Genomic DNA, 72,089 nt, shown 5'->3' with positions numbered 1-72,089 from the left:
TGCAGTAGAGTAGAGTGCTAGGAAACAGGTTGGTTCTTCAGAAAGAAGGATAGCTTTGAGGTTGCAAAGAAATAGTTGTACAGTTGGAGTACTATGCAGAGGGAGAGGATGAGCTTCCAAAGTAGGGGAGCGAGTAGGGATAGAGTGGAAATGAGAGGGAGCACAGGAGGCTAAACTGGTGACAAGGAGGTGAGCTGAGTATGATCTTAACAAGCAAGCAGGGAGTAGGGAGTGAGATGAGCAGATAGGTAGGGTGGGGCCAGTCCATGGATAGTTTTGAAGATGATGAGAATAGGTACTTAACGATTTGTTTCATAGATAGCCAGGCAATCTGGCGACGGGCAGAAGAGGCAGAGGTAAAGCGAGAATGGTTGAAAAGTGTGCAAACTACGAAGTTGAGGACTTTGTACAGACATGACAAATCATAGTTGGGAAGGCCATAGATGAGACTAGCACAGTAGTCAGATCTCAAAAGGACGAAGGAGGAGACTAGATGTTTAGTAATATTGAAAGGAAGAAGATGTCAGATTTTCTCATATTGAGATGGGTGAGTCTGACTGCAGTGGCAGATTTGGAGAGGAGGAGAGAGAAGTTGTGTGATTGGTCAATGATGACAATGTTGGCAATGCGTTGATAGGAGAAACCGATTGTCAGAAGCTAGACAGAACAGGGTCCCATAAGTGTGAGTATAAAGTAAGTCAGTGAGTCAATTGAATACTACTCGATGTAGGATTTTGGAATAGTGTGGTAGAAGAGAGACAGGATGAACATTGCCAGCACAGTTGTGATCTAACCCAGATTTCGTAAGGTGAGGGATGACAGTAGCTGTCTTTTAGGATGAGGAAAAAGTGTCATTGTCAAGAGAGGCATTGAAGAGAGAAGTAAGAAGTTCAGCAACACTGGGAGCTCTCTGCTTCACAATGTGTGGTGACAGTAGGACAGTGGGGGCACATAGGGAGGGTTAGCCTTGAGTAGTAGGGCAATAATCTCATCAGAGTTGGTGAGACAAAGGGAGACATAGTTGCAGAAGAGGGGGGTAGAAGTGTTAGAAAAAAGTGAGCAGACGGAGATGATAGAAGGTAATCAGCGAGTGTACTGTTAATGGAACACAAAGTAGAGAGAACAATCATTTGCAGAAATAGTATAGGAGATTGAGGTGGGCATAGGAGATGAGAGAATTGAGTTGAGAGATTTTTGGGGTTGCCAAGTTTGGGGGGATTGAAATGAAATTAGAGGGAGATATAGGTAATGTTTGGCAGAGTCAAGAGTAGAGGAATAGTTTTGAAGAGCGGTGAGATAGAGTTAGAGATCACAGGAGTGTTTTGACTTTTGCCAAGAGTGAAGTTTTTTCCACGTTCTTGTTTTCAGTGTGCAAATGATATGTGTAATCCAGGGTCATGGAGGGGATGAATTAGGAGTGGTTGTACTAACCGGGTAGTTAGAGGAAAAGGGAGCATACAGATCAGTGTTAATGATAGTGGCTAATGATAGTGAAGGCTTCTTCAATGGATGGTAAGGTGAGTTCAGCAGAGGAGAGAGAGTTGTGAAGGTCAGAGAGGTAGTCAGGGAGTTTGGAGGAGGGGAACCTGCCCTTAGTAATTGTTGTAATAGATGGGAAGAGAGGGAAATAAGCAGGAGTGGAGATTGAGGCAAAGACAATAGAGTGATCAGAGGGAGAGAGCGCAGTAAACGTATCAGAGGCAGAGATTTGAGCAGAGATGAGAATAAGGTCAAGGGAGTTTCCATTTCAATTGGTGGGGAAGAGTAGGTAGAAGAGAGTGAGTGGTTAAGTAGAAAAGAGCTAAAGTCAGTGGATAGAGCAGCAGATAAAGAGAGGAGGTGGAAATCACCAATTACAATGAGGTGGTGATGGGAGGGAAAGAGTCAATTAGTTGGGAGATGTGGTTGAAGAATTGACCTATTGGCCAGTAAAGAGAGATACTATGTATGCCATAAGGGGCAGTGATTGTGGAGTTTGTGTATTCAAATGAGGGAGAATGAGCAGGAGATGGGGGAGTAGGAGAGATAGGAAGTTTGGAGTGTGAAAACAGTACTACACCACCACCACCAGTGGGACAGGGAGAGTAAGTGAAGATGTAGACAGGGTAATGAAGTGTTGCAGGGTCAGAGGGACAGATCCAGGTTTCAGTAAAGGTAATGAGGTCAAGGGAAGGAGAATGGGAAAAGAAGGAATCAGAGGTAAACGAGTTTTTATTGCAGACTGACTGTGCCTTCCAAAGAGCAATAGAAAGACAGTGAGATATAGAAGCATAGCGACATTGAGTCTGAGAAATAGGTAGCAGCTGGGGGTAGAGGATGTGTAATGGAAATTATGGTTGGAGTTGGTTTTGTGAATTGAAAGAATAGTGGCGCGAGAAGAAAGGTGACGTTGATGCAGAAATTCATCCCTCTGAAGTTGATTAAATGAATATGATTTAGTTGGGTAGCATTGCAGTGTTGCAATATTTGCACTGGGGAAAACATACCACATTTTTGGAAATCATAGTGATTCTCAAAATGATTGTCCAATATCACTAGTAGACATTGGTGCTAACATTTATGGCACAATACTTGTGAAGGTAATTGAAGACTGAATTTCAGACAACAGTTCTCTTTTTGATGTAGAAACTGGCTTGAGTACAGGTATTAGCCCTTTAGACCAGGGATTTAGCCATAACCTTCTTTTTGGTATAAATATAGTAAACTTGGAAACCAAACTCTTTTCCTGGTCTTTGTAGTCTTGCCTACAGCGTTTGATTTGATGCTCTCACAACATCTGGAGATTCTAAGAACCTGTGCCAATTCATCTGCACTTTATGGAGTAGAGTTTTGGGATCACACAAATGGTATCTGACTGGAGAACAAAGAACTATGTATTATGAAAAACATGCTTACACTACCATCAAGCTCCCCAACGTTATCCCTACGATTAGAAAGGGGGATAAACAGTGTAATATTCAAAGCTGCTCTTAAACCATTAATCTATTGATATAGGATCATGACCTCAAATCATTTACCATCATATAGATTAGCCATAGAAGAAGTTTCTTTTTACAAAATGGTGTCCATAATCTACCCTGGGTATGCTACATTTGGGATTTAGGTACAAAAGTAAACCTAAATGTTGTTGATTTGACTGAAAATTTTCCAACGTAGTACTTGAACCCTAAATCGCCCAGAGAGAGATCAACTGCAATATCAGGGATAAATACCACAGGATTGATTGCAAGATATCTACACTTTAAAACACACCATGGTTTTGAGAGATAAATTAAACATAGGTAATTCAGACAAGTGCAAAAGATGCCAAACCATGAGAGAAGATTTACTACATTTATAATATGTTGTACGTTACACATAACGTTCAGGAGAAAATGGCTATTTCTGATCTACAGAAATGTATAAATTACTACTACTCATCAGGCTGTTCACTGTCTTATGGTTACCCAAAATGACTCAACATTATGGGCAGAGGAATAAAACTTAAAAATGAGCCTAGTGGATAAGAACTAATTTACTATGGTTTTAGTTTCACATAACAGTATTTTTGTTTATGTATTATATTTTCATGTATTTTATTTATAAAACACAACACGCAAACAACCCAGAGGCATTGAGGCACTGTTACAATCCAGTTACTTACAATAGAAGAGGTGACCCAGAGGCATTGAGGGATTGTTACAGAGAAGTTACTTACAGTACATATTACCAGATGCAGTACGTAGGGAATCAGGTATAGGTGTGTGGCTCTATGTAAACAACCAGGTTTTGAGGGCTCTTCGGAATGCCCAGAATGAGGGTTCAGCTCTGAGGGTAGGAGGAAAAAAGTTCCACTATTTGGCTGCGATGTATGGAAATCTTGCACCTCTGGCTTTAGAGAGTCTGACTTTTAGTTGGAGGAGGCGGTGATTGTATGGGTCCTGGTTGGCCTAGATGAGTAGGATCTAGAGATTTATGTGAGAGGTAGAGGGCAGTTTTGGAGAGACACGTGTGGTTTATGGGCATGGTTTAGAAGGTGATACGTTCACGTATGGGAAGCCAGTGGTTCCTCTCCTGGCTGCAGTGATGTGGTCCCTATTGGGGATGTTCAGGGCTTGTCGGAGAGCATTATTTTGTATGGCTTGTAGCTTCTGGAGGTTTCTGGTAGAGCTACCAGTGAATAGGATGTTGCAAAAGTCAAGCCTCACGACGATGACTGCTCGTGTGATGGTTGGGTGACTATCTGTTGATAGAAAGGGTATGGATGCATTTAACATTTGGTGGCATAGGCTACCAAGGAGGTGATTGAACTTACTTGGCGGTATAGTGATAGAGTGCCATCCAGGTTGAACTCTAGTGTCTTCACTGAAGGAGAGACACGGACCAGACTGATGTCGATGTAGAATGCTGAGTATTGGTGGTTGCGGTTTTAAGAAGCACAGCCGACCCTACAAGCAGAAACTCTGTCTTATCCCCATTAAGGCAAAGGCAGTTTGCCACCATCAAAGCCTTGATGATGGAGTATGTGGAATTGAGGGTGTTGGAGTCTTCCGTATAGTTGCCAGTGAGTGGGAGGAGAATCTGAGTGTCATCAGTATAGTTGCATTAGGCTATGCTGATGGAGTCCAAGATGTCAAAAAGTGGTCTGGTGAATATGTTATAGAGGGTCAGAGATATACACAACCCTTGAGGTACCCCACAAAGGATAGGGTTGGCAGAGCAGTGGAGTTCTGCGCAAACACTATCATGACTAATCCCTCTTGGAAGGAGGCAATCCATTTTGAGCCTTCAGGGGAGAAGTTGGTCAAAGCATTAAGGTGGTGACAGAGGATTTTATGATCTACTAAGTCAAACGCCGCCAACAGATGCAGGAGGAGCAGGAGGTCAGGCTTACACCTGTCCCTGATCTCGTCCATCTGATTTTTTTCAATCGAGCAATGCTGTTTCTGTCCCATGGCCGGGGTGGAAATCAGACTCGCGCATTCTGAGGATGTGGTTAGCTTCTAGAAAGTGCTGCACTAGTAGGTAGGCTGTCATATTTAGACTTTTCAGTTGGAATGAGTCAGTAGTGATAGGCCTGTAATTATTGGGGGCTGTAGGGTCTAGAGTGTGTTTTTATTTTTTAGTAATAGGCTTCCTTGACACTAGCGGGCATTATTTTTGCAGAGAAGGAGGCATTTATGAAGGTGGTGATGAATGGTGCTAGGACTGCTGAGCAGTCCGTGATGATATTGGTGGGAGAGAAATCTCCCTTACACCTGGAGGGTTTAGGCTCTTGAGGATGGCTAGGTCTTCTGATTCTGTGACATCTTTGAAGCAGATGTGCGGGGTCACGGGGCTCGTGTGAGAGGGGGTAGTAATGGCATCTGTGGTTCATTGTGGTGGGTGCCGGCTGACTCGATTGTTAGTGATTATTTTATTGAGCATGCCAATTTTATGGATCATTGCTGATTGAACATTTGTGTGCCAAGCTTCGTCTTTGATCAAAGAGTAAGGGGGTTTAGCAGGGGTTTTGAGTTCCCTGAAGATGCTGAATATGTCTCTGGTGTCGGACTTGGCATTGGTGATTGTAGAATTGAAGGTGGAGTATTTTGCAGCAATGATCACTTGCTTCTATAGCGTTGATACCCTAGTGTGCTCTGCTCTCAGGGTGTCTGAAAAGTGTTTTTGACCATCACTTGTATTGTGCTAATGTGCTAATGTTTACTTTTTTCGATTGTATGTATTAACATGTGTTCATTGTATTAGATTTTGATTGTACCTATGTTGTTATTATGGATTTCACCCCAAAAAAATCAATTACGGACTGATCGACATAACATTTTTCTACAGTCTGTGTTTTTTTTATAAGATTTCGTTTTTTGCTAGCTTAAAACAGAGTTGATTTTGGTTTCTATATTATATATAATAGAAAGCGCCAGAGGCAAGAAAGTAGGCAACAAGACATTTAATTTTATTTGGGCATTTCTCACAGTTAATGTACTGTCCACTGTCATTAAGACCGTGTTTTGTTTACTATGAACATTTGCTGGTAGGAAAGGGTCTGACAACTTCAGCCCACAGTTTACAGAAACATTAATCAGCATGAAAGTGTCCCAAACTTAATCCAAATCTGCCACCTGAACCTCATGTACATTTGCAGAATTGCACAGACAGTGAAACTGTTTGATGACTCAGTTTTGTCAAATGTTTTAGCTCAGGATTATTAGAGTCTGGTTGTATTGCAGGAAATGGCTTTTTGGTTCTTTCCTTCTAGCATCTCTTTGTTTGTAGCATAGTGATATGTGTAGTTTCTTGTGATCCATTGCTCTGTAGAGACTGCAGAATTCTTCCAAAGGTAAAGTGTCAAGGGTTCTAATACATGATAGGGGAGGGGCGCAAGGTGGGTGTGGGGATTAAAGGCGTTTACTGACATAACAATACACCAGTAAAATGTGATGAAAGGTTCTACATGGTAGGGTTTCATAAAACTGTTTTTCTATGCATCTTGTGTGATGAAGAGCATTTGGAGCATGATGTGGTCTTGGTGTGTGGGGTCTAAGGGTGCAGGAAAACCATGTAGCTCTGTGGGTTAGTATTTCATCAATGTTTTTTTTTTGCTAGACAAATAGTATCTGACCAGGTAGGAGGGTGGGACACCAGCAAGAATATCATTTCCTCAATCCAAGTGGCAAAGGACGAAATCATGAATGAAAGCTTTGAGGTCTATGGTGGACATAATGGATGAAGGGCTTGATGTTGCAAGTGAGGTACAGTTGATACCATGCGTTCTGTTTTTTGCACCCTTAGTCCTAAAGGAAGGTTCAATGCTGATTTTGAAACCTATAGACTTAGAGCTGGATGTGAGCGAAACAGATAAGCCAGTGAATATAATTTCCAATAGCAGGCCTGGAACTGAACATTCTTAGTAAACCCCTCATGGAGAATGAATGCTGTCTCTGGAGGGTTGAATTGCGGGTAGATAATATTCACCAATGCTTGAATGAGTGAAAGGGGGCCTTTTTGGGGATGGGTGCCGTTGGGGAAACTGACCTTTCCATGGAGATGGGTGTCATGGGCATGTACACAGAAACAAGTTTTACAGAAGAACTTGAGAACCCAAAAGAGAAAAGGGTTCAGATTTCTGCTATCGGTGTCTTTCCCTCTGACGAGTCTATCACACCATCCACACTCCCCTCCTATTGATTATGTCATACGTGTGCCCTTTAGATGTGCTGTTTTTCATGCTTTTTCATTTGTTCAAAATATATTTTCCCTTGATAATTAGTTTCTGTTATAGTAAGTCATTTTTTTCCAAGCAAATCTATACAGGAAAAGGAATGAATTCTGTCGTTTATTATTTATTTTTTTGGTAATTATTTTTTATCCAGGCAAGTTACTGTTCCTAAAACTGAATTGTGCTCTATTGTATCTATGTTATATTATTGTACTTTGGTGCGACTGCGTTTATAAAGGCATGTTGTCTCAATGCACACGATCCCAAGCTCCAAAGTAATCGTAGAGCAAAGGTATTTTAATACACATTGAAATTGTGAACTTTAAACCAAACCGTTTTGAATGCCGAAATATAGCTTGTTCTTCCATGTTTTAAATGTGTTCTTTATGTACATTTCCATTCATTTGCTATTCATCTATGTTACTGATTTTGTTACAGATAAAGTGCTATGCAAAATGCAACTGTCCAAGTGAACCCCAAGATCTGCATGATTTGCTAGTAACCCTGAAATCCACAGCAGGCAAGAGGCACTCATGGGGCCTTGAACTCAAACTCCGCCCCATTGTTTTACCATTTCTGTTTCACTTTCAATAGGATATCGAAATTCATGGAATGGTATACTCCATTATTGTAAATTAAGTCGCCATATTTAAAATTTTCCAGAAAAGCAAATTTGTTTGCAGCCGTTTTTTACTGCTAAAGTCTGGATTTTCAAGCAGGTAACTTTTGTAAAGGAAACACTCCTAAGGTTTGTTGATATCCCTACAATCATTTCAACAAAAACTGCGGTGCCCCAACAAACAATGTTGTATACCGCTCTGCATAGGAACAGTATCCTGCATAACCGCAAAATGTGCAATCTAAATATCAGGCATTGCATTGACAGCTGATTAAGCTGATTAGCAATACAGCCATCCTTTATTGCTGATCGCTGCACTAATTGCATCATGAAATCTGGGGCATTTTGTTTCAGTCATATACGTACACAGAGATCCATACCCTATTTAATTCCTCCGCGTTAAATACTAGACTTCAATTACTGTTGTTTTGATTTTAAAGATGCGCATCCTGCCAAGTGTGCACTTCCCGGGAAAGTGCATGCATCACTGTCAGGTCCCTGGGAGCCCCGAGAGACAGGCCATTATCATGCTCCAGATCCTGCTGCCTTTATATAAGTTGGTCTGATCTCCAAACATAAGAAGAATGTAGACTTGCATCTTATCATGCATAGCTATTTTTACCCACTGGATTGGTAAAGTCCATCCACTCGCCACTAACATTAAACCTACTGCATGCATGGGAAGCTCATGTGCTGGCGAGCTATAAACCCCGTCATTCAGAGTAGCAACATGTTCGAAAAAAGGTGTGAGTGCATCAAGTCTTGTAGGTAAATGTGGCCATGTTCTAAAAGAAATGCTAATCACACGTAGGGGACCACCATCGTGTACACTTACATGATGCAGGTCCCCTGCAGGCAATCTTAAATTGTATTTTGGACACTCCCAAAGTGGAGTGTAACAGTAAAGAGTGCATGTATTCTTGTTGTTCTTGTTGTTCATGGCCTGTAAGAATGTTTTTGTATTTTTCCTTGTTCCCTTCCTTGTCGTGAAGCGCTTTGAAACACATAGTGTATAGGCACTATATAAATAAATTATCATATCATATCAAACACCTTTACTCTTAACTTTTACTCTCCGCTTTGGGAGAAATAAAACACTGCCTGCAAATATGCTTTACTGGAAGTGTTTAATAATCTATTACAAAGGTATACGTCTAGTCTTTAGCAGGTGCTGATGTGATGCACATTCTAGTGGAATCCATTCATTTTACGCTTGCGTGAACATCTCTTGTGGCATAAAATCAAATGCTCTTCCTAGAGGAGGGAGCTATGCAAAGCGGAGATGCACACTCTGCTTTAATGTCCACCTACTCCTTGGAATGGCAGCATAATGTACTGTAGCTTAAATGTTAAGCACACAATTATTGGATGCTTTATCATGTGATCAGTGGTTCAGATTTATTGAAAACCTTTTACCCATCACTTTTTTGGTTCTGGTTTGTCTCCCTTTTTGAGAGAGGGTATGTCCAGATGTGGGTCCCTTGCTCGCTGCACCATAGGAGAACCAAGCCGAACCAACAAGGCCGAAACATTTCTGGGGTTGCTTACGTTTCTGTACAGAAAGGACCTGACCTAGCAGTTCGGGCTTGCGCTGCTCCCGTTGGTGGCAATAACTGACTAACTTGCATATAGCTGGACCCCTTTTGCAAGGGCACAGATGAGCTGAAAAACATTGGTGTGGAAGGTTGCCCAGAGCAACGCCAGTGGTTCAGATGTATTCAAAACCTTCAACCCATTTTGGTTCTACATTTACACTATGAAACATTGACAAAAAACCCACAAAATGTATTGCGCGGTGTACTCTTGGATATAGCTCATTAAGTAAAGGACCACAGGCCTATCGGGAGATGAATGGCTATGCAAGAAGAGAATCCAAAGATGTTGTAGGGGTCCAAATGCCTACAGGGATTATATATGGACATACATCATTCACCTGGTTCCTAACAATGCAGATAGCCTCAGTAGATACTTTCACCTTGACAATGAACCAGACCCTTAGAAGGATTGTGCTTGGAGCATGTGACAGAACACTGTGTTGTTTTGGGCAATGCTGCACATTTTGATGTTTCTTATTGGAAAATGATGCTGATTTTCTCTGCCAGAAAGTATGCTGCGATAAACAGGCCCCAATATTCAATGTCCACATTGGTACTCTAGTGCACATGTATACACTTTGCAGGAAGATGCCTTCTGAGATCCCTGTTACTGACATATGGTTTGGCAACATTACAGTGAAACACTAACATGTACATTTTGCATCAGCCTTTGGGAATCCAAACTAATTCAACAGTCATGGGATACCCTTAATATTAGTCACCCAGGATTCAAATAAGATATACCTTTGGGACCTGGTGTCAATTAAGGCCACACTGCCTACATTTATAGAAGGCTGTTCAAAGGATATACAACTAAAATGTAATATTAACTGCCTGAATACCAGTGTTTTCATAGTGAGAGTGCCCCTTTCCACCAAGAGTCTGCATATTCTGTGAATTTGATTACAGGGTTGGGTATTTAGTGTTGTTAATATGCCTGTCCTCTAAGTTTGATGTAAGTCTTTTATTTATAAATAACATTTATTTAATTCTGGACCAACAGTAATATTGTTTTGGGTGTTTCCTTGCTTGCTCACACCCATCTTTCAGAGTAAAGCCTGATCTTGACCCATACAACCTCAAAGAGGTGAAGGAGGAGTACAATTCATGTTTTGCCGGTTTCACCTTTATGACTGAGATCACTGCTGGTTTTGTAGTAGTATGGCAATACTCATCCCTGTACTCCTTCAGAGCTAAAGTCAATTCATCACACCAATAGCCGTGCAGTCCTCACCAAAAGACATCATTCACACAGACAAATCTTTCTCTCAACATGGTGAAGGCAAGCTTCTAAACGCTCACACCAGAGGGAAAAAAAAAATAAAACGCTAGGGTAAAAAGGCCCAAGTCGATCATGTAAGGATAACAAACTTTAATCTCACACACAGATGAGAGCAACAGCAAAGAACTCGGCTGCTATGAACCTTCTGCCGTAAAAGGGTACAAGCAGAGGCTTAAAAGGACACACATCATTATTGTGATGTAAACATATACAGTGAAAACCTGCGCGGCTGGTTGGTGTGCGCCTATACAGGATTCGCCTGCCCCATAAGGAATGCCAGGTCATTGGTTCCAGCCCAGTCCATCCGTATTGCATCACCTCGGTGCTGCAGAGATCATCTTCTCACTGACGAAGCTGAAAGAACAAATTAACTACACTCCTAACACAATGCTACTTCATCATTATACTGTGCACTTGGCAGGCTTTAAGTCTGGGATAAAGGAGGTTTTGGTGCACTCTGACCTCCACACACACATTTCATTCACTCTCGTCTACGCCATCCGGCTCCAAGGTCTCCACCCTCGTTTTGAACTATAAGTTATCCCTCCCAGCACCTTGCAATACAAATCATATGATTGTAGCTGAAAGACGTGCAAAGTCCATCCTCCTTCAACATTTCAGGACTTGTTACTTTGGGGTTGGTGTTCAAAGGGCACCTGATGCCATGGAATTCAGGGATCTTGAGGTTTAGTCAGTTATATGGGCTATAACTCGTGGTTGCTAGGGGGGGGGACAAGTCATGCTCTGGCCAGTGTGAGATAACATGCCTACCAGGCACTGGTCTATGATCATGGCCTTGTAGGGCACATTCCTTGTAGATAGACACACATCTTTGTAACACTATTAGAACAATGAATGAGCTTTATAGTGGTTGTGGGTGTGGGTTGTCGTCATGGGAGCTTGGGCCTGGCTCGAGATTTCCCTTGTCTCGCAATTAGGGTAAGGTGCATGAAATGTCACAGTCGCCATGCAGGCCGTGTCTCCAAACTATTGTTACTAACTTCTACACAGAACACACATTACAGCTTCCATTCACAATGTTTTTTTCCCACACCACTCATTTCAGTATACCAAGAGCACTAAATTCGAGATGGGGTATATCCTCAATCACATCCAAAGTCCTTGATGTCTATCATACTTTTTTCATACTTCCATTTTAATTATTCTATGCACGCTCTTAGGGGTGTCAGAATCAACAGTGCTTTTCAAAAATATCACAATACTGTTTCGAATTATTGAACAATCCTTGACTTGCTGGAACTGACTCTTTACTATCACCCTCATTGCCAATTGTGCACACAGTCTTGCTGTAGTGTTGTTCCTGCTATAATAATCACTAATATTCGTATGAACTCTGCTGTTACTCCTATATATATTTCCATTATTATTGTATGTAAATCCACTAATATTATTAACATTTATATGTACTATCCTGTTTAAATAAACAGTCCAATTCCCCCCTTATAGGACCTCCCCCTATAACATACCCTCCCAAATAAAGCCCCAACAGTGCCATCAATTTCATACATAGACCCGCAATAATGGTCATTCCACATAGTAGGCATAGGCCCATATATTGTCAATTGTGCATCTACACTTTGGATCCCTACTTAACAAACAATTATTTACATTTGTGAGATTCATCATCTTCTTTCCTGAATTGGAAGCAAAAGTCACAAAACAAAGAAAAGGAGAGTGTACAAGACATACCTTTACAGAGAGAGAGAGAGAGAGAGAGAGAGAGAGAGAGACAGAAAGAGAAAAAGAGAGGGAGAGAGAGAGAGACAGAGAGAGAAAAAGAGTTCCTGAAAAAAGAAGAAATGGAGCTAGCAGCTGATCTTCGGCCTGTCAACGGAGTGCGACACCGCACATGTATCATGCCTGGACAGGTAGGTGAGGTAAATAGGGTGCAGGTACTACTATGCTTCCTTTTAAGATAACCAAAGTGCTGACATGCTGTCTGGAGGTGCCCTGTGGACCTCAGAGAGGTGGACGCAATATTGCAAGCCCTTTACCTTCACAGCGAGGGGAGTACAAAACACCACCTAGTAGGGCCCAAGGAACCAAGGATAGTACCACCTACGCATGAAATTGCGAATGTACACAAAGTCACCAGGCAGCAGCTGTTGTGTGGTCATGCACTCAGGATCTCTCGCCATCGGGGTTGCTACATCCAGTGGGTCTGTTGTCTCAATTCTGTGAGGTGCAATCTGTTGAGAGACACATTTAATCGCACGTGTTAGTGTGGTCAAATAATAATTGAACTGTTCACCTAACACCACAACTGGTGATGACCTTGTGATTGTCTACGTACTGAATATTAATGCTGGGCACCTGTATGGTCCCTAAATTAGTGTGCAGTATTCTGTCGAAGATGCTCGGGCTCTCACAGTACCCTTGAGGTAACCTAGTATGTTTGAAATGCATCTTGCCCTGTGCGAATGCTGCGAGGTACCTCGACTCATGATGGTGTGGAATCGAGAAGAATGCATTCTTCAAGTACACCACAGTAAAGTATGTGGCTTCTTTGGGGATAATGCATACAATTGTTGCAGTGTTTGGAACAACTGAAAATTCTTTCTGTACCACATCATTTAGAGGGTGCAAGTCCTGAATCATTCTCCATTTGCACCCTGTTGATTTTTTGACATGGCATATTGCTGTGTTAAGTGGAGACGTTGATGGCACAATGATCCCCTGGTCCAGTAGTGCCTGTATTGTCTTTCTAATACCCTCCTCTGCCTCCCTTGATAATGGATAGTTTTACCCTGGGTAGCGCGGCACCTGGCTTCAGTGTTATACGCATAGTTGTTACGTCTTTCAGTAATCCCACATCATGTAGTCCACAACTGTATAGGCATGTGTTTTTAGTCTTTGTCAAGAAATAGAGGTGGAATTAGTACTGCCATTGTGGGGCACTGCACCCTTTGGTACTGTAACATTTTGTCACAGGGGATACAAATCTCTAATATTATCTCCCCATTTTTGTCATGGTTCTCAAACAGCTCGTCATCTGTCACTTCCTTTATTTGTACTGATGGATCTATACAGAGCACTGTGCACCACTCACACCAGTCCCTGTCAATTCCTGGCAGGACAACCCTCTTGTCAGAAATTAACCATCATTGTAAATCCAACAAAAATATTGTTCCCACCACCACATCAGGTGAAACAACAGGATGAAAGATGAAATCTGTGGGCACTCACCAACACTTTTTAGCAATCTGAGGCAATGCCTCCATGAGCACAGTAATATCATAATTGAACATGTTTTGAGTCCCGTGAACTACCACCTTGCTTGTCATTGTGTGTATTATCAACATTGCCCTGATTGCGCACATCCCAGGTTTGGAGAAAACCATACCGCGATCTGTAAATGATATTGGGCCTCCTTACAACTGTGCCGGCCGGTAACAACGGTGCAGGTAAGCCTACTGGCACCGTTCTTACCGGACCCGCACAGTACGACTCTGTAGGGGAGTGCCATCCAACCCACCAGGGTCAGACCTGGCAGGAGGAATGGCACCTGCCCGCCAAATTTCAAAATGGGAATGGGGAGCACAGTGCTTCAGTGATCCCCACTCCCATTGAGTCCAATGGGATTCAATGGGAATGGGGAATTACAATTTACTGGCGCATGACTTCCCAGAATGATGGGGTTGTAACTCCCCTTTGTTACCGACAAGCCAGGCGCCAGTAAATGTTGCAAGTCTCGTGGAAAACCCCCAGGAGCACTGCAGGGTTACCGCTGGAGTTTTAATGAGGCCCATTGTCATGTTTAATTTGCTGAGCAGGTCCCTGTCCATCAAATTGATTAGGGAACTTTCAGATTATAGTAGGGGAGCCTGCACTACTTTCCCTCCCACCTTTACATCCAGCTCCTCAGTGTACGGAACCATGGAAATAGCCCCAGAGATTTCCTGCATTTCAAGATATTTACCTGAAAACGGGAAATTCCCTTCCATGATGTAGGATTTCGTTGCACCTGAGTCCTCCGTAAATAAGAACTATTTGTCTCCTATCTCCTCCCCCACCAAGGGTTCCTCTTCAGGGTGGATGCCCGTTGACAAGACCGGACATGCACAGGCTTTCTGTGGGCTGTCCTAATCAGGATAGTTGTTTCTTCCGGGGAACGAGAAGGGGTTATCCCCATCACTGTTGCTCCTCCAAAGTACCCTATTGACTGGGGCCACACAACCCTGCTGTTGCTGCGGCGGGTGTCACACTTGTGTGTCCAATGGTTGGGGCTTCTAGTTATAGGTTTGGTGTTGCCCCTGTATATACCCTTGATTTTGATACCCTTGACCCTGTTGCTGATACCCTGGCCCTTGAGGCCCTTGGGGCACTTGGCCCTGCTGCTGTGTCCCATAATAATACTCCATTGCAGACCTGCTTCTGCATTCCCTTCCAAACAAATCCAACATTGTGATGGTCCAAACCTGCCCCCACTGTGTCCAAAACCTCCCCCTCTTGCTCCTTGGAATCCCACTCTTCCTCACTGCACTACCTCCTGTGGTCCACTTTGCTGCCACTGTGGGCTGGGCTACTGTTACTGGGGTACTGTTGCCCCTGCCCCACTGTCCTTGTCCTCCTTCAGCCCAGAGTTCAGCAATAGTGGTGCACGCAAACTGCTGGGTACTCTCTATCCCTTCCACCTGTACTGGTGTCGACACAGGTGCCTAGACAACAAGGTTTGCCACTTTCTAACGCTTTCTGCACTTCCTTTGGCAAACCCCTCTTTACGATGAAATAAAAAAGTTACATTGAATGATACCATGGTCCTCCCGTTTCAGCTCTCCACATCTCTTGTAATTTAGGAATAAATGTAGCTGGGTCCTCATCATCACACATGGTACACTGCATCAGGGACTGTAAATAAGGGGTACCTGGGAAATCCCTTCATAACGCATCCCACACCTGTGCTCTAATTCCGTTGAATGATGCTCCATCGTGTGCATCATCCCTCAGGGTTATTCCCGGATACCCAGCTTTTACCCACATATCCCTTGGCTGGTCCCCAATGTAGAAACCATCAAGCTCTTAATGTCCCCCTATGCCAGGGGCACCCAGAGCATTAATCAAGTTTGTTTTTATATATCTGGAGCAACGGCACATACTGTGTCCTCCCTGCCCCCTTATGCATGAGGGGCATCTGCACTGTTACCCCACTTCCCACACCATTATTCATACTTCAATGTTTCCTTGTCACTGCCATATGGCCAACCCTATTCCTGAACCTGCCCCACCTACGAGCCTTCTACTTGGGGGGGTACTCCCAACCGCCTCTTTACCCCCTCCTTCTTCTTCACACTGTCCCTCATCAAAATGTGCCATTGTCGTCATCCTTTTCATTTCCAACAAAGAATTCTCTTGGCCCCAGATTGCCAGATTGTCCATTCACCCTTCCTTCCCTACATCTCAACACATATTCCTTCAGTATCTGTCCTGTGCAGCAGCTCCCCTGATCTCCAGGCTCCCAACCATTTCCCCTGCATCCCTCACTTATCTTGAGGATGTCTGTATCCTGTTCAGCTCTGCTAGTAGCTCTACCAACCTATCTTTGAACTCCCTTGACCTGACACCCACAGATGCCAATACTTCAGGCGGGTGAAGGCACCAACCTCACACACGTGTCACAATAATTACACACCCTATCAGGGAATAAGACCAAGAGATAAGTTGCAAGGAAACCCAAGTTTATATAATATCAATATGCCAGCAAATAACTCTGCTGCCCGAGAGTGCTCTGCCAAAGATAACACGGGCAGCACATTAAAACGGGCAAGTGCATCATCAATGACGATTTCGACTAAAACAGATGTTGTGTTGCTGGTTGGTGGGGGACCTAAAGATTGGCCTGCTCTATATGGGATGCAAGGCCCTAATTGACTGCTGCTTCCCAGTCGATCTTGGTGCACGTGGGTCCGCTGGGCTCATCTCTGCTGTGAAGGTCAGTTCAGGCGGGTGAAACGTTTATAACTAATCTAAGCTGAACAACAGGAACTGGTAATCTAGATTCATCGCTATGCAGTTGGGAACCATCAGTATTTACATTCACTTGTTGATATGCCATAGTGGGGTAAATAGAACTTGGTTGTGAATTGGGGACTGGGGTGAGCAACACATCAAACATTTCAGAAAACATTGAGGAAGACATCATATTAGGTTGTGAGGTAGTCTGCTGAACTGAAAACATGGTAGGAGCTGGCAGCGTGTCGTTTGGTGCATCAGATATACTTTCAATTGCGTTATTTGCAAATAAGAATACATTTGGGGCTACTTTTGTTGCATTTTTAAATAATGTTGTTAAATTCAATAACATATTACTATTTCCTATTCGGTTTACCCCCTCCCCACTTCTTTTATGTGGGAGCCCGAGATAAAAGATGCTCCCCAATACATTCACAAAATAAACATAAGAATGGTGAACAATATAGCACTAAAGTGCAAGCCACAATGATAACTGTATGTGCGGTTGCTCTCACTTTACTCCAACTGCTATCTATCTGAATGGTTTCATTAAGCAGTGTTAATTCTAGCATCGCTGCACCTATAAAAAAGGATAAAATTGGATGGGCATTAATAGAGATTTAGGGGGGTGCCAGAGAGAGAGAGAGAGAGAGAGAGAGAGATAGAGAGAGATACACTTTACAGTTAATTATTTTAACATTGCTTTTCTTTCTACAATCAGTTTTTCCTATTTCCAGTATTTCCTATTTTTCAATGGTGAGTATATCACTCGTTTTCAAGGGACCATGGCAGTTCCCTGGCTTTCATCCTGAGTGTTTGGGGCGGTGGTTGGGGTGGCATCGCTCTGTGTTTTTATAATATCTGAGAGATGTATCCAATATCACATCCCCTTTACTTTTAACAGAAATGGAGTGCAGTATATGACTTCATATGGGCCATGCAATCTCGGAGAGTTCCATTTCCTGCTGAAGCTTCACACATACACTAACTCTCCTTGCATGAGGCAATGCTGTCCCCAGCCAGGGTCCCAGTGGTTGCCTCACTTTTTGCAGTGAATGGTGGTGTAATCATTTTTGAGAAGCATTTTATGGCTCCAGTGTGTTGTTTCAGATACTCTTTAAACTCTTCCCCAAGAACTGTGGCTGCCCTATGGGCGTGAGAAGCTCTCCTTACTGGTAACAGTGGCATTTGCATGCACCTACCAGTAACTATTTCATGGGGGGACAGGTGGTGGTACTTGCTGGTTTGTGTATGTAGTTGAAACAGTGCTAGGGGCAGACAATAAACTCTATTTTTGTTTAATGAGGTACACAATTTGTATAATCGGCTCTTGAGAATGCCGTTGATTTTCTTTACCATTTCATTGGCTTGTGGGTGGTAAATTGAACACATTTTATGCTTTATTCCCAGCATCAATGTGATTTCTGTGAAGAGCAAATTGAAACAATGGGTCCCATTATCTGAACGTATTACCTCACATACTCCCCCATCGGGGGAAGACCTCTCTCACTAATGGCCTGATTCATGGAAGTGTTTTATAATGGTGCAATGCCATAGGAAAATGTTCTGTGAATGAGGCCCTAAGAATTTGGCAGCACACTTCACATCTGGATGTGCACAAGGTCCTGCTTCCGCCCATCTAGAGAAGGGACACACTACCACAATAACATATCTGGCACCGTACATCTTTCTATCATGTCCATGTAATCTATGTGCAGCTCCCTAAAGGGTCCTACAGAGCAAGTCAGTGTACCAAGCAGTGTTCGTAAGGTCATTTGTGTGCTGAACACTTGGCATGTGGTGCACTGGACCACCACCTGATTGAGGTGCTCTTGGAGGTTTGGAATGAACCAATCCTCCTGGAGATCGGCAGCTATGTGTTGTTTTTAACTGTGCATAGGAACATGTAGTTGTTCGAATGCTACATGAAACAGCTCTATAGGCATGACAACCTTCCCTGTTGTGTTCTCTCTGCATAACAGATCTGTGGGTGATTGAGTGCACCCTCATTTGAGCCACAACTCTTGCTCTGCCGCCGGTCCCCTGCACTGCAATTCTATCACATGTGCAATGGGTAGTGCCTTGTATCCGCCCGTGTTGGAAATCTCTGCCTTGCTGACTTGGATACTGGGGGTATGCTGCTTCTTTTGCTGCTGCATCTGCAGCTGTGTTTCCCAAAGATATTTTGTCCCTGTTTTGTGTGTGTGCTTGGCATTTCACTATTGCTACTACAGAGCGTTCTGCAAGGGCTTCAAGCAAGTTATTTAGTAGTTCCACATGTTGTACTGGGGACCCATCAGCTCTCCTAAATCCACTATTTCTCCATCTCGATAGCCCAGCGTGTACATGGTGGTTACGTCCACCGAGCCTGAATAGATTGTCACTGCGCACCCTTTTGCTGCGTAAAAAGCCTTAATCAACGCTATAAGCTCTGCTGCTTGGGAGGAGTAGTGCATGGGCAGGTGTTTTTTAATCAGTGCTTCATATTCTCCTTCCTCCATATTCACTACTGCTGACCCTACATGTTTTTCACCTGTCTCTTGGTCAATGGATGCTGAGCCATCAACAAAAAAAAACACTTCTCCTTCCTCTGGGGCATGTTCTCTGGACTTTGGAATGTCATCCCCTTCTCCCTCGTATGTGGCACAGTCATGATCTTGGAAATATCTTGGACAGTGCATGGTTCCATACGGAACATGGCTGGGTTTTACAGTTTTACATCTCACCACATGGATATTTGGGGCTTGACAGGATGATCTCATATGCTGACACTCTGTGAGTAGTGAGGGTAGATTTTGATCTTTCTAGTATTGTAAACAGGGAGTGTTCAATGTACAGGGTGAAAGAGCATCCCATAAAAATTGTCAAGCTTTTCTCAATAGCATAGGCATCTGCTGTAAGACCCTGTTCGCACATGAATTGACATTGCATCACTGAGTCGAGTGTGCCACTGTAATAGGCCAGAGGCTTGTGACCCCTGGAGCTATTTTGGGTTAGTACTGCTGTCATAAGGGTGCCATTAGAGTGCGAGAAAAGATAGAATTCCTGGTCATCATCGGGTGTGGCTAGGACTGGGGCGGTAGAGATGAATTCTTTTAGGTCATTGAATGTAGTCTGCCTCTCTTCTGTTCAGGACATATGTGTTTTTTTTTTTTTCTGGGTTTCTTTCAGCCCTTGCAGGAGAGGCCTAGGCTATGCTGAATAATCTAGGAACCACGCTCTACATAATTACAGAGTCCTAGAAACTTCTGCATTTCCTTGACTGTGTTGGGTTTGGCAGTGGCCCACACTGTAGCTGCACGGTCAGGAATTATTCTTTTGCCCTCTTTAGAAATTAGTTGTCCCAGGTACAGGACCTCTGCCAAACAGATTGTGCCAGGCGTTGGAGAAGAGCAATGGAATCCCTCTGGCAACTTTCTTCGCTCTAACTGCAGACTAATAGATCATCTACATTTTGAATGATCGTACTCTGAACTTGAATGTTGACAAGATATTTGTGCAATATTCTGTTGAATTTGCTCGGACATTCGGAATACCCCTGAGGCAAACAACAGTGTTCATACCTTCTCCCCTCAGGGTGAAGGCTGTGAGATATTGTGTTTCAGGGTCAAAGAGCACAAGTCATTCTTCAAATCCACCGCAGTGAGGTGAGTGGCCTGTTTTGGAATGCTGCACAAAATGGAGGCAGAATTTGGGATGAGAAGGAACACCTTTTGGACAATATCTTTAAGGGGGCACAGGTCCTGTATCATACACCAACCGCCCCCCCTGTGGCTTTCTTAATGAGGTACACAGAAGTATTGCATGAGGAGGTTCAGGGGACAATTATACCTTGCTCTAGGAGTGCACGTAGTGTCTCTTGAATCCCTTCCTCTGCTTCTCTCAACAGGAGGTATTGTTTTACTCTGGGTAATATAGCTCCTGGTGTTATTTTTATAGGGGTCATTTCTCTCAATTTTCCCACATCATGGGGCAGTGGTCCACAGGTAGGATGGGACTTGTTGTATGTATGTTTCACAAAAAGGTGGTGGTCACTGACGATAGCCATGAGGGGGCTTGGCACTCTCCAGTATTGCACCATTATTTCACAAGGAATATTAATTTCTAGTGCAATCTCCCTGTCATTGCTGTCATCAGCAAACACTTCTTCATCAGTTAATTCACGCATTGGAGTCAATGCACAGCATGGTGCTCCACTCACATCTATGAATATCAGTTCCAATTACAACAATTCTTTTAGGAGACACTTGTACCCCTTCTAGAGCTAATGACAAGATGGTACCAGCCACTATATCTAGGGTTGCTACGGGGCGAAAGACAAAGTCATAGGGTACCCTTTATTCCTTCCTTGTGTGTTCGGGCGCTGCTCTTGCCAGCAACCTAATCCCATAAAGAAACATATCGGTATTTACTGGTACCCCTCTCACTTTTACTTTGTTGGCCACAGTATGTAATATCAAGAGTGTCCTGAGGGAGCACATCCCTGGGGTGGAGCAAACAATCCCTCTTTCGGTAAATAATTTGGTCATGTTTAATTTGCTGAGCAAATCTCTTCCCAATAGGTTGTCTGGGGAACGTTCGTAATACAATAAGGGTGCTCATACTACCCTCCCTGCTATCTTAAAGTCCAAATCTTCTGTGTAAGGAACCGTGCCCACAGCACCAGAGAATCTTTGCGTATCAAGAGTTTGGCCAGATAACAGAAAATTACCTTTGCAAATGCATGACTTCCTCTGCACCCGAGTCCACCATAAAGATTAACTCTTTGTTTACTATCTCTGCCCCCACCAGTGATTCCTCTTTTAGATGCAAGGTAGTGGATAGTACTGGACATGCAAGTGCTCTCTGTGGGCTGTCCTAGTCAGGATAGTTGTCTGTCCCTGGCCAGGAGAAGGTGTCTCCTCCAAGCACACATGCTACTTGATAAGGTGCAGGTGCGCCATTCTGGGCGGTGGCAAAAGGGTTACTATTTTGGACAGCTTGTTAGTTGGGGTGATTTTGTGGTGATGGTAAGTGCTGGGGCTAGGCATCTGCATTGGCAATTGGGGTAGAGTAGGAGTATCTCATATGCCCCCTGGGCTGGCCCGTGTGGTCTCTCTGGGTGGGGAATCCCATAAGGCTGATGGTTGTAGTAAGGTTGATTGTATTGATAGATTCCTCCCTGCCTGCTGCAGCATTCTTGTGAAAATTGCACCTACCTCCTGCATGACCAACATTGCCCTTGCTCCCTCCTCTGGGGCCCTGTCCTCCTCCCCTCTGTCCATGGAACCTACCTCATCATTGTGCGGGTCTTCCTTGTCACTGGGGTTGCACGTATTGTTGCTCTACTCGCCACTGTCCATGCCCATTGTCTGTCTACACCGCTGCCATTCTTGCCTGTGTGGCCTCAGAGGCACCCCACTCCTCTACCATCTGTTCTGGGGGCAATGCTGCTGTTATAGCTGTGACCTTCACTAGTTTTGTCTGTAGGTGTTTCACTTCCTCAGCTAACCTCCTCTGGATAGTTTCCTTTTCTCTTTCTTTGATCCCCCTACAATGGTGTACTATGATGCTTTGAATCTCATGCCACCCTTTGGCTTCTATTCCCACTATGTTGTCAAGGGCCTTCTGTACTACCTTTGGCAGTCCTCCCATTACAAGGAAATATAATAGGGAGGAGGACTGGTCCCACACAGTGCCCGTCTCTGAGCGCCACATCTCTAAGACCCGGTGAATGAACGGGGCAGCATCTTCCCCAACCCCCATAGTGCATTGCATTATGGAGTGTAAATCGGGGGTATCGAGCAAAGTCCTCCGCAGTGCATCCCAAACTTGTGCTTCAACATTATTGAATGAGGCCCCATCATGGGTATTGTTACTTATAGTCAAACCCGGATAACCTGCTTTCACCCACTCTGATTCTGCTTGATCACCCACTACGGACACCAAGAGGCTTCTAATATCCCCTATGGTGAGGGGCACTCCTGCTGTGTTTATCTGAAAGGCATAGATCCATGTCCCCGTGCCCGCCCTGAGCAAGGGGAAGGAACTTGAGGAGTTTGTTTTTATCCATCTGAGCCCAGGGGATGTAGTGGTGCCTCCCTGCTCGCTTGTGGATGAGGGGTATCTGTAGTTTTGATTTTACCTTTCCACCCTTCACTCCTGTTCCCTTCTTTTTTACTAGGCCAATCCTCCCAAGCCTGTTCCTAAGACTTCCTTCCCATGTATCTTCCACTCTGGGGGTGGCCCACTGTACTTGCTGTTTTCCTCCTACTGCATCCTCTTCCACTTCATCAAAGTTGCTCCAATACCCTTCGTCCCATACCAATCCCACGTTCTCATACGCCAAACTATCAGTTTCCCCTTCTCGTTCTACTCACACTGCCCATATGAGCACGCTGTCAATCCTGAAGAGGAAATCTCCCGATTTCAATTCATCTTCTGGTAGGGGAGGGGCAGCACTCAGGGGTTGGGGCCGCCCGCTGGTCCTCATGCCGCTTATGACGCTGGCCGCAATCGAGCCAATTCTGTGTGGGTGGACGCTAATGCCACCTCAATATCCCTTGCACTTGCTGCAGTATGGGTGGGGGTGGGGGTGATGGTCACTGGGTCGTACGGGGGTGGCAGGGCTGTGCTCGGCATTGCTTGTGCACTTCTCTCACGTAAGTTGGATTTGAGTACCCTTCTGCTGGCTGCATTAGCAATGGATACATTTTCTTAGGCCTCCCTTCCCCCTTCTCTTTGTCTCTATCTTTGTCCCTATCCCTTCCTGTTACTGTTAACATATCTGGTCCCTTCTGCCTCTTGCCTGGAGCGTGTGCTTCTTCAAACATCTGCCACAGGACTAATATTTCCCTTCTGTTTTATAACTATTCCGCCTTATACTCATCTGTCAGATAAGTGGACAGGTGGTCTAACGATCCGCTATCAAAAGACCCATCTGGCCAGGCCAGAGATAGTCCCACCCCCTTCGTTTCTGTCACCCATTGGCTGTGGTATTTTTTTTTCTTATTCACTCGCTATACAGGGGGAGGTGTTTACAAATGTGGGATAGTGAGGTATCTATCCCCATGGCTAGTCACTTTTGTTTCAGGTCTAATTTTCACAGAGGAATGTACTTTTCCTTGTTCAACCACTTATGTTCCCTTCCCACTCTATTCTGGGGCCTTATTTTTTACCAGTCAATGAATACATGTCCCATATATCAGATTCTTGTTTATCAAATGATCAAACATACATGGACATTGGAACAATACTTTGCCAAAAGACATACATACATTTAATATCCCCCACCTTTTCCCCTTAGACTAATACCTTTTTCACCCACCCACTCCTTACTCACACCATTCTGCCCCTTCTGGGTCTCCTCCTCGCATAAAAGAAAAACACTAAAAAAAAAAGACTAAAATAATAAGTTAAAATAATAACTGGTATTTACTCCCGAGCCCTCTAATTATATGGGGCTCCTACTTTATTTCCGTACTTTATTCTCTGCACTGGTTGAGACCAATGTGGTCAAGAGAAATGTGGACCAATGTGGTCGAGAGAAATGTGACTGCCACTATCTAGCCCCTATCGGGGTAGGTTCCGGCATCTCCTCTTTATAGTCTTGTCATTTTTCTAATAAAAAAGAATACTAAATGGCCATATAAAAAGGATAAAAGCGCTTTACTCCAAATAACTATCCAATTCACTCACATTCAACCTGTGTGTGTTCCCTTCAATCACACTGCTCTGTATCTTTACAATCCCACTGTTTGTTTTTCCTTGCAATCTATACTCCTGTGCCTGTTCTTCCAAAATCCTCAGTTTGCATTAATCCACAACACCTGGGCCTCTCCCTGGGGCCGCACCCGGCCCCAATGAGCAGCGGGGTATTCGCAAAGCAGGAACAGCAAGAACTGTTTTCTTCTCTGTATGCGTTTTGGGGACTGGTCTGATGTAGGTGGGCACAGCCTTTCCAGAGAGGCCCTGGATCTCGCTGCAAGTACGGGGGCTAAGGAAATCACCAAATGAAGGCACCAACCTCATACACGTGTCCCAATAATTACACAACATGTTAGGGAATAAGACCAAGAGATAGGTTGTAAGGAAAACCAAGTGTATATCATATCAATATGCCAGCAAAGAACTCTGCTGCCCGGGATCACTCTGCCAAAAACTACATGGGCAGCACATTGAAAAGGGCAAGTGCATCATCAATGACGATTTAGACTAAAACAGATGTCATGTTACTGGCAGGTGGGGGACCTATATATTGGCCTGCTCTATATGGGATGTCAGGCCCTAACTGGCTGCTGCTTCCCAGTCAATCTTGGTGCACATGGTCACCTGGGCTCATCATTTGCGGTGTAGGTCAGTTCAGCCTGGTGAAACATTTCTAACTAATCTAAGGTAAACAACAGGAACTGGTAATTAATTAACAATGACAGATACCTGAACGTCACATGGAAGGGGGTTCTATGAGAAGAGGGGATAATATATTGACATGCCAACCCCCACATTCAGGGCTTCATTGATACCGCAGTTCCTGCACCCAAATGTCTCTTCTGGGAGCTTGATCTACTGCCTATCTTCCTTGGTACCTCATGATACAAACAGACTTGTGTTGCTATTGGGAGAATATACTGCTACACAGGATTAGCTCTCTGGTGGGTGTTCTGGAATGACCAATATGAGGGGTTAGAGGTTCATCTGCATGAAAGTAATTTAGGGGCAGAACTGGTGGGCTCTGGCTTGGCGGTGTCGGGGTTGAGGGCACATGGGCAGTTTAGTGGAGCTGAATGTGCATTTGTGCTGGGGCATGTATCTGTTTCACGCTCTCCGCAGAGAACATTCTTTAAGAAACGATACTGGGTATTTGCAACATTGAAAGGACAGTGAACGGATGGACTTCCGTGGGAACAAGGCTTGTGCAGAGATGGCCTGGTGCTGTGAGAGAGGCCTGGGGCGCGAGTGCCACATCCTCACAGAGTGGTAGTTTTTGGGCCTAGTAAAAGATGGCGTCTAGGCTTGGTAGAAAATGGAGTCCTTATGCCAAGACATGGGTTAGGTTATTTTCCTACTTCACTATATTATAGGGCTCTTACCCTCACAATGGAGGAGGGGGCATCTCCCCCCTTGGCTTCAATGAAGTTTATTCTCATTGTCAGTGGCCCCGGGGGGTGGGACAGGATGATCTCCTTCCTAACACGGGTGTGCATATGGGGGTTTGGGAGCATTAGCGGGGAGTGTTATCCTGTGGTGTTTCTGGTGCTAAATGGTTCCCTACCACAGTGGGTACATAGGTTGGATGTGTGTACCCACCTGCGGGACATGCTTTCAAAGGATTCAATCCCCTGTGCTCTGCTGACTCCCCACCCACTCCTCCTCCTCTCCGGTACTTTCCATCTTCCTGTATCTGTGCTCTTGCTGAGTCCCCTTGGTCCTCTGTGTCCTCAAATATTCGCTAGAGGTCTAAAATGTATTTTCGCTTCTGTTTCCCCTTATACTTAGCTACTACATATTTGCATTTGTGTTCCAAGATGCTCCTATTGTGGGAGCCAATACTTGTTCCAGGACTACTACTTATATGAGACCACTACTTTCATTTCCGTATTCCTCTTTAAATAATATATTTTTTTGTGGTACCACCTTCCCTCCCCTTCCGAAGAGGGTCGCCCTGCCTTATCTTTGCCATACCAAAAGAATCTCTTCACATTACAAACACCAATAAGAAATAACACAATCCACACTCATGTCACATCAACAACCTCCCTCTCCTCATGCTCACACCGCTCACACTTCCCCATGCATCTGTCCCCTACTTATTATCACTTACAAGAGTCTATTCCCATGTGTGTGCTCACCCTGAACTCCTCTGTCCTACTGGCATGCACTCTCCTTGGAGCCGCACCCCGCTTCAATGAGCAGAGAGGACTTCTCTTAAAATGGCTCCTGATAAACCACTTGGAAAATGTGTTTTTTCGGGACCGGTCAATGTAGGTTGCCGCGGCTCCTTCTGGAGAACCGTCTGGAAGCCTATGTAAATACAGGGGTGCTTTGATCAGGTTGGCATCACCAATTGAAGGCAAACCCCTAAACACTCACACCAAAGAGAAAACCACCTGCTAGTGAAGAAAGGTCCAAGTCGATCTTGTAAGGATAACAAGTTTTAATCTCACATACATCTGCTGCCAAGAAAGTTCTGCCGAAAAAAGGTACAAGCAGAAGATTAAAAGGGCACACATTGTCATCGTGATGCAACATATACAGTAATAAACTGCACTGCCGTTTGGTGTGTGCCAATACAAGATCAGCCTGCCCCATAAACAATGCCAGGTCATTGGTTAAAGCCCAGTCTGTCCGTTTTCCATCACCTGGGTGCTGCAGAGATAACCTTCTTCTCATCGACGAAGGTCAAAGAACAAATTAGCTATACTCCTAGCACAATGCTACTTTATCATTATACTGTGCACCTGGCAGGCTTTAAGACTGGCATAAAGGAGGTTTTGGTCCACTCTGACCACCGCACACACATTTCAATCACTCATCCGGCTCCAATGTCTACACCATCATTTTCAACTATAATGTATCCCTCCCAGCACCTCACAATACAAATCATATGATTGTAGCTCAAAGATTTGCAGTGTCCCTCCTCTTTGAACATTTCAGGACTTGGTACTTTGGGGTTAGTGGTCAAAGGGCACCTCGTATCATGGAATTCAGGGATCTTGAGGTTTAGTCAGTTATATGGGCTACAACTTGCGATTGCCTGGGGAGGAGCCAGGTCATTCTTTGGCCAGTGTGAGATAACATGCCTACAAGGCGCTGGTCTATGAACGCTGCTTTGTAGGGCAAATTCTTTGCGGATAGAAAAACATCTGTGCAACACTATTAGAACAATGAATGAGCTTTATGGTGGTTGGGGGTGTGGGTTGTTGTCATGGGAGCTTGGGCATGGCTCGAGATTTTCCTGATCTCGCAATTAGGACCTAGTGCATGAAATTCCACATTCGCCACGCAGGCCTTGTCTCCAAACTATAGTTACTAACATCTACACAGAATGCACTAATATTTATACAAAATTGCAGTCTAGCTCGTGCCTTGGGCTACACTATGCAGGTTGATTATATTGGGGTGGGGGCACTAGTCCATCATAGTGCTTTGAATGCCGCTCGCCTTACTCTAAAGAGCATAAGGGCGTGGGACGGGGTCGCCCACTTCCCACCAATGGTTCCTCACCAACACAGCAACAACATGGCCAAGGTTTTGCACCCAGGCCTTAAAATGTAAAATGCAATAAATCATTTTTTCCAATGCTTGTTTTCTTAGGTCTGAACCTTAATTTAGCTATTGCTAGGGACAGATGTAGCTATCTGCCATGAATATGTGAGGAGTATGTATAGAGACCCTGGGTTCAAGGATCTGCTCTGAAATATAGAAAGTGTGGCTTAATGGCCCTACTCATTATGATCAAGCCTTCAATTCTGTAGTGACCATATTTTCCAAGACATCCTCTATATACATGTGTGGTACTAATGTAGAATGTGTCCTTCAAAGTGGTCACATCTTCCCACAATTTGCCCAGTACAGTGATCATTTCTATTTTTGTGAATCATTTTTGACTTTTTGTCCCCTATGTAATGTAAGTGTTCATCTTGAACAGGTCTGTAAGGATATTTGGCGTGTTACAGTACAGAGTACAGCACTACTGCACAGGTAGCAAACAGCACAGAGTACAGCACTACTGCACAGGTAGCAAACAGCACAGAGTACAGCACTACTACACAGTTAGCAAACAGCACAGAGTACAGCACTACTGCACAAGTAGCACAATTTTTTTTTTTTTTTTGTCCAAGACATGGCCTCGTACAATTTATTGAGAATGTTTGAGCACGTTTGATAACTTTAATAGTAATCTGCAAAAGGAAAATATGCAAAAATAAAAGAAATGTATTCAACCGCAAATAGGTTTTAAACGACAGGCTGGGGTATAGTTTACAGATTATCCGTTCTTGAATTGACCTAGCTTTGGTACAAAAATAGCAACTATACATGTGTCCCCCCCCCTTGAACGTGCAAATACTGCTTCAGTGACGCAACTGGTTTTCTCGGAGGGGTTTGAGCGGGGGAGACCATCAGCTTAGTCATGTTTTTAATGCATGTCAACTCAGTTTTGGCCTTTCTGCTTTAAAAGGTTGATCATGGGCGATGCAAAATCCAGCGGCAACACAATTTAAGATAAATTGATCATGAAATTGTCAAATCAATTCAGGTTGGCGTTAACAGCTATACATTAGGTTTGCCACTTCTTATAGTAACAACCAATTGTGTGCTCCATCCCCTTAACTTTCACTCAACTGGCAGTGACTGTTTAGAGGTGGCCGAACTCAAAGCAGGGATATGCATTGTCCATTACTGCAGAAAGGGCAATTTAAAGCTTAATAAGATGCAGAGATTCCTGCAAAGCGCCACTACTATCCCCTGAGAAGTTTTCCAGTATTACTGGCATAAGAAAAGTGCAGAAACATTAAAACTATCTGAACCGTACTGGAACCGTTTATATGATCTGCCTTGTGTGGACCTGAAAAGCCACAACAAATTAACATCAATCTGATGTCCATAATCGACACAGGATATCTTGCCTCCTATAAGACAACTTTGCATTGTCGGCAGCAGACAATGCCTGCACTAATTTCCCTACCTCCTTGTAGAACTTCTCTTACTACACAATCTCAGCCACTTACTGATCCATTTATTAAACGTGCCATTGCTTTATGATTAGATGCATTAAGAGATTGTCAAGTTTAATCTCAATGAAAGATTCTTTTGCATCACCACATCTACCGTTTTAAATAAGAAGTCTACTAGTTTATCTGGCCTGCAAAATGAGGCTTTCCAAACGGTACCCCCAATACCATCCAAGGATACCACAAAGAAGACATTTAAAAACGTTCATAAAGATGCAGAACTCATAGCTGGACAACAAGGTAGAATAAAAAACAGGAAACAAGGCCTTTCGGGAGACGGTTTCAAGACAGGACTTCCTGTGGTTATAACGGGACATGACTGAACAAGTAGGACACAGATTCTCCATTATGCGTTCTGCGGATTGCTTCGGCCAAGATCATAGATATATCGATGACCTGAATCTTTGGGCAATGCTTAATTTTTTCCTTCTGTGGAATGGTGTTGGTTACTACTACGGCTTCAAAAGCAGCATTATTGATCCGGGAGATAGCAGGTCCAGAAAAAATTCCATGTGTTAATATTGCATAGACTCTAATTGCACCAGCGGAAAGCAGCTTGTCTGCTGCATGGCAAACAGTGCCACATGTGTCAGCCATATCATCGACAAGAATAGCTACCCGATCCTTCACATCTCCAACCAAGACCATTCGGTCCACTTCATTGGCCTTTTTTCTTTCCTTGTGGATGAGGGCAAACTCAACATTCAGTCTGTCCGCAATTGAAGTAACCCTCTTTGCTCCACCTGCATCAGGTGACACAATTATGGAGTTTTTCCATTCTGGTATGTTCTCTCTAACCCACTGCAGCACTGCTGGCTCTGCGTACAGGTTATCGACAGGAATATCAAAGAAACCCTGTATTTGGGAAGCGTGTAAATCCATGGTGATTATGTGATCAGCGCCAGCCACCGACAACATGTTTGCAACCAGCTTAGCAGAAATTGGCGCCCGACTCTTGTCCTTTTTATCTTGTCGAGCGTAAGGAAAGCAAGGAATAACTGCAGTCACGCGGGAGGACGATGCGATCTTGCACGCATTGATCATAATAAGGAGTTCCATAAGGTTATCGTTGATTTCCCCACAGCCACTTTGTATGATGTATACATCCTCACCCCTCACACTCTCGCCAATCTCTACACTGGTCTCTTGGTTACTGAACTTCTTCGTCACCACCTTGCCCAGGTCCAGTCCCAGTCGGTCGGCTACCTTCTGGGAAAGGTCCTGGTGGGAGCTGCCACTTCAGCGCACGCATCGGGCAGGTCAGCGCGAGGCTCCGTCCCGCAGCAGCAGCAGCAGCAGAGGCGCGCGGCGGCGGCGGCGGCGGCGGCGTGACGTCACCGGAAGCGGGACCCCAGCGCGAGGCGGCGTCAGATCAGAATGCCTACCGGCTCCGTGAAAACCGAGATGGAGCCCAACTCCTGCCCTCACATCTCCGAGAAGCTCCTCTTCAATGGCATCGCTGAGGAAGAGACCAGCAATGGTGGCAGCGTTGGTGGTATAGTGGTGAGCATAGCTGCCTTCCAAGCAGTTGACCCGGGTTCGATTCCCGGCCAACGCACCATAAATATGTAGGGTATTTTGTGGAGATTTGGGGCCTGACGGTATTTTCTTACCGCCGAAATATAACTTAGCAACAATCACTCCTTGTATTCAGATTGGGCCATGTACAACAATAATACAGTGAACATGCATTATTTCAGCACCCAGGCATGCATATTTGGTATGCGTGGGTGGTAGGCGCGGTTGGTGGTATTTTGGTGAGCATAATTCCCTTGTTTTATTTGTGGCCCCAATGTCCAAAATCCCTTATCTTTGCTTAGATTTTTCGTGTAATCACTAGAGAGACCTCAGACCTACATTTTAGGAAAACCACATTTTTCAGTGATGGTGTGCCACCATGGGCGATCTCACTGACTTATTTACGACAGAGAGCTATATATGGTAATCTTGTGGTAATTTCCACTACCTTATATACGGTAGGGAGCTATGTTCTGAGAGTCTCTCTTCCCGTTGGCTCATGTACCTCCAACGAGCTATGCTACAATCACTCACAACTGTTCATACTGAATCTGACATGCACACATCTGTCTTAAAATGACCATTGCACTGTTTAAAAATCTCCCCCACTTCATCGGCATTGTAATGGTAAATATTAAATACACCACCCGTCTGTTTTCAAATATTTTTCTGTATTATAAAAGTTGCATTTAAACACGATCTCACTCTTTACAAAAATAAATAAAATGGTACAGTAAAAGCATTGTCTATGACACACTGCAAAGAGCGTGGCGGAGAACAGAACTCAAATTGCAACATTAGCATTTGATTAAGGCATGCACAGGAATCCTACACTGACTGCATATTACCGTACACACTCAGCTCCCACACTTCTCATTACCTTATCTTTTTAGTTGTTCTCTTTGGCTGTTCTCTTTGTGAATGTGGCTCCCTTGGGATAACTCCAGCAAAAAGGAACGCTTGCCTTCTCAAACCGGGTTCATTGCCTGGAATTCTCAGCTTTTTCAGATAGGAACGCCTCAGCCAGTGGAAAGGTCCTTCTTTCAGCTCTCCCCAATCTCGACTGCCAAATCTTGACTGTAGCAGGACGCAGGGATCTGCATTCAGTCAGGAGTCCCACAGCCAGGTCTTCTCCCCAGTAGTGCAGAAAAATGTCTCCCTGTCTTTTTCCCCGATACTGCCCACTAAAACTTTCATCTCAGCCCTCTGTATGACGTGTCCCAATGAAATCCATCATCTCTCATCCTCCTACTCTCAACAATAGCTTCGCTTATACATTTGCAATTGTTGCAAATCTGACTTCCTTCTTCCTGCAGTCACTGTGCACAAAAACACGGAGAAGCAGACAAAGAAGAGAAGAAAAAAAAATCTGCACACACATTTAAATGGTTTTCAGAGTATGCCTAATTCTGCAGTGGAGAACACATTTCATTAGTGGGTTATGTTAAATAAGTTTTTATTAGTCAGGTTAATGGTTAATAGGTTAGCTGTTAATTTTCAAATGTGTCTCTCGCACCATAGGCATTTCAGGTGAAAAATAGTGTGCATTTTTAAATGAGCACGTGTGCTTTTAACTGTAAAAATAGATTTGCATCTTATATGTTAAAATCGTTTTTGACTGAATAGCCTGTCTTTCCTTGTTAATCTGGTAACCCATATAGCAATGCACCGCACCCTTGTGGTGGTGCTGCAAAAAAAAAATTGTGCTACTTGTGCAGTAGTGCTGTACTCTGTGCTGTTTGCTACCTGTGTAGTAGTGCTGTACTCTGTGCTGTTTGCTACCTGTGCAGTAGTGCTGTACTCTGTGCTGTTTGCTACCTGTGCAGTAGTGCTGTACTCTGTACTGTAACACGCCAAATATCCTTACATATACCCTCCTTTTGTTTTTAGAACTTGGCTATAATCCAAGCCAATTCCTAAAAACAACTTGTTCTCTCTTTATTTTTTTACAATATAGCAATCCAACAAAATGAATATTCATGTGCATCAATGAAAATTTGCAATCAATATTTCATCGGAGTCCATCAGTCCATAAAATGTTCCACATTTGCCTTCTCAGTGGAAGTGGCATTACTTTAAGTTTAAATTTTCCAAGTCAATTAAAAACAACGAAATAAAACAACTAACTAAAACAAATAATTAATATAACAAATTAAAATAAATAATTAAAATAATAAATACGTGGAACTTCATATGCCGGAACTTTTGTTTTGTCTCTTTTGGTATGTCCCGACCAGCGATGTTATTCGGTTCATTCGAGTACTCTTTCATCTTGGCAATCTTGAATCCACAGTAGTCATCTCTTTTGGCATTCCGGTTATTTTGTCTTCACCTCCACCTGGAGGCAGGCATCTTTTGGTCTTCATCCAGGGGACTCCAGGACCCCATCGTCTCTCATAATAATAATAAGGAGTTCCATAAGGTTATCGTTGATTTCCCCACAGCCACTTTGTATGATGTATACATCCTCACCCCTCACACTCTCGCCAATCTCTACACTGGTCTCTTGGTTACTGAACTTCTTCGTCACCACCTTGCCCAGGTCCAGTCCCAGTCGGTCGGCTACCTTCTGGGAAAGGTCCTGGTGGGAGCTGCCACTTCAGCGCACTTCAGCGCACGCATCGGGCAGGTCAGCGCGAGGCTCCGTCCCGCAGCAGCAGCAGCAGCAGAGGCGCGCGGCGGCGGCGGCGGCGTGACGTCACCGGAAGCGGGACCCCAGCACGAGGCGGCGTCAGATCAGAATGCCTACCGGCTCCGTGAAAACCGAGATGGAGCCCAACTCCTGCCCTCACATCTCCGAGAAGCTCCTCTTCAATGGCATCGCTGAGGAAGAGACCAGCAATGGTGGCAGCGTTGGTGGTATAGTGGTGAGCATAGCTGCCTTCCAAGCAGTTGACCCGGGTTCGATTCCCGGCCAACGCACCATAAATATGTAGGGTATTTTGTGGAGATTTGGGGCCTGACGGTATTTTCTTACCGCCGAAATATAACTTAGCAACAATCACTCCTTGTATTCAGATTGGGCCATGTACAACAATAATACAGTGAACATGCATTATTTCAGCACCCAGGCATGCATATTTGGTATGCGTGGGTGGTAGGCGCGGTTGGTGGTATTTTGGTGAGCATAATTCCCTTGTTTTATTTGTGGCCCCAATGTCCAAAATCCCTTATCTTTGCTTAGATTTTTCGTGTAATCACTAGAGAGACCTCAGACCTACATTTTAGGAAAACCACATTTTTCAGTGATGGTGTGCCACCATGGGCGATCTCACTGACTTATTTACGACCGAGAGCTATATATGGTAATCTTGTGGTAATTTCCACTACCTTATATACGGTAGGGAGCTATGTTCTGAGAGTCTCTCTTCCCGTTGGCTCATGTACCTCCAACGAGCTATGCTACAATCACTCACAACTGTTCATACTGAATCTGACATGCACACATCTGTCTTAAAATGACCATTGCACTGTTTAAAAATCTCCCCCACTTCATCGGCATTGTAATGGTAAATATTAAATACACCACCCGTCTGTTTTCAAATATTTTTCTGTATTATAAAAGTTGCATTTAAACACGATCTCACTCTTTACAAAAATAAATAAAATGGTACAGTAAAAGCATTGTCTATGACACACTGCAAAGAGCGTGGCGGAGAACAGAACTCAAATTGCAACATTAGCATTTGATTAAGGCATGCACAGGAATCCTACACTGACTGCATATTACCGTACACACTCAGCTCCCACACTTCTCATTACCTTATCTTTTTAGTTGTTCTCTTTGGCTGTTCTCTTTGTGAATGTGGCTCCCTTGGATTAACTCCAGCAAAAAGGAACGCTTGCCTTCTCAAACCGGGTTCATTGCCTGGAATTCTCAGCTTTTTCAGATAGGAACGCCTCAGCCAGTGGAAAGGTCCTTCTTTCAGCTCTCCCCAATCTCGACTGCCAAATCTTGACTGTAGCAGGACGCAGGGATCTGCATTCAGTCAGGAGTCCCACAGCCAGGTCTTCTCCCCAGTAGTGCAGAAAAATGTCTCCCTGTCTTTTTCCCCGATACTGCCCACTAAAACTTTCATCTCAGCCCTCTGTATGACGTGTCCCAATGAAATCCATCATCTCTCATCCTCCTACTCTCAACAATAGCTTCGCTTATACATTTGCAATTGTTGCAAATCTGACTTCCTTCTTCCTGCAGTCACTGTGCACAAAAACACGGAGAAGCAGACAAAGAAGAGAAGAAAAAAAAATCTGCACACACATTTAAATGGTTTTCAGAGTATGCCTAATTCTGCAGTGGAGAACACATTTCATTAGTGGGTTATGTTAAATAAGTTTTTATTAGTCAGGTTAATGGTTAATAGGTTAGCTGTTAATTTTCAAATGTGTCTCTCGCACCATAGGCATTTCAGGTGAAAAATAGTGTGCATTTTTAAATGAGCACGTGTGCTTTTAACTGTAAAAATAGATTTGCATCTTATATGTTAAAATCGTTTTTGACTGAATAGCCTGTCTTTCCTTGTTAATCTGGTAACCCATATAGCAATGCACCGCACCCTTGTGGTGGTGCTGCAAAAAAAAAATTGTGCTACTTGTGCAGTAGTGCTGTACTCTGTGCTGTTTGCTACCTGTGTAGTAGTGCTGTACTCTGTGCTGTTTGCTACCTGTGCAGTAGTGCTGTACTCTGTGCTGTTTGCTACCTGTGCAGTAGTGCTGTACTCTGTACTGTAACACGCCAAATATCCTTACATATACCCTCCTTTTGTTTTTAGAACTTGGCTATAATCCAAGCCAATTCCTAAAAACAACTTGTTCTCTCTTTATTTTTTTACAATATAGCAATCCAACAAAATGAATATTCATGTGCATCAATGAAAATTTGCAATCAATATTTCATCGGAGTCCATCAGTCCATAAAATGTTCCACATTTGCCTTCTCAGTGGAAGTGGCATTACTTTAAGTTTAAATTTTCCAAGTCAATTAAAAACAACGAAATAAAACAACTAACTAAAACAAATAATTAATATAACAAATTAAAATAAATAATTAAAATAATAAATACGTGGAACTTCATATGCCGGAACTTTTGTTTTGTCTCTTTTGGTATGTCCCGACCAGCGATGTTATTCGGTTCATTCGAGTACTCTTTCATCTTGGCAATCTTGAATCCACAGTAGTCATCTCTTTTGGCATTCCGGTTATTTTGTCTTCACCTCCACCTGGAGGCAGGCATCTTTTGGTCTTCATCCAGGGGACTCCAGGACCCCATCGTCTCTCCCGTGGGCTCTGATCTCGAAACCTCCGACCAAATAATGTTAATTGTCTAAATCAAAATAGAAAATAAACAAATTAAGTACATAGCATAATACTAACTTCATCCTTTTGCCAAAAATAAAACATGCTTGGTAAAAATATTTCATTTTTTTTTTTTTTTTTCTGAAATTAAACACAAGTTAAAAGAAAACAAGCAGATATTCAATATTTAACACACTTTCTCTCTGCACACCAACCATGAGCTTCCATTATATGTGCATTCATTTATTTATTTATTTATTTATATTTACTTTATATTATATTTTACATATACTACAGTGTTTATGTGCCATCATAACAATCAACTTTTTAACTTCTTTGTCACTGCCTCCTGACTACATCCACTTATTTTCTCCTTTTTTTTTTTTAAGGGACTTTATCTGTCTCTACATGCTCAAGCTGCCTGATCTCATGTCTGGGATAGCATGGTTTGATTTGATTTACATGGACAAACTGCTCTATTGCTGTTTCACCTTCATTTTTCAAAATTTTATACACTACAGGAGAGACCTTATCTATAATTCGAAATGGCCCCTGCCAGGCTGCTAGAAATTTAGAATTTTTCTGTTTACTTTTTCCAAAATGAAACTTGTACACCTGATCCCCTACACTGTATTCCTTTACTGATGTCTTTTTATCATAATATGACTTTGCACTGTCAGCAGCTCTTTCCAGATTTCTCTGCACAAAAGCAAATGCATGTTGCAAATGTCTCCTCAGTTCATCAATATATTCATGAACTGTGGATGCACTCACAAGGGTTTGCTCATGTGTTCTGTATAGTAGGTGTTGTGGTAACACCATTTTCCTACCTGTTAAGACCTCATGGGGGCTAACACCTGTTGCTTTAGCAGGAGTCGACCTGATTGCCATCAAAACCAATGGTAAACGCAAATCCCAGCTGGAACCTGCTTCTGCCACAAATTTCTTTAAAATATCCACAACAGACCTATTGCTTCTTTCAACTGTACCTGAAGACACCGCCCGATATGCGATATGTAGTTTCCTTTTCACACCTAGTATTTGCCATACCTTACTCATTAGAGCACTTGTGAAATGACTTCCTCTGTCTGACTCAATTCTTTGTGGCAACCCAAACCTTGAGAACACATGGTTCACCAGCAATGTGGCTGCTGTTTGCGCACTACAATCTGGTGCAGGAATGCACTCAATCCACTTCGACATCAAACATACCACACTCAAAATATAACGGTGTCCCCTGCTCGACCTTTTTAAAGGACCTACATAGTCTATTTGCAAATCTGACCATGGGAGAGTTAGGCCTCTTTTCATCAATGGTGCTCTATGCATTGGTGAAGCAGGTTTAAATTGGGCGCATACTAGACATCCTCTAGTATATAATTCCACATCTTGGGACATATGTGGCCAGTAAGCATAATCTTTTAATATTTCTAATGTTTTTTGTGAACCTCTATGGCCTGCAGTTATGGCATCATGTGCATGGTGTAGCATCAGTCCTCTGAATGAAAGGGGTACTACCCACTGTATTTTCCCTGTTATGGACTCTCTAATCATGAGCCCATCCTGTAATCTAATTCGTGTTTTGTTCTTTAATAACACCCTCAACTCTTCTTTTCCCATACAATCTTTTTCTGTTAAAGGATTTTGTTCAGGATCTATCAAATGATTATAATAGATTGCCAAAATTTGATCATTCTTTTGTGCCTCAATCAAATCTTGGTCTGGCGTGTCATGACTCCACTGCACCACCGGTTGATCTATCTCCTTTGGTGCTTTAGAACGTGTCACTGCATCAATTTGTATTTCACCCATTAAATAATCAATATGTAGCAATTCTCCCATCACAGCCCCAATCTTAGCCAGATGGTCTGCCTTATCATTTCCCTCCTTATCCTCTCCTGGTGTTTTTAAATGCCCACGAATTTTTCTCCAGTATATTGTTAAATTATTTTCTGATACCAATTTGTCTATGGCTTGTATCATTTTTCCATGTTTAAGTGGCTTTTTGTTGTATGTAACCATGCCTCTTGCTTTCCAACCAGGCAAATACTCCACAAAGCTATTCCGTGCATAGTCAGAATCAGTCACCAGGACAATTTCACTGAACTTTTTATCAACTGCAGTAGCAATTGCTTTATAGATGGCTGCCAATTCCGCCACCTGACTGCTCCTATCTCCAATCCTCATCCCTATACTGGGAACGCCTTCACATTTCAACCAGACATTTCCTATTCCTGCCACTAACTGTTTATTACTGTCATTTTCAATGTGAAAAGCACAACCATCCACATATACAGTTGGTAAATCCTTGCATGTTTTTTTATCAAAAGCTTTGTGTGATGATTGTTCAAATTCCTGCAAACTAGTTTCCACTTCCATTTCATTTGGTATTTGTTCAGCTGCACAATCATGTAAGTCAGCTAACCCTTGAGCAATTGGGCTCTTTTTATTTTGTCCATATCTCACTTCTACGGGAAAACCTTGTAATGCCAGCGTCCATGAAGTGATTCTGGATTGCGCTAGATTGCCTGATCTAATTCTTTTACTCTCTAAAAATTGCAAAGGTTGATGATTTGTTTCAATAATCACCTTTTCTCCCTGAACAATGGGGCGGAAATGTTGTAGCGCCCACACAGTGGTTAATAGGGCCTTTTCACATTCATTAAATCTCATTTCAACTTGGGAAAATGCCTTACTTGCATATGCAATGGTTTTGTGATTCAAATCGTGTTTTTGTGATAATACTGCTGACATACAATGTTCAGAAAAACCTATTTCTATAAAGAAATCCCTGCCCTTTATGGGGTATGCTAAACATGGTGCCTTTACAAGACATTCCTTCAATCTAGCCACTGCATCAGACTGCTCTCTTTCCCATCTCCAGGAAGTATTTAGTTTAAGCAGTTTAGTCAATGGTTGAGTGATTTCTGCATAATTCTCAATGAACTTTCTGTTATAGCCTGTCATCCCTAATAAACTTTTTACTCCTTTCACATCTTTAGGATCTTTTAATCTTTGTATGGCCTCTATTTTCTTCCTTTGTGGATTTAGCCCATGTTCAGTCACTTCATGCCCTAGAAAGTTCACTTTTTCTTGCACCATTGTGCTTTTTGCAAAGATACTTTGGCGCCTGCTTTCTGCAATTGGCCAAGCACATGTCTTATTTCATCAAAATGGCTTTTCAGGCTTTCATTTTTTATCAGGACATCATCCACATAAACTATTGTTCCTCTTTCCGCTGCATCCGGCATGGCCTTTCTCAAAAATATGCCAAATTCACTCCCACTATTGATGTACCCGAACGGAGCTCTAAGCCAGGCATATTGAGTCCTGTCAAATGTAAAGGAAAATAAGTGTTGTATCTCCTCTGCCAATGGCACACACCAATATCCAGAGGTGAGATCTAATGTGGTAAATACCTTTGAACCATGTATCTGAGCTAGGCCCTGATCAATGAATGGTAGTGGCCATCTAGATACTGGTACTCTTTTATTTAACTCTCTTAAGTCTGCACACAGCCGCCATTGACCATTTGGCTTTAACACACCTAAAATAGGCGTATTGGATGTGCTATGAATGGGCCTGATTATTCCCCGTGATTCCAAATTTTTAATAATCTCTGCCAATGATTCTAAACATGCCAGCGGTAGTCTATACTGGCGTACAAACACTGGATTTCTGCTACAACCTTCTGGTAGTGTGGCCACATGTAAATCAGTTAAACCACAATCATAAGCATCTTTTGCAAATACATCCTTAAACTCCATAAATATTTCCCTCAGATTGTTTCGATCCTCATCGCTGTCACATGCATCCGCTAAGGAGATCTGCTCTTCTACCATTCTGGAAAATTCTGGAAACTCTTCTGGTAAAGGAATCTCAGCGCTTTCCTCTAACTGTGTGGCTGTGTCTTTTTGTAGAGCTGCCACTTTTAAATATTTTGGCATATCAGCTTCCACTTCAATGGGCTGATTTCCTGTTTCATTTTCATTTAAATTAAATATTATGCAATCCTCTTGATGGCAGCACACTGTCTCATTTGAATCATAAGGATACACAGAATGAATTTTAAATATTCCTTTGGGCTGAGAGTCCAGGTGTTCTGGCAACTCGCCCTTGGCATCTACATATTTTTCAGGAATATTCCCAATCACCATGTTATTTAAATCTGCCGTATAATGTGATTTTTGTATGGCCATTCCTAATGGGGAGTTTTCCTCTAAATGAATATCCTGACAACCTTTATTATTTACCATGATTTTTACAGATCCCTCACCAATGTCTACCAATGGAATGTATTCATAATCCAGGCCTTGCTGTTTTATGGATTCATTCAGGCATACAAATGATCATTTCTATTTTTGTGAATCATTTTTGACTTTTTGTCCCCTATGTAATGTAAGTGTTCATCTTGAACAGGTCCCAAGACCCACTACTGTTAAGATGGTGTGTGCAAAGTAAAAACAAAGGATCCCAATCCATCAAGCCACATTTAGTGAGGTTTTAGTTGAAACAAAGTGTAAACAAAGTGTACTTCAACAAATTGCAAATGATTAATTTTTTTGTGGAAGAGTGCATTTGGTCACAAGACTTGATTGTTTATTTTTCTTTAAAAAAATGTCAGGTTGTGTTTAAAAATATAAAAGTTATTCATTTTTATGTGGCTATAATAAGCCATCTGGAACATGTGGCCAACAACACCAGGCAAGTCATAGGCAGCCAAAGGACAAACATTGTGGCCTACAATCTTCCTAAACAAATGACAGGAATTGACTGACCATGGCATGGGTACCACTCAACCCTCGGCCGTATCCATGTACTAGCAGGTAAGCACAGTCACCAGAGATCCTCACATGCATTGGTTTATTTTGTTTAATACCTGTAGGCAATTAATACAAAATCCCTATGACACACTTTCAGATCGTCACTTCCATCTAGAGAGGGATAGGAGGCACTATTTTAGCTTTGTGCCCCCTCTCATAAACTAAAGCCACCTTTTTGTCAAGCTGCAAATAACCTACTGAACACCGACCCGACCCAAGGCAAGAAACATTTCATGGATTAGTTGAGATGCGTTTAAGTCAACTAAATGCGTTTCAAGTGTAATTCCTTTCATTATTTTTAAAATTCATTACAACTTGAAAAAAAAATGTATTTTCATCGATACCATTAATTCATCCAATAATTTCTTTAAATGAATATGAAAGGGGAATAGATAGGAGTTAAAGTGTGGAAAGAGGAAAAATGGGAAAAATAGATATAGAACATTACATGTAACATCATCGGTTTGCCACGCAAGGTATGCCACTCTGCTGCTTACCAGCTAGATCCATGATTTATGAAGTCCTGAATACATAAATACATAAACATGTACATATATAAATGCAAAGCTTGAAATAAAGTTTTGCAAATTAATATTATTCATTGGGCATCACTGGTGTAGCTGAGGTCCCTGCATCCCCGGTGTGGCCGTAGCCCGGTACCCCGTGCCCTGAGAGTTCAGAAAGGCAGAATATCATTCTAAAGTCAGAGTGCATGCCACCAGTTGAGGTGTGAGATGGAGGCCCTCCAGCTCTACTGTGCATTTAAGAAACCAGGAAGCTCTCCCGGCTTCCAGGTTTCCCTCTCTTTGCAGTACGGCTGCCCTGAGGCCTGCCTGTAGAAGAGTCCCTTGATGCGACCAATTTGGGAAACTGTTAAGAAAAAAATTAATGTTGTAATTGTGTGTGAATGCGTTGGAGGGTGTTGTATGTTTATGATTCATATGTGTTTGTATGGGTGTATTATGTATTATGTAATGTGAGTGTATGATGTATAGGTGACTTGGTGCGCATGTGAATGAGCAAGCAAATAGTGTGTGTAAACAAGCAGGGTCAATATTGTGTGAATATCTGTTAGTTTCTACCTTTGCTGGATCGAGGAGCTGATTTTGGCAGGTAGGGTTTCAATGGGTGCTCTACTTTGGCATGTTTTAATGGCAATCCATGAAAAATCAAACATATTATTTATTACATGGCTAAACTGGCCTTTTGGTTCAGTCAGTCTATCCATTTTCTACTTTGCCATGACATGTTATACTGGGCATCCATTATAAAGCAAGCATGATAAGTGTAATTACCTGGCTAGACTGGAATTTGGGTGCAGCCACTCTATCCATTTCTTACTGTGGTGTAACAGTATTTACTGGAAATCTATGATAAAGCAATATGGTAAGTGTTATTACATAGCTAGACTGACGTGTTGGTTCATTTTGGTGCAACCAGTCTAGCTATTTCCTACTCTGGCATTGCATCTTTTATTGGCTGTTAAGGGTAAAGCAAACATGACATGTGTCATTATGTGTCTCAGCTGGCCTACGTTTTGTAGTCACGTGTTGGACATGTTTTCTAATTGTTGCAAGTTAACAGGAGTATGTTCTTATATGTCAATACTGCCATATATTGGCAATGCCAACATGGACAATTGTTCTTATAGTATCATTACTGGAATGAATATGTTTGTATATGTGAATACTCGCATATATTAGTGCAGTCAGCATGGAATTGTATGGGCACAGTCAGCATGAACATATTTAATATTTGTATATATTGTGAGCAAATGCATCATGAAAATGCATTGGGAAATGCTCCTGTGTAATTTTGATGACTTGCATCTATTGGATTTTTGGATTAGAGTTACCATACAAAATAAATTGCAAACTGACTTTTTACCCAATGTATCACAGAAGGTTTTGTACAATGCAGCATTTTAACTAGGGGAACCACTTCCCCACACACCCGATTCCTTTTTGGTTGGTTTGGGCCCTTCGCTCTGTTGGGTTGCTCTGAAATATTTGTGGGAAATGTTTACGGCCCTCCATTTAAAACTAAAAACAACCGGCACTGGGTGATCTACTGGTTGGTACATCGATATGAATGTGTTTGTCTGTGTGTGTGCAAGACTAGGGCCCAGGAAAGGAACATTGGAGCATGGATATTTTCTTACATGCTGTACTTGCTTGATTAATGGTATTACATGGACGAGGGTTTGGGCTGGGTGGTTTATTGCACAGTGGGACATACATTCTGGCACTTTCTTTTTGTGGCATGACATTTTCTACTCACATACGTGGCAAGGGAAATGTTTATATTTGTTCTTACGTGGGGAGGTTTGGGGCACTTGTGCAGTCAGCATGTAAATATATGCTTGCTGTGACAGTGCATGTGTTACTGGTGTTAAGGGTAAAGTCAACATGAGTGTTTTTTCATGGTGGCTTTAGGCATTTGTGCAGCCTAACAAGGACATGTTTTCCCATGATTACTGGTGTCAAGGGTGTCAACAGAAAGAGTATTCTTAAATGGTGGTGCAAGGGGTTGGGCAAGCGTTTGTGCAACTAGCAGTAACATGTTTTCTTCCTAAGGCAGGAAATGTCTACTGGTATTAAGGGCATTAAGGGCAAAGCCAACAAGAACATTTTTGCACCTGGGGATGCTGGCATATATTCGCAGAGCCAGCATGATGTTTTCTATGGTATCATTACTGTGCATAATATTACTGATCACACACAGAAATGGCTGGTATATTTCGATGCCTCCCCTTATTCCTATGCTAGGTGAAAGAGTTAAGGTCTAATTCAAACACCTACGTATTTCACCTAGAACTGTGCACAGTGTGCCCCTGCATTAGCATGATCATGATGGCAGTGTGCTTGAGGGAATGTCCACTGTGACCCAAAGTGTGGCGCTGCCTACGATTTGTTGCTGAGCTTGGGGGAAGGGGATCAGCATAGCTTGCAGGGCATTCTCACATTTTCTGTTGTGTCACTGGCAGGCATCTCACTATGACTGGAGGGTAACATTAGTTTGTGAATCCCTCATTGGATGAGAATGCTTATCTTCTAGGTATATCTTCTAGATATGCAAATCCAGACCTATACCAACTTCTTGCGCTGGTGTTATTTTCACAATACTGCCACATTGTTCAACATTACTCTATTAGTCAATGATAAATATCAATTTAGAATGAATTCATTAATGTCGACGTAATTTCAATAACTAATGCTTTATTTGTTAAAAACCGTTCAATGAGTCGCTGCAGTAAGGGATACACCACTCATACTTTAGCATACTTCAAAGCTCAATGTGCAGTTTAGTTACATTAAATAAAAAATAAAACAATCATGTTATCGAAAAATTCAGAAAAATGGTCTATAAAAATGTTTTAGAGTGTGCAATATATTTTTGAATGTTTTCTGAAAAAGTCAACATGAATAGTGTATTGTCGAGTTGTTGCAAAATTACAATATTGTGAAATGTCTGCTAGCCCAATTGTAAAGAGCAGCATTCCAAAGAACGCAATGTAAACGTGACACAGTGCAAACATGGTGCTTACTGTGTAGGTTCGGCCTATCAGTATTTTAATCCTGGTTCTTCAGTGCCAGTTTCTCCCTTCACACAAAGACCTGTTGTGGAACAGCCATGCTCGTTTACAAGTGAAGTGAGGCATACAGCTCAAATCACACTCTGTTTTACCCCTGCAGCTTCTGCTTTTCGGGATTTAAATCCTTCGGATTAAGTCACAAACGATGCACTGGTATTTTGGGCCTGCTATTGATATCAATCGTACCATCTTGCAATGCTGCTGCTCTTATCATAAACTGCCTACTTCGTTCAACTTCAGATTCCCTTTATTCAGTTATACGAACAGTATGATCCAATATGTAGTAATTTGCCTCGGAGAATTGTTGCTTTAAACTCACCTCATACTGCAGCAAAGACATTATCCCGTGGTTTATTCACATGTGTTATGCTCTGAATGCAAGCCTAGCATGAAGGATGCAACTACATCATGATTTGTAAAAGAACATTGACGCCGACTAACGATCAGCTAAATATGATTCTGGTGTGTGAAATTAGCAGGTTTCTGCTGTCAATGAAACAAGTGGTGGTCAAAAGTGTTTTGGTGTAATTGCAACAGAGCTCCTCAAAGTAAAACTATACAATGTTGACCTGTCGGAAACGACATACTGTCCCTCATTACGAGTCCGACGGTAACCCTGCCGGTGCTACCGGCGGGTTGCTGGCAGACCCGTTAAAAATGACTGGCGCCTGACTTCCCGGTGCCACTGCGCTATTCCAAGTCTAGTGACTGGGAAGTCAGGCGCTGGTAATTTTATTAATACCCATCCCCATTCCCATAGGACTCTATGGGAGTGGGGACACAGAGGCGCCTGTATCTTTGTTAATGGTGCCAATGCTTCTGTGATGACTTTGCTGTGCCCAGCAGGGTCAGACCTGTTGGGCACAGCGGCTCTGGCAGGCAGTAGTATATATATATTCAATGAAAAATTGTTGGTAAAGGGAAGTAATGGTTAAGTTGCACTAATGAAAACATATGAAATTCAATGAAAACATGTTGTTAAACGTTTCCTATGAGTTGAGCAACTTAACCATAACTACACGGCCGCTATTGGAGGCTGTTTAATATATATATATTCAGTGAAAAAAAGGAGCGTATGTTAAGTTGCGCTAATGAAAATCTCAGAAATTCAGTTAAAAAATGCTGTTAAATGAATGTTATACGGTAAGCTAAGCAACTATAGCTCACGCCACTGTGGTGCACTTCTAAGACTAACACCCAGGATACCAAAGGGTATCAATACAAATGTAAATGTAATTTTTTTTTAAACTCCAATGAATAGTCTGCGGACTAGATGAGTGTTCGGGTCCGCTTACACAATGGTTGAAATTCACGGATGTTGTGTCTAGTCCCGACATGTCCGGTCTCGAATGAGGCTCTTTAAATTAGTTTGCGAATATGCATGCCCGATAGCGGATGTCACTGCGCATGCGCCCGTCGGCTTTCAGCTCAATGGTCCATTGACATCACCACAGCATTGTGGACATCCCCAGACATCATCATGAGACCGCGTCCATGTGGCGTGATGACGTGTTCGCGAACAATGTTTGTGCTTCATGGAAATTTTGAAACTGCATTTTCGGCTGATATGGGAAGTTTGAAGTTGAAAGTTTACCCTGCCAGAGCTCCTAGTGCAATTATCGGTTGATCTCTCAACTTTTCACAACTTTCCAAGTCCTATTTTAAACTCACGAGTTTGTGGACTGGAGAGAGGTCCATGTACAGTTCCTCTGAAGGGACCCACCCATTTATTTTAGTCATTCGCAATCTGGCAGACCAGGAGAGCACAATCTTTGCAGTAGACTTTCAAGAAATGTGTAATGGCATCTGTCATGGCCACCCATCTGGCACAGAGGACACCACCAACACCACCACTACCACCTAGTGGGCCTGGATAGAGGAACAATAGGAAGATGAATATGAGGTAGAGGAGGTGCCTACCTCCAGCAGCCATAAGGAAACATGGGTGTGACTTTTCTTTTTTTTACAACCATAGGATGGGTACCAACGACTCAGGCTGCCCATGTTAAACGCATTGAGCACTCAGTACCAGACAACATAGGCAGTACTCCTTCGATAATACTTCTATGCTCCACCACACCCACTCAGACCATCCAGAAGCTCTGAGAAAGGCTGTTTCTTTCTTAGGGAGTAGGCTTACCTCTTCTACCCCCTCTTCCTCAACTGCTCCAGACATCACACAGTCTACTCCTGTGGTGCAGAGGATTCCAGCGGCTGCCTTGCAGGCCATACACAGGCTGTTGATCATTTCCTTTCTATAACAACAGTATTCTGTATGTACTGCGACATATCACTCTGAAGGGGGGAGCAGTTTCAAAGTGCCTCCGAAGCTGCAGTCAAGGAACATGAGAAACACTGTCCAATACCTTAAATTTAAGGCAGACCCAACATCTTCCCCTGTCCAACTAACTGTCCCTCCTTATCAGTGGTTGGTGCCTCTTCCCTCCCTTCCTTCCCCCACCTTACCTCCTTGCCTCCCCTCCAGAAAAAATAACAAAATAAAAAAATACTAAAATAGGTTCCATTGAGAGCTGCATTTCCCAGTTAAAAAATCGAACACAAAAAAGTAATTGTATATACTCAATCTGCTTTACTTTTTTCAATAAAGTAGTTAGTCTCAATAATATTCTCCAACACTTCCATTATCATTTTGTTCTATGCTAATGGAAATAATGAAGCATTGTATACTAGAGATAAAGAAAAAAAGACACAAACATTTCTCTGTACTGGAGAATTACAGAGGCGAGATTTAAACTCAAGTAACCTTTTTTTCCATTCCACAATGGTGATTTTTAAAATATCTTTTTAATATATATTTGGGTTTTTACATACTCTACTGTACTAAATTGTTTATCATTAACAAAAAACTGCTTCAATCTTTTTTTCTGTTTTTGCTTGGTATCTGCTACAGCTACTAGCAAATGCTTCACTACATATATCGCGTGTTCTGCTTTCATTTCTTTCACAAAAACAGTGACAACACTTTCTGAACAATATAAAGAAAAGAAAAAACATTTCCAACATCTGGTAAATGTACTCCATCGCTTCGAAAAAATAGTCACTCCATCAAACTTCATTCTTTCATTGTGGAAAGATGCCATTCCTACATTCAGCAAAAAAGTGCATACAGCTGTATTTACATTCTGCCTGGCTTTTTCAATTTGTGGACAAAACAAGTTAGAATGATTCTACATTTTCCTTTGAGCGATTAAAAAAATATTCTTTGAAGCTGGAAACAGTTCTATTAACTTTGCAAATATATCCTTCATGGAAAACTGTAAGGTCATTCCAGTCACATAGCCCAAACTGTGGCCTCCACAGTGTACTATAATATTGTCTGGATGTTTCCAATTAGCCATATTCTTGCACAACGGTAACAAATTCCCCCACTTCAATATTCAAACTCCATACCAAGAAACTTCAAATTCTTCTAATCCAAGATTCAAAGATATTCCACACTGCTTGGAGTAAACCTTTAACCAATGGATCCATGAACCACCCACAATCCACACTCTCTGCTTCTTCATAGCCATAATCTTCACTTCACACAACAAAGAAAACATGTACTACTCTCTGTTTTTTCACACTTCAACTCTTCCTCCACCATCACAAAACCTGATTGGCTAATCTCCCAATGTGTGTGTACATCTGTGACTGTCCGTGGTATCTGCAGTCCTATTCCCATGCCAGGCATCCATAAAAGACCTGGATGTCATGTGGGGGTCCACAGACTATCAGGCATTTCTGCGTACTCCGTGGCCAGCCTTTCTACCATTTTTAATTGTATGATTCTAACACTCCCTCATTGGCTACTTCCAAAAAAGTCACACATCCATCTAACAATCACATCCCAAAACTCGACATGTAACCCCGTCACCTGAATTCAACAAATGAGATGCACATTTTAAATCTCAGAGTACGTGTCTCCTGTCATTAACAGTCTCTTGAATCAAAAACAAATGTGAAACTCTCCAAGATTTCTATTTGCAGATTCAACAATATCTACATCTAACAAAACATTGCAGGCATGCTTATATTTGTTTGAGTGTTTTTTTCAACACTGGTATACATATGTAAACAGGATTCCTGCCGCTTACCATGTAATACACATATCAATAAGCATATTATATTTTTTAAGCATTCCTATCAAGTGCCATATATTGCAACATTCTGCACCTGGGCAAATCAAGTGGCAGTTAGTTACATGTACTGCCAACATATTATACTACACACCGACTGCCACATAACAGTGTTCTACAAATCATTTGAAACTGCATATCGCTTACTTGTAGAACATAGTTACAAACAGTGCTGCTGTAAATGAACATATGCCTTTGTAATTGTTGACAAAACGGTACTATAAATGGCATACTTTCCAACCATTATCATCACATCTCTTAAAGTGCCACCATTCTACACCGACTCACACATATGTGTATACTGCCAATGTATCTATATGCAACACTTGTCCTTACATACAAAATACTAGTCTTTTACAACCACTACTATAAGACACCATGCCGCTCCAAATACAAGCTGCCATTGCATTGCCACTAGGCCACTGGGCATCATTGTCCCTATTCTTTAAAAACACTGCCCTACATTACAAATACATTGCACCACAAAGACTGCAATGTTCTTATTAAAAGCACCAGCACAACAATTGCCCTAATGCAAAACATAACTTTTTCATGTATTTCTACATCAAGCCACACTTTTCTGTACAGCTATTACCACTACATATTAGCCCTGGAAGAAGCTTCCCTGTAATGCAAGAATTACCTAGATATGCATATCTTGTACACACTAATTTTCACCCTATTTCCTATAATGTTGCACCCAGCACTAGTCATAGGCCTATCAGTATAAAAACATAGTTAACATAATTAACTACTCCACCCATAACACTTCTTTATTCACTCTTTTTTCCAACAACTCCTCCTACCCTAATAACAAATAAACTCTATTAGTAAAACTGCTTCACCATTACCACATATACCAACTAACTTTCTTTTACAATTACAGGAAAAAAGAAAATTGACAGACAGCTACCGAACAAAGAACTCTCTTCACATCCTACAAAATAAGTGCATTATATAGCATGTATTTCCCTCTAATTGTAACAATATACTTTCACTACATATTAGCCTAGAGTATTCTTTTCTACTTAAGAATATTGTATTTTACTCTTACTCGTTCTATTGCAACATTCACGCTCTTTCTAATCCTAGCTGAACATTGCTCTTTATTCAATATACCACGAATTCCTTACTGCCAACAACAGATCAATTTCTCATCAACTTTTATACCACCATTTCATTCTGTACTCTTCCATACCCCTATCCACGTGTAGTCCTCAATTCCAACCCAACAACTTTCACACTCATTGAATTCCAAATTAGCACACATACATATGAACAAGAACACATAAACCCAATTGCCAGAAACAATAAAGGGCAGGGATATGAAGTGGTAGGAGACACCATTATAACAAAAAAAAAACCTTATCGAAAAATCTTCCCCAGCAAACCTTTAACCAAATGTTCCTTTTACCCAAATAAACTGTCCAGTGTAAAAATGGATGTGCAGCTCAATATGTAACATATGCCAACAATCCTTCAAATATTTACAACAATTTGTAATCATTATGTGAAACTTTAAGACAAAAGTAGAATCAAAACCTTACAAACCATGGACTCCTGCCCAATATGCATCGACACTGAACTGCAAGGGCATTCATAAGCCTGCATTTAAGGAACTGTTTGGAAAAGCACCTTCCACCACATGAAAATGTTAACAACAAATCATTCTGCTATACAAAAACTTTTGCATAGACTGTACTATGCAAAAAGTCCTGCTCTAGAAGTACAACAATTAAATAACATTCTCCTACATGTTACAGGAAAATAATTAATTTGAGAAATAGTCAAAAAAGGCCCATCATATTAAGGCATCTGTTTTCAATACTCCCTAAAGGGCCTACTCTATGACGGTGACCTACCTATGAAGCAAAGTTCCAACTGTTGTACTAGATAGGTGGTGCTTAGATTCAAATGAAAGAGCAAGTGGAAAAAAAAAAACCAACAGATAAATGTCAAGCTGCAAAAACAAAAGAAAAAACGATAAATGTGTGTTTTATTTATGTCTCTAATCATCAGTTATAAATGTCTTTACTAACCTGAATATTCAGGGCACTAGACTTGTTGGATGAAGTCAGTAGATTGTAAAACAAAACAAAAAATCCTTTGTTGTTCTGTTCATTAGCTGTAAGAACAAAACAAAATATTAGCCAGTGTAGTGGAAAGGTTAAACTACATTGGGAATTGAAGGACAAAGGCTCACCTTCTGTTTTTTGATATGTCTTCCCTCTGTGAGATTGCTGTTTTACTTCAGTAATGGAGAGAATAGTAACCCTATCATGATTCAGATAGGGGAAATGTTAGCATTGTTAATAGAACCTATTCAAGCTGACATGAGGACACTCTAAACAGTATGATGGTAACGTTTTATATTCCAATTCAGCATAGCGTGCAGAGTCCACGTTACCAGTAACACTTACTACTAAGATAGGCCCAAACTTGCAGAGGAGATTCACAATGTTTCATATATAAATAAAACAAAATCAGTTGGGAAATCTAATTTCAGGCTGTTTACACCTCGTGTTGAGTGTGTTGCTGACCATTCATTAAGAAAAACAGAAATTAAAAGGGTAATCCAATGACAGAGTTGAAATACAAACCATGAACAGGTAACCAAGAAACACAGATACACTGAGCAAAGTTTGAAGGTTCATACTTCAATATGAAGCGCCATTGTGAAGGAGACATTTGTATGTTCTTAGTTCCTGTCAGAGAACTGCAATGTGCTGGTGTATGCTGAGTAGCCCTAGCAACGTGTTGTAAACTATGAGATAGACGTGTGACAAGAATTCTACACGCACAAGTACCATGCGTTGTGCAAGTCTCCATGGCAAACGCCAACAAAAATGGGCAGTATAACAAGGATAGCGCTGTGAATGTTGCAGACATGTATGTGTTCTACGGTTCCTAACAACAAAGTAAATATTTTTTAACTGAATTTGTTTTAGAAAATTCAGTAACTTAGAAAACATTAGCGAAAACCTCACAGATGCCAAACTCCTTACATACACATACAAAAAAGAAATAGCAAAGTTTCAAAACACATCTGCTGAAATACCCGACAAAGTATGTGTCTGTTGTCGCAGAACATTTCATACAAAGAGCGCAAACATAGTAGATATGGCCTACAAAATAGAGGAATTGAGGAATTCCAATGGTTCCAATTCGCTTTATATCAAACATCAAAAAATAAAAACAAAATAATTGTCCCTCAATACTTTGCAAGTACTGCAATACAAAGCTTGACAATAACCAAATGCCATCACATGCTATCACTAATACCGTAAAAATGTCCCCACTTCCAAAAGCTCTCCAACAACTGACTGTTTGAGAGCATTATAATCCAAACAGTATACCTATTTCAAGCTATAATATGCTTTCAACCGAAAACTGCCAAATTGCCTCCATCCAAGTTGTCAAAAGACATTTGTGGCAAAGAAGTATATTTTCCATTAGATCTTAACGAAAATATAGACACTCTAGTAGTATGTGGGCCAATAGATACATCTTATCTTTGATTGTACTCATTAATGGTGTGCCAACAATGGCAATGTGGCAACAACTAGCCGACATAAACAAAGTTAGACAAGCCTACAATATCTCAAAGAAAACAATGAATACTACAGACATATAAACATAGAGGAAAATGTAACAGAAACCACCCAAATAATTGAAGATTCACCACAAACTGGCCAATATGAATGTGTATATCCTGTTATTGCAGCCAACGTTTTAGACCAGTATACAATTTAAGATGCAAAAAAATGTGTTACTTTAACTAGTATCATGCGCCCTTATCATGTAGGAGAAAAAGAAAGACAACCACTGCCTCTTATTCTCCAAGTTGTAAGCTTTGAGCTTTTAATTGTGCATTGATTCGAAAGATTGCCCTTTAAGATTACACGTGTTTCGACGTCTGCGTCTTTTTCAAATCAGGGCTGATCAAATTCTATTAACAGAAATATCATATTCATTACAGATGTAAAAAGAAAAGGTATAAACATTGTATACATGTTGTAAATCAAACACAAACAGTTTTATGCACATATGTTAAAAGATGGCCATTGAGGGAGGGGGTATGGTGGGATTGTTAAGGGTGGTTGACAAAAGAAAGAATGCAACAAGTAATAAAAACGAAACGGAAAAAAGAGAAAAACATACATGAGAAATTTGGTTAGTTGACGATATCCTATTCCACTTTGCAAGACATATATAATATAAATTTTGTATTTTGAAACCAGAAAAATGGGGGTTTTGATGTATTCTTACCTAGTCAGTTCGGTTTACAATTCATAAGTTGAATACTTAGATTGGATAGTCATGGGTTAAATCCCTAAAACAAAAACAACATGTGTCCCATTAGTAAGCTTTCCGGCTTACGGTTAATGAAGTACCTTTGGTCTATGGGGCTATACATTGTTTAACGTGCACATGAATTCGTGGGCGATTTTAAGTTTGCCGTTGTGAATTGTCACAAATGGCTAATCCGTTAATGGTTGAAGCTAAATAGAAAGGCAAGGGACCAGGTTATCATTTTATCACCATGGTCTTCCAAACTATATTTACACTCCAAGTGAGTGGGTGTATTGATTTTCCTAATGTTAACAATCATGTTTCGCGGTCTAAAGTTTCGAAAAATAGCGATCGTGTCCCCACGTGTATTCCACATGTCATTCCATTGCGTGAGTGAGCCCCCTGCGAAAGCCCCTTCAGCACGCTTACCTGTTTGTCAGCGTGTGCCGTTTCAAAGAGTCCCCGTTCATTCTGAAGGCGGGTTACTATTGATATTGTAACCATAGTAACTAGACGGCTCAGTCTTACTACTATTTTTAACAGATTTGTCCAATTCCTTTTTCTGATTTGTAGCAGATTTCAGATAATAAGGCATTCCAAATTTAATTAAAGACTTGCTCGCGTATTAGATGTATTTTAGGTGTTGAATTCCCAAATGTGATGAGTTTTTTAAACGAGTTTGCTGGCGTATTGCAGGTAAATACCATTACCATGTGCTACATTGACATAATGCAAGTGTATAATTTGTGTTGTTTGTAAATACAAATTTAATAAGGAGTATGAGAAAATACAAACATTTGAAAACGGATGCCTCAGCATCTCTAGTGGTCCTTTGTTAGTTTCTGATATCGCGGCCATATTTTGGGAGAACAATTGTTATTTAGTGTGAGAATCACGCTATCTTAATGCATAGGGGCATGGTGCCGATTTGAGAAATGTTACAATGGGCATACTTTTGGGAGGGTTTTTTTTGCAGGGCGGTTTTCATTACTGACCTTTATATAAATTAAAATAAATTTCTTAAACATGTCCGCTACTTAACTGATTCAAAAGTTAGAAGGCAAAGATAACGTTTTGTGGTCAAGTATCACAAAACCCTTGCCAAACATCTGTGGTACAAAAGAATACTGGTTCTGACGTCATGCTAATATATTTTGGAACCTAGACCCACCCAAATTGTTTTTTACATTAAGTTGTGCAGAATATGCTTGGGATAACTTGAATGAGTTCTTACGCACTGCAAACCAACATAAAGAGGGAACAAATATAAGAACACCAGGAGAATTCTGTTCTCTTGACCCTGTGAAAGCATCAAGGTACTTTCACCATCACTTCATTGCCATGCTGCACTTCATCTGCAATAAAATGACCCCTACGCTCTGAGAAGTGCAGCACTTCTTTTGGAGAAACGAATATCAATCCAGAGGAGCATCACACATCCACATGCTTTTCTATATAAAAGATGCTCCCAAATTTTCCCATGACAGTGATGCCATTGATTTACAATGTATTCAAAAATACATTATCTTCACGTCTTTCGGGATCATCATCTTCACTCCGTTCTTCTCTAAGGTTTTGTATTTCCGAAATAGCAACATCTTTGTCTTTTCTTATTTAATCTAAAATTGCTTTTAAGTGGGTTAATTCTTGCTCACTCTCATTAAATTGTTTCTCTCTCAGCCAATTGAGTAGCTATATTGCTGCATTTAGCTTGCAATTCCGTGTCTAGAGCCCTCTGTTTTAATTCTGCTTTTAACCGCTGCACCTGATCACATTCATTGTTCAAACTGCAACTTGCTTATAAATTAACTGTCATTCCCATGCAACTTTATGGACCTGTGTAGCAGGAACCACAATTATGTGCATAATCTGATGCAGTTTTTCTCCTCCTTGCATTCTTTTGCATGGAATAGCCTCAGGAAGCACACCTGCACAATTCTTCCTTCATCAAAAATGTTTTCAAATGCCTCCTGTTCTACCTCTGTGGTAATTCTGTCTTTCCATATTGTCGCATTTTCAGAAGACCAAACTGAATGGGCATAAATCTTTGCCTCAAGATAGTTTGCCAATTCAGAAAACTCAGCCTGAATTTGAGACATGGTGAAACCATTATGTGAGTCAAATGAGCACACAGTACTGCACCACCTCAAAGCACTTAGTCAATTTATGAGTGCACTATATGGTTATGCTTTAGAATGCAAGGCCACACCCAGTAACTGTTTTAAAGTTTCCCAATGGACAATGCAGCAAACATGTTGGAAATATTTTGGGTTTATATCTATTAATTCGTGGTATTTTCTATTATGGTGATATTTGGTAGTGTCATATAATTTTTGGTAATATATTGTGGTGACTCGTTGTGGTATCTTTATAGTAATGAGACTAACTTCAGAACATTGCCTAATAATTGTTTTTACCAGGGTCACTAACAACAAACAAAATACTGTACTTGATACACTCTGGATGGATGGTTCATGCCCGCTTGTGGTACCTTATGTACAATACCACACAACACCCTCTTGATGTAGTTTCAATAATTGTAAAGCATGCCATTGAAATACTGCACATGAATTCAATCACTCTATCAAAACAGCTCACAGCAGCTACTTTATTTTAACACACTTCTTTCATTTTATGCATATCAACTAAATGACCAAATGAAGCATTAATGCAATAAGACTACAAGTTTCTATGAAATCTGTTTTCTTGATCGTAAAATAGATATATGCAAGTTATATAGAGCAACAGTTATTCCCACATTGGATTTCCCAGTGCAAATACATTGCAATAGCTTTCAGTGTTTTACAAGTGCCAAGTCTTGCCAACTGTTCTTGGCAACGTGGAACTTGGCAAGAGAAATACACTTTGAGAAAACAAAAAACACAGCAAGGATTTTCAAAACACAAATGCAGGATTACATGCACATTAAGATAGACAGCACATAATATGAAGTGACCTAATTAATCTAGACTATCGGACCTCATTCAAAACTACAGCCCCTCACTTAAACTCATATGTACCCAAATATGTTGGCGATATTTCTGATTCAGTTTGGCATGGTGCTCTTCCCCAATCTTACCGCCTGCCATGCTCAATGCCGCTCAGATAAAGACTGCTTAAGCATCATTCAGCCTGCCGCTCTGAATTCTGCCTCCAGACCACCCTCTGTTACTTTGTCTCGTAGTTCCTGAAGATGACTGAAAACGACTGCTTCTCAAAACCTGTTTTATTAAATCCCCTTGTCACTCAAGGGGCATACCGCCTCTTGAGCAGATCAGTCCATTCTAACAGCACTTGATTTCATTGCTAGAGAGCAAAAGATACATCTCTCCTTGCTTCCTACTCTAATACAATGCCCTGTTTTCAGTTTAACAGATCTTCACATTTTTATCACCCAGTGCAAATCCAACCTGCACGTTTAATTTCCCATTTTTAAAGAGCATCATGCATTTTCCAAACTGCCTTCAACCTATTTCATCATGAACTACTTTGCACTAAATATTATTATGGGATTCAGTTACATGTTAACTGGGGTTGGGTTAGTATGTTAATTTATATTAGTATTATGTTTAGTGCAGCTCAATCCATTGAAATATCATCCCGAAGCAATATGCAATTTCAATCACGTGCTCTATGCATTGGCATCTACTTAATTCTGCCTGAGACTCAGACTCTTGAGTCCAGAACTGAGTTCCACCCCCTAGGCCCCTATTGCAGTTCAAACCCACAGTAACAAGTGCATGTGGAAATGATGAACCTATCTCACTGCTAACATTCAGAGCCCCTACTCCTACAGACCTTAAATAGGAACATAGCATGGAGCAGTGCAGTTTTATCAGCCAAGAGAACTACAATCCTTCAGGGGTGTTTTCCACAGGGACAGTTAATGACTTTCAAGATGAGTCATGATTACCACAGAAAATCAAAGCAACATCTAGAACCCACACCACAGTCTGTACAGCTTAGCAACAAGAGATTTCACAACGTGATCCCATCCTTTTGGGATGAAAATGAATTCATATTGTAAACCTTCTGACTTATGAGAGAGTTAAACCACATGACGTCCTCCAACTGTTCAATGCTCCAGACCACTAATACCATATCCACTCAGCAGAGCTATATGTTCACCATACCACTATATGTGGCATCATCCAGCCAACATTCGTTCGGAGCTGCAATGTCCTTGATTTTCTTAGCTCTGCATACTGCTGTATGTGCACCCAATTCTTTTATGTAATCTTTAATTCCTCAGCATCATTGCAGATTATTCAATTTCTACCACCTCAATCCAATTTGCTTCATCAGTCCCGAAGCACTGAAAATGGTGTCCATCTCAGGTGCAGAGAAAAAGCCAATAACATGATTTTTTGTGTTATAGTGAAGGGGGAGGTGCAAGCTAAACAGGCACAAATGTTTTATTGTCTATAACCCAGTGATCAAGTCCCCTCCCAAGACTTAATTGATTCATTGGTTCAAACTACCCAGTGTCAGTTTTAACCTAAATAATATATGTAGCAAAGCGATAGATCATATTATATTAATAACTTTATGTAATCCACGCATCAGAAGACCTATCTTTAAAAAAAAAACATTATTGGCAAATTGGTTTTAAAACATGAAACCTTTTCGCTGAAATTTCCCTTTACTATCAACACTGCCAGCAAAAAAAACACACAAAAAATAAAAATAAGAAAAGAAAAAGAAGAACTAAAACATTTTACAATAACCTTCCTTTCAGTAAAATAGTGAAAAAATCAGTTATTCAAAAGAACATCAAAAATACAATATTTACAAAAGAGGATGAATCACTCTCTTCCTCAAGGATAGAAGTATTTGTCTTGCATAATAGAGAAGGAAGGCAATTGAACTTTGCCAAGGAGGATTGTTCACTGTCTTATCAGAAAAGAGTTGTCATTTTACATAGCGGAGAGGGAAAACACACCTGCATTCAACCACAAATCCTCTATCCCTAGGATTACTCAATCACAGAATTTGAACTTGTTAATCCCGAGAATTTAGTTCACACGACTGGTAGCATCATCCTTAGGTTTAGGGTAACTTAGTATGGAAAAGAGATACTTCAGAAAAGCCAGAAGGGACAATGTTATAGATATACGTTCTACCAACATCAGTCTGCTCCAACAGTCTTCGACTGTTAATGTTGAGTAGTGTGAAAAGGCATCTTCCAACCATTTTTGTCTTAATGATTTAGTATCAGTACAAAGAAGGGTTAGGTGGAACAAAGTTCTCTTCGTGCTCTCACATAATCGGCATTGGTAGTTACTCTCCACTTTAGCTTTCCTTACTTCCAGTAGTTCTTTTGTAGTAAACAGATTAAGCCTAAAGCCCATGAATTGACTACGCTGATATCTGCAAGGAAACTTGGACAAGTACTTAGGCACTGAACCCCTTGCTGCAAAGTCCGGGAAGTGATTCCTGTATAATTTAGCACTCTGTTGAGCTTCAGTGGTCCGAATCCAATCTAGATCATACATTTTTCGCTTTACTTTGAGCAGGTTGCTACCAAGTGACAATTCCGTCTCATTCACCTGCACCAGAATAAGTTTGCAGACTTCCCTCCAGGCCTTGAGCAAAGGATCTGTTTCTTCTATCAGTGCCTTCCTTAGGCAGGTCCATGCACCTTCGTAAGTTTATTTGCAACATTTTCGAAGGAGCGATAAGGACTTCCAAACTGTGCAAGCATAAAACAAGGTCAGACCTAACTCAGCCCTTATTACTTCAAATGGAACACAAGATGGCAGTCCCAACACTTTTCTCCTGGAGAGCTCCTCCAGTTTCTTCCAGATGTCGTGTGAGAGAGTAAATGAGGCTTCTGCCCCATAAATTAAGATAAGTGAGACTTTCATGCGATAAAACTCAATCACTGGCATTAGAGAAAATGTACAATATCGGGCCAGGATCACTCTGGCTTGTGTTGCCAGATTATTAGTCTTGCTTCGAAGCCCTATTTCATGGTGTATGTCAACTGAGCTATCATTCAAGCACATGCCAAGGTACGTGAGTGAGGTAACCTCCATGATTTTCTCCCCTTTTAAGAACCATCCCCTGGCTTTGTTTGCTGCCGATGTCTTCGTCTGTCCAAATATTAGCATCCTCAATTTCTGCACATTGATTTTAAGTGAATTAGCGTTAATATACTCCTCCAGTGCATTTAGTTGTCTTTGAAGATCTACTTTGGTTTGGTCAAAGAGGATCAAATCATCCACATACATTGATTGGACAAGCACCACCCCAGCTAAACGGGGCAGAAAACACCGTACAGGCTCCAGAGCTAAGCCCACATCGGAAATACACAGATTGAAAACTGCTGGTGCCAATGGGCAACCCTGCTTTAAGCCGCTAGATGTTTCAATTTGAGTGCTTACATTTCCCCTTCTATCCAGCCTGATTTGCAGGGCGGTTCATTCATGAAGCATCTGCAAGGCCTCCCTTATATCTTCAGGACAGCCCCAGCCTTTCAACTTGGCCCAGAGCAATCTTCTAACAATTGTATCACATGCCTGGGCCAGTTCAATTGAGGCCAGATATAACTCTGAGACATTTTTCCCTTTGGCCTTTGACTTCAAGATGTTAATGATGAATAAATTCAGTGCCATTCCTGTGCCCTTCATGAAGCCTGCTTGCCATGGGTCATAATGGTGGATGCTTTCACCCAGGCATTTAGGGCCATCAACAGCAGGGATCCAAAAACTTTGCCCATCACATCCAAGAGGGCTATAGGTCTATAATTGCTTGGAATAGACCTATCAGCTCTCTTGAAGATCGGAACCACTATGGAATTTTTCTAGAAATGTGATATTCCTTTTTCCCTTTTAATGTCTTCAAACCATTCATACATACGACTAGCCCATTTCTCTGGATCAAGTTTGAGGGTTAGGTTAGTTATACCGTCGGGGCCTGGGCCCTGGAATTACTTGCTCTCTTGATACAGTCTAGGATCTCATCCTTTGATGTTGAGAACTTCCAAAAGGTACTGATCTTCTCCACCTCAACATTTCCACTCTTCTGTGGCAGGGAATACTATTGTCCGAAGAGTATTTCCAGACCCCTGCAGATATAGGGTTCAAAACCAATGCTGCCTGAGGCACATGGGCATCATTGATAAGTCCCCATACTTCTGCCGTATTAATTGAGGCAATGTTATATAGCATTTTTTCCGCATTTTTTTGGAGCATCCAGAATTTATGGCTTTTTCCCCAGTTTTTAAAGGCCTGCTTTAATATTTTTTGGAAGATTCCCTTGAATAATCTGTGTTTCTCAATAGATTTGCTCTGATAGCCTTGTTTAGAAGTTTTTTCCTTTCAGCCACTTCCCCGTCAAATGTATGGTGCTGGTTGAAGCCAGGTTTATTGCTTTTCATTTGGCTCACACCAAACATTTTCAAACTAGTGAACAAGTCTGATGAGGTCACTCTCTCGAGGAGAGGCCCTTTCAAGCCCTTATTCCATTCCAACCTCATCCTATTGCGGCTCGGCTCCACTTCAAGGTTTAAGGCAAAAAGCTGGGTCTTGTCTGTGACCCACTCGCTAATCGTTATGACCAATATATTGTGATCACCTAAGTCCGTAGGATGGACCCTTAGCTCAGATATATACCTAAGCTTATTGGCAGATGCAAAGACAAAGTACAGGATCTTTACTTCCTTGCCTCTTTTCCATGTGGGATTTGGAAGCACATCCCCCATAGTAGAGCTATTTGCCATAAAAATATTTCTCAGGGCTAAATCTTCTCTCCATTGAAGTCCTCTCAACGCTTTCAATGTTGCTGCAGGCAGACGATCTTCAATCAATTGGAAATTTGTGTCAAAGCAATGGATATTTAAATCACTGCACGAAATAATTTCAATACCCGAACAAATTCCTTGGGCCTACTCTATCAGAGCCAGAACAGAGTTTACAAAGGAATTGCCCATGGCCGCAACCGTGTTCCAGTACAAGTTAATCAACAAGAATATCTTGCCTGTACTTAGAGGATGTATACATCATGATAATACTAGGGAATGTATTTGGGGAAATTGTTGAATTTCATAGATAACTTCAAATTTCCTATCATTGTTCAAGGCTATTAACAAACCAGACATCAGTCTCCCTTTAGCGCCTCTCTCAGCTGCATTCAAACAGATGGTAAATCCGTTCAGGAAGAGGGGGGTTGAAGCCAGGTCTCTTGAAGACAGATGATGTTGTAGTCTTGGTATTTTAAAACCCCTACCCCAAACAAATGGGCAAAGCCATGCGTATTCCAGCTAACAAGCCTAATAATACCAAGGTCCTTTCACCTTTTAATTGCCCTGGTATGGTTATTTGAATTACTGGAGTGCTTTGATTGATTCTCTTAGTCTTCCAGGGTACCGCCCAACCATCTCCAGTCGTCCATTGCCGGCAATTTGGACCTCAATTGTCTTTTATCTTTGAAGACTGTATTAGAGTTGCTATGTTCCACTACTGTAGTGAGTTTCCTATTGTTCAACAGAGATATGTCATTTAAATCCAAAATACAGTCACACATCCGATCAGTAAGCTTAGGGCGAGGCAGAATTGATCGAATTGCTCCTTGCTCGATCTTTGCGGCTCTGCCTCCCATTTGTCCTCATGTAACCTTTTCTCAATGTGGAGAGGACCATCATAATCCAACAGTACAAAGCCCATAAATAAGAAAGTAGCCCTTTCTCATAATAGCAGTTCTTTCTTATTCCAGCTTGATAAGTAAAGAATGACTTTATCCATACAGTCTTCCTTGGGGAATTCCACCAAGTGGATATCCCCAGAATTTTTTGGGCCTGTGGCTGCTGCTCTGCGCTAAAGATGAAGTACATTGGCCCTATTCAGTATCAAGTGGTCATTACTTAAAAGCACTCTTTCCAAAACATTTCTAAAAGTCTCATCAGGGTTTTTATTGGATTGTTTATTAAAGTTTGTAGTGGGGGCAACCTGATCTGTACTCACACTATTATTAAGTCTTGGTGAATAGTTCTTAGTGATTGCTTACGATCTCGATATAAGTGTTTTCAGGCGTCCCGGGCTACAATTTTCCCTATCCCATTGCTTATGTGGGCAAGCCGGTCTCTTATGGTCTATTGACTTGAAGGGTGTTTCAATAGGTCCTTTCTCTGGAGCTTTGGGTGAAATCTCTATCATTTGCTTCCCCAAGTTATCATGCAAATATGAGGTAAGTTGTTCATTTCTCCTGTTCGGCAATTTGAATACCCTTCTTTCTGGCTTCCTCATTCCTGTTTGTGCTGATGCGACTGGAGAATCCTGTAGAGCAGTTACATCCTCTTCCTCATCGATGGTTTTATTGATACTCTCTCTGGATATTTTGTGTACCGAGATACACGACAGATCTACGTTATCTCCTTGCTCACAATAAGTCTCAGGTTATTCTTCACCCAAGGAGGACTACGTGAATAGGTTAATCAAATTGAGTACCTCCTCTTCATCCTCAATCAGCAGGTCCGGGGATGGCTCACACTCTTGGATTTCCTTGAGTTTGACTTGCATCTTAAGGCCCTAGTCTTAATGGCAACCTCTGTACTTATCTAATTGTATATTTGATTTATGGAATTATTGAGAGCCTCACTCCTACTGCACAGAGCCCCTCAAATTCGATCCTCAGGGCCCGAGGGATGCTGACTGCCATCTGTCTCCTCCCTTGTTTTTGGAGGGATTACATTTCTAATTACTTTTTGTCTTTCACCCTTAATTTACACTGAGGGGGATCGATCTTCTTTATAGGTTTTTCCCCAATTCAGATGGCCCCCTTTTCCTTACATAGTTTCTTTTTTAGGGCAATTCATAAACTTTGGGGGAATTTGTCGCCTAACCCCCTTTTTCCATCCATCAATTTGTAGAATATTACAAATTTCTTCTCCGACTGCTTTTCCGTCTGGGTGTCCCTGTCCACCACTTGAACGGATGCTTTCCCAGGCACAAGGTCCAGATGAGATTGCCTAAAACCTGTTGGAGGAGTTTTGGATTACTGAATATCAGGTCGATCCTGGAAGCGGGTCTAGCAGCCATCACAATTCAATTTCTCTATGTCAGGGATCCGGGAAATAGCAGGAGGTATTTTTCCAACACAATTGGTATTAAGCAGGTGCTCCGTTTCCACTTCCACCACTGTTTCAAAGCCCAAGAGAAGATTGTTGCCTTCATTGATTTCACATCTATTTCTGCATAAGCCTACATCAAGAGTGTCTCTTGTTTTTATCTCTCGTAGTTGTCTCAATTAGGCTCTGTAGGATGCTAATAGTATCCTCCCTATTTTTAGCAACACTTCCCTGTATTGCTGTTACATAGCCTTCTAAACAAAAAGGAGTTTAGTATCGACCATGGCTAACATTGTGGTCTGATCTCTCATGTGCTCAGTCATAGTTTTGTGTAACTTCATATAGGGCACAATTGTCAAGGATAGAGATGTCAGTAAGCCGGCATCTATAGGTTGATGAGCTTTTGACTCGACCTCCAAGTGCTCCATTTCTAAATCAGCCAAAATCTCATTGTCGGAAATGGGTGTCTTCTGACTTTTATCAGCCTGTCCTTCCTTCTCTCTCTGATTCTGCATACTGAAATCCAAATTTGCATTAGTTAGAGGCAGGCTGCATTGTTTGCATTGTTTGCATTGTTTGCATTGTTTGCATTGTTGCATTGTTTGCATTGTTGCAGCCCTGCTGGATTGTTGTCAATTAATTCTATATCATAGGTATATACCAGAAAGTGGATTTTACATTTGCTGACGATAAGAGAAACAAAAGTGGAATTTTGAAGAGAAAGGGCAAGATCAGCAAGGTATGCATTAAACAAAATGGAAGCCAGGAGACATGCCTGTCATACACCTTTTGCTATAGAAATGGGATGGAATAAATCACCCATTTGATTTAGCCAAATCTTAATTGTGGTGTCTGGTATGGGGGGCAATGATGATGTGCAATACATTTTCAGGAATGTCCCAGGATCTTAATTTCTAGCAAAGTTTCAACCTATTTATAAGGTTAAAGGCTTTTGAAAGATTGATTATAGCAATGTATGTTGGTCTTGCAATTTTATTTTAGGACCGAGCCTCTAAGGTGTTAAAGATTAAGCCATTGAGCAAATTAGAGAGACCTTTGCGAAAACTAAACTGAAATTTTGATAAGATTCCCTTCCGTTGTGCCCACACTTCAAGATCCTGCAAAACCAGCCTGGTAAAGATCTTACTGTCTGCGTCCATTAAGGCGATAGGTCAGTAATTTGCAGGATCCGAGCAAGTTCCTTTCTTATGAATGGGAATGACTATAGCCTGTGTCCATGAATGCGGGAATTTTTGAGTCTTGACTATCTGTCTGAATAGAAGACATAGAATGACAACCCAACTAGCAGGTTCAGCATGAAAAATCTAATTTGTGAGGCCATCGGGATCTGCTGCACGAGATTTAGATAAATGTCTAATAATATTGAGTATGTCATCCTCTGCTAGTCTAAGGGTCCACAATGTTATATTTTTAAAGGATGGTTCAGAACAGATGTCAGTTTAGGTGTTATCAGTAGAATATGTCGCTCAAGTGGCAGAGGAATAGATCGCAGTTTGACATACACTTTGTGGCTGATAATGTGTGTTGACCAAAGCCCAGAAATCCCTTGCATGCATCAGAGGGAGGGAAGTATATTTTGTCTGTCCTCAATGTTACGTAAAATTCTGTGTCCTTGAGACCAATGTTTGTAAGAATTGATCAATCTAGATTTTTCTGAGAGGTACAGAGTTCAATCTAGTTGTACTGATTTTAAGGCACACAAGTTTGTTTTCAATGCTTTTTTTTATGTGGGTGGTTTCGTCAAACGTATGGCCATGAGTTGCCATGACAACACTGGGTGAAAACATTGATGGATTTAGGTGCCAAATAAAATACACAAACTATTCAGGGCAACAGGACCTTTTCAATTTACAATCATTACCAGCATTTATGATGGAAATCAACTTGTCATTCAGTTGCTGTCTGCCTTTTTTAAAGGACACTATGCAATTCCCATGTATGTTCACAGCTCAATTGCTGTCATAACACTTAAAAAGGTTATAGGGTTGAATGGAGAAAACTGTTTGCATTGATGAATGATCGCTGTGTGATATGGGAACTACATCTAGTGATTGACAATGCTGAAATAGTTAATGACACACAGCAATATAATCTGTTGTGGAAGAACTTTTCACATTTGACCATGTACTAGCATGAGGACAATCAGATGGAATATTGCCATTGATGATAATTACATTCCAATTTTACAACAGTTGATCAAACTTTCGACCATGACAGTTGTTTGACTTAATATTGGACAAATGCCTTGCAGAAGGTGCACAACATGAATTGAAATCAACACCAATGAATAGCAAATATGAGGGAAAGCGAATAATCAGATCAGTCATAATTGTAGAAAATATTTCAAGAAAACCAGAAAGTTCAGGAACTGCAGGATTCCAATATATGTTAATTAGTAATAGGCCTCGAGTTACTGCACCTCATACAATCCTAAATCTAAGGGCGAGAATCCCATTAGTATCATTAATAGTACATCCGCACCCACAGAATTATGAACTGCAATCATGAGGCCTCCTGAAGGTCGGCAGCCATTTGGACATGTTGCAAGTTGTGAAATCATACTATAAACATCAAAGTATATTTCATACATAAGCCATGTCTCTTGAAATAATACAAAGTCAAACTCTGCAAAAATCAACTCCCTTGTTTCTCGATGTCGAAATGAGAGAGGGCCACGGGTGTTCCAACACAAAAACTTTATTTGGTCTTTTACCTAAAGTGCATATTCCATGAAAATGCTGGAGAACCTCTGTGATAATGTCCGGTAACAGGGACAGTAATTTGGATTTGTCATTAACTGGGGCTGCTGTGCTTGGGACTTGAGAGTGACTTGAGTTTGGAGCAGAAGTCTGAGAGGCCAAAGGAGTGGGGCGTCTATCTTTAGTGGTTGAAGTGGATGAGCAGTCAATAGGGCCACAATATGGCAGAGATGGTAGAATTAAAGAAACCTTGACTCCTAATTTTTCCAGGTCCAGGTATCGATTCTGAGTTCTTCTTGTGTGTCTTATGACTTCTGCAGACAGCCTCAGGCAGAAGGAAGAGGGCTTTTGATGGTGTTGGAATGAGCTCTGTGTTGCTATCAGCCCATTTTAAGCCCCTTTGGTTGGGGAAATACCATACAAAGATGGTGGTGTTGGGGTCAGAAATCACGTGGGCAGTCCCATGATCAATCTTGCATGCGTCTTGTGGATCTCCTGACATCCGCAGATGGAAAGAGGGATTCTGGTGGTGGTGTAGTGGGCTCTGTGTTGCTCTCGGCCCAGATGGAGTCCCTTTTGGAGGGGGGAAAACATTTAAGACAATCTAATAAGCCCCACATATGAATGCCAGGCTCTTCTGAGACTGTAAACACACAATCACATCTCCCTTGTCCTGAAAATGCTCTGATGGCTCCTAATCCAATGGAAGATTGAATTCAAAACATTTTTCATCAGTCGTGCATACAATGGAATGAGTCCAGACGAACCATGGGGACACGCATTCACTGCAAGCCAAGTAGAATACTAGGGTCCAGCAATTCAACATTAGGAACTGGGTCAAGCTTAAATTGGAAGTGCCACGGAGGATTGTCCTCGTTTTTTTCATCAAAGTTCCAGAACTCTATCCCAGAATGATTCCCATGGAGAAAGTTCACATAGCCTTCCGAAAATAACTGAAACCATAGGTATTCAAATTACGCAAAGCACGGGGTCCAAAATGTGACCAAACCCAAGCACCAAGAATATCAACACCAACAAACAGACATCCCATTTCTGGTATCATTTTCTCGATGTAAGCTTCTCCGAGCCGATATGCTAGGTTCCTGAACATAACGCTTCTGCCAAGGAATTTGGGAAATTGGACTATTGTGTTTTGGTCCATCTGCTGCCTGACACAGGGATGTCTTCTGGGGGTTGCCAGGTGTCACACTTGTGACCCCTGATGTTTCCCTTGGTGCCCTTGCGGTCTCCCTTGCTACCCCTAAAAAATAACTTTTTTTTAAAAACATGTTTAAAATAAATGGATCTGTGGACAGCGCCATATGGCTTTTTGTTTCTGGAGTGATAGGCTTTATTGTTCAGGCCTCTTAAAAAAAGGGGTTTCACAAGTGTAGCACTTTGAGCAGTGACACTAAAAAAAGAAAGAATAGGAATAACAAATAATTCGTCTTTCTGGAATTCTAATTGCTAGACTCATTAAAGGTGTATTTCAGGCACACTTTAGGGGGTGAGTCACTGATTTAGTCTGTTCTTAAACACTTCAAATTCACAATACAGACAAAAACTTCCAAAAAGCCTTCATAGTAAGCATTCATTTTGTTTTATAAGCACCTCATAAATATCCAATAAATTAAATAAATAAAATATATGTTGTTTATCACAAGTTGCAGTTATAGCATGTTTCTTTCTGCCGTTGTCTGTTACGATCATCACAAGACATTCCATCTCTGTGTCCGCGGTCTCGTGACAAAATCCCTGTGCATAAAAGCTTGTGTGCAGTGTAGAAATGTTTGACAATCACACATAAAGTGGCCCTTGATTTCACTGTGCCACAATTAATGCTTTGTTGTAATGTGTCTTCCCTACCTCTATGGCATGCTATTCAGGATGTTTGTTTGCATGTATGAGGTAACGAGTGCCCAGAGTATGGGAATGATGTGTGAGCGCGCTGCTTTCCCTGAGCTACACCAAATTCTATGACACAGTTATGAACCTTCATGATGATATGTGTATGTCAACCTCCTGTGAAGCCTGAAAAGTAGATCCACGCAGGCTTGACATGTGGCCAACTTTGCACCAGGCCTGCAGATGAACTGGCCTGCTGTTTAATCTCATTTTCCAGTTTATTGGCATCCACCACAGAGTGTAATTTGTTTTCTGACTTTGAGAACATTCAGACATGTAATTGCTCATTTTACTATAGCCGGTAAAATAGCTATAGCTGGTAAGATAGCTCAGTGGGTCGAGCTCTTGCTGCTGCGATGTGATCTGCAAGTTGCAAGTTCGAATCCTGGCGGGGCCAACTCAGTCCTTTATCCTTCTGCGATTGATAAACGAGTACCAACACAGGTTGGGTGATATTGGGTGTATATTTGTTCTATATGAAGCGCTTAAGTGTAAGTGATATATAATAACACATTGTTATCCTTTGGCCTTGGACGTCTGCTTGCATTCACAGTAATTTGGTAATATGGGCCTATACAAACTGATATTAACGGTAGATATGGTGATCCATTCTTGTGTGAAATGTACATGACATTACAGTGATATTGTAACCATATGTTTTGTCGTGTACTTAAGAACAATGCTATGTGATGCCACTTCCTGTTTTGTCAAGGGGTGAAAGGTCGTGTTCCATCGCTTCCTGTGATGTCACTTCGGAGTGAGTGAAATTACAACACTTCCTGTGATTTCATCAGAGTTCAAGGGTTGTGTGATGTCACTTCTGCTACCCCATGCGTTTTGGTGAAATGATGTCCGTGGCCTGACACTTCACTCAACTTTTAAACCAATGAATTCAACAGTGCAGAACTTTAAGGTCAATGTAATTGTCCCTTTTCAAGTGGAATAAGAATCATAAGCTGTCCTCACACAGAGAAAACAATTAAAACGTTTCACCATGACTTATGCAATAATCCAACTACAAAAGGTTCGGTTTTCACTCTCACAATAGCATCTTTTTCCCCACCAAACAGTTTACACCTCTATCGCTTATCACCTTAGACAACCGACACATTCACACCACACACATGGCTGCAAGCTTCCTAAAAATATATCACACTAAGAGAACATCACCAGTGATCTACTATCCAGTTCTCAAGCTCCATCGTGCCCATGGCAAACACAGTCCTACAAAGCTGACTGACTTCCCTATTGATTGATCTTGGGTTCCCCACTCTGAATGAAACACACACAATCATCGCTTCCATTAATGATGTAGCTTTAAACTGTCACTTGGTACTCAGATGCTTACACGGCCTGATTGCGTAAACACCTCAGGATTCACACCTGCTTTTTCCCTCCATGCCACTAAAAACGAACTGCCATATCTGTTCCTGCAGGGCCATGAAGAATGAGGAAGCAAAAAAGGCAGAGGTGTACTATACAAGACCATGTTTCATTATATTGCATGACATGGTCGACACGGATGATGACCCACTTTCAAGAAAAGTCTCGCAAGCACTCCACATTTCGTAAAAATATTGCCTTGAGTTTCTGCCAGGGGTGCAATTAATTCCATATGTTGGGCTCAGCCACACTGTACTATGATGGTAGCTTGCTAACCGAAAGTGCAATTCCCCAATCCATTAGGTCGATGATAGAGCAAGGTACCACGTCTTTCCGTTTGTTCGAGTCATTCTCTCAGTCTTTTAGTAGACTGGGCAAATCGTCCCAAAGGCTAGCATATACTTTACAACCTAGGGTAAGCAATTTGTGTGGGCTATTAGGTCGACCTTTAGCACCGTCTATAAGACACACATATTGTGATTGGAGTACAGATAGAATGGAGGGAGGGTTAGAAGAGGGACATATATCTTGTATGTGTTTTGACCCACACATTGACCACCACTGGTCATGCTTATTGTTATGACCATTCCCAATGGCTAACTACTCCTCTATACCCTCCCTGTACAAAGAACTCCCCCCTGGTTTCTATCTCAAATGTGATGTTACCCCCTGCACCGTATGGGTGAGCTTCTCTCTTACCCTCCTGCACAACCCACCTGTTCCCCCTTTTCATGTCTCGGCACTTGCAGGTTCTAAATCATCTAACAACTTAGAGCGTGTCTGTTTGTTCTCAGCCCCTCTACCCGCTCCCCGCACCACCCCTCCTCCCTGTCTTCCCTTAATCCCATTCCATAGCACTTCACGTTCTGAATGTTTCAAGATCTTTTAAGAACGTTTTTGATTTTGTTGTACACCTTCCCCCACGTCCCGCCCCTCCGCCCCCTTGTCTTGATTCACCTTCAAACAACATTTGTGTTGTATAGCCCGCATTACAAATAACTAATACATACATATAAATTAATATATCTCTTTGAGCTAGCTATATCCTTCAGCTACATCAAATAATGTTCTGTTATTGTGATTCCTGTGTTGCCATGAACTATTCATAGGAGACTCCATGGTTTAATTGCAGGTGCACATGCAAGTCTGTTTACGAACATCGCTCCTTTTGTACTCAGTTTTTACTAAGAACACATTTTCGTTTCAGTCGTGTACACTTGAAGCTTTAGCTCCTTCTTACAAAAAATGATTTTTTTCAGAACTTTTTTTTCGTGAACATTTTCCATAGCCTTAGAAAATGCATTATATGCCTGAAAATCAATGAAACGTCAACTCTTCTTGCAAGAATACGACATACTGGAATTAGTGATCTTTGATAATTTACAGGAGCTCATGTGGATTTGGATTATGATAAAGGTCAAACCATTTATATTTATCGACCTGCAAGTTCGAATGGACAAGCAATTTCACAATCATTTTTTTTTTCCTGGTGTAGATATAATACATGTATGCTTTTCAATTTAAATGCATTCTCCGATGGCCTAAGATTGAACAAAGCTACTCTATTGATGGCAAAGTCCTAGCCAATCTATTATCGAGCAATGCCTTTTAGTAATGAATACAGACATTCGTTTGCTGGATAATTGTCACAGGCAGCAATGGTAAATAGTTTGTTGGTCAAGGCTCTGTCAGATCCATTTGGCCTCTACTAGGGAAATTACTGCACTTCATGTGATGGGCAATAGCATCCTTATCCTTTACAAATACATTGCCTCTATGCTTGCTTTCTTAGAACTCTCAAAATACGTTGGTACAATTGACAAAGAAATGATCATACCCATGTTGTGGTCCCTGTCTTGACAGACACCAAGCTGCAAGGGCTGGACTGGGGGTGCACAGTGACTGTACAATGTACTTGTTTCAGCTGAATGGTGTATTACCACCCACAATTCTTTCTGAAACTGCAAAATGTGTGTGTCTAAAAATCTCGTAACTGTTCTTTTCATGGGGACTGGGGCCCAAGGGAAGGCGCCATTAGCGAGCTAGGCCAAACCTACGTGTGTAACAGGAAATGCTGACAAACAAGCCATCGAAATTAGTTGGTTTTCTGGACCTCAATAAAGATGAATTGGCAAATGGTAATAAGTAAATGCTAATGAGGGCTCAGTGGCGTTGCATAGGGCAAGTGCAAGGCCTCCTGCAAACCTGCTAGTGAGGGTTTGAAAGTGTGGCTGAGCAGACGGCACGGGCTGATGCAGGGTGCAATGAGAGTGTACGTATGCGCTCGTTTCTCGTGCGTTTTTAAAGTTGTAGTTATTGAGCTCGGGATTTGTCAGCCCCCGTATCTAGCAATGTTGGTAGAGAGTTCCCGACGTTTGATTGGCTTCATGAGAGCCATTGGTGAAGGATCGTGTTTGAAACAGAAATGGACAGAAATCTATCCCATTGTCGCCATCAATGAAGGAGGATTTCAAGTGGTGGTTGGTGGCTGCCATGTCAGCAGGCTAGACAATGCTCTCCCAGGTGCATTCATAGTGGCTAGGTGCATATTCTCTCCTTGCTGCGGACTGACCATCTCGAGAGTGACCACTATGCATATGCAAAGGCATATTTTAAGGCAGTTTCCACTACTTGTATCTCTCACCTGCAAAATGCACCCTTGTCTTTTACCTGCATGTGAACGGGGCTTAAACCAGTGAAAAGCACGCTCTGAATCAGTGACACTTTGTCTAGATCCACGATCCCTGCTTGTGCTCCCCCACCCGGATGTGTGCATTACTTGTAGCGGGTGGAAGAAGCTGAGTGAAAAGACACAGTACTGCTCAGTGGAGTAAGCACTATAGTGTGAGTGTAGAAGAGTTGACGCAGTGGGTATCAGCTTGGGCATCAATCGTTAGAAAGTAGTCTTTCCTTGGATGGAAGCAATTCCATTTGCACTTACTTGCGCGAGGGTCCCTTCCATGCCATGTTCCACATTGTG

At 41.7% G+C, this 72,089-nt stretch overlaps 1 pseudogene; it reads right to left on the bottom strand.

The window, feature by feature from the left end:
* Positions 1-28,483: 28,483 nt before the first annotated feature.
* On the bottom strand, positions 28,484-30,614 carry LOC138516143 (ribose-phosphate pyrophosphokinase 2 pseudogene; annotated as a pseudogene).
* Positions 30,615-72,089: the final 41,475 nt, after the last annotated feature.

This window comes from Ambystoma mexicanum, chromosome 6q (genome assembly GCF_040938575.1).
Source record: "Ambystoma mexicanum isolate Mex_15411 chromosome 6q, UKY_AmexF1_1, whole genome shotgun sequence".
NCBI classification, from domain to species: Eukaryota; Metazoa; Chordata; class Amphibia; order Caudata; family Ambystomatidae; genus Ambystoma; species Ambystoma mexicanum.
This window is presented reverse-complemented; position numbering and strand designations above follow the sequence as displayed.